Source organism: Lathyrus oleraceus, chromosome 6 (genome assembly GCF_024323335.1).
Source record: "Lathyrus oleraceus cultivar Zhongwan6 chromosome 6, CAAS_Psat_ZW6_1.0, whole genome shotgun sequence".
Lineage (NCBI taxonomy): Eukaryota > Viridiplantae > Streptophyta > Magnoliopsida > Fabales > Fabaceae > Lathyrus > Lathyrus oleraceus.
The window spans coordinates 171,081,011-171,153,099 of record NC_066584.1 but is presented as its reverse complement, the minus strand read 5'-3'; the positions used below and the strand labels follow the sequence as shown (position 1 = coordinate 171,153,099).

The following is a 72,089-nucleotide window of genomic DNA, read 5'->3' as shown; positions in this document are numbered from 1 at the left end:
AGTATGCATGAAACAGTAAAGCGCACATAGGATGCAATGCAAGCAGATAACTATGCAAAGCAATAAACAAATAACATAGAATAGACAATAAACAAACAAATGCTAGGAAAGGCCCACTAGGGAAAAGAAGTCCCCAGCAGAGTCGCCAGCTGTCGCAACCTGAAAAAAGAATGCGAAAAAACAACCAGCGAAAAAAGAAATGACAAAAGAGTCGCCACCGTGCGTTATTTATCCCAAAGGAGGGAAAGGAAACGCTCGAAGTAAACCTGAAAAAAGGAAAGGAAAAGACAAGGTCTCGCAACCAAATCTTGGGTTCGGGAGCCGATTATGCGAAGGGAAGGTATTAGCACCCCTACGCATCCGTAGTACTCTACGGGATCCACTTTTGTTGTTCTTGTCTAAAAGGTGTAGGTTTATCTAATGTACTATTTACTAAAAGGGGGGTCAAAAGAAAATGACTCGCACGGATGTCGCATCCACTGCATACGTATCTCATCTGAATATGAGAATCAGAGTCTTCGTAGCTCGGCTATCTAGGGGTTAAAGAGGAGTGTGCTCGCTAAGACATCGCGTCTTATGCCTACGTATCTCATCTGGAATGAGAATCAGAGCAAGCCGTAGTTCGGCTAACTACGGGTTAAGGGTTGTGTTTTAGGATGAACGACGTTACTACGCAATCTACCGGATGCTCGACCTTTGGAGACTTACTCGCCTGTAGTAGAAGGAGTTAACGTGTTCTTAGGAGAAGAAAAATCAATGAGTTTGTTTGTGTTTTAGGAATGCTCATGCAAAAAAGGAAGTCCTAGACGAAGGAACAGTGCTACCTTAATTGACATGCAACGAGAGACTATACGAAGCCTAGCAATCCTATGGGGAGACGATCACACCATACAAAACAAACATGCATAAAGTAAAATGCCACCAAGGGGGCTCAAACATACATGGGTAGGGCTTTAGTCAAGAGGGGTCATATCAACCTCGACAAACAAGCCATGGAAAGGTAATCAAATGGGCTCTTAACCACTAACATTGAACGTCAGGGTAAGCAGATCAAAATGGTAATGAGGATAAGACCTCATAGCTCTTAACCCTGGACAGGGTGAGCTCATGACAAAAAGTGGGGATTCAGAAAGGTGGAACCCTCTCCACTGACTGACCGGGCAAAAGATCTTGGGCTTTTGTTCTGAAGCATCGACACGTAATGCGAGCATAAAGAACGACACACTGAATAACGGGGGATTGATTACTAATCCCTTTTATCCGTCAATTGCCTCTGCATGGAGGTCTTTGGGCACAAAAGTAAACAAAAAAAAAGAAAACATTGCCTCCTATTGAGGTCTTCCAGCTAAGAAAGCGGTAAAATGCGGGAAAGATGTAAAAGTACCACACGGATAAAGATCCGAAGTAATAGCAACTAACGACACAAGAAACCCAGAGATCTCTCAAGCTGGAACTGTAACACCCCGATTTAAAAATAAGATAATTATTTAATTTAAGTTAATATTATATTTATTAATTTAATTAAATAATTGGAATTATTGGATTATTATTATTATTATAATTGGAATAATAATTATTGGAAAATATATAAGTTGGAAATAAGAAAAAGAGTCCCATTTGGAAAATAAAGGGTTTCACGTGAAAAGCAGAGAAGCGGCTGAAAAGAGGAAAAGGGCAAAGGGGACAGAGCAAGAGGAAGAAGGTTGGAGAAGAGAAAAGCTTGAAGCTTAAAGATTCGCCGGATTAACTCAGGTAAGGGGGTTTATCGTCGTTTAATGGGTATTATGGGTTAGCATGTAATGGGTAGTGATAAACCGTTGAATTGACCCTAATTTGGGATTTGGAATGCTGAGAAATGGTGATGAATAAGTTGTGTGAAAACTATAATTGAATCGATAATGGTGTGTGTCGTAAATTGCTGGACGTGTAGCTTTTTACGGAATTGGAATCGGAGGTCCGGAAGTCCTCCAACGGCGGAAAATGCGGAGAATTCTGCATTCTGCTTTGTGTTAGCGCAGGAACAGCTTTCTGTCTTGCGTTAACCGGTTAACCCAGGGCGTTAACCGGTTAACACTGTTATAAATTGTGAAAAACTGCTGTTTTGTCTGCGTTAACCGGTTAACCCAGGGCGTTAACCGGTTAACACTGTTAAGTTTTGGGCAGGAAGCGTGTTTGTGCTGCGTTAACCGGTTAACCCAGGGCGTTAACCGGTTAACACTGTTGAAAAGTGGAAAAATGGATATTTTAAATGTTATGTGTATATGTGATGATTGGCCTATATCGGTGTGTGATATAGTAGGGATTATTCCCGCTGTTTTGAGCAGTATAGGTATTAGTAGAGTGTGCTAATACTGTGATTAATTAATTGACACGATATGATGTTTGATGAATGTGTGGATGATGTATGATGGTATGCATAATGCTATGAGTGTATATATTACGCATGTGTTTGTGAATGGACTATTTTATGGCTTAGAGTGTGAGCATATGTCCATTGTGGATTATTGTTGATGATGTTGCATTGCTAGGTGAATTAGCATGCATATTGTGGCCTTTATGGTGGTAGCTAATTCCCATGGTGAGGAATTAGTGATGTTAGTCATTTTGGACTGTTGTTGATGTTTATATGCTAGGTGAATTAGCGTGCATAGCATGGCCCTTGGGGTGGTAGCTAATTCCCATGGTGAGGAATTAGTGATGTGAGTCACTAGGTCTCAAATGAGTTGGACTAGTGAGCTTGGTAGCCGTACCTGGATTTGGTCGGTGAAGTTGAACTATATGTTCACGAATAGTCGGTACCGCATGCATGGAGTTTCATTGCATAGTGTATGTATGGCGTATAATATGAATGGATGTATTCCAGTATGATACGTGTGTTTGTGTTGATATTGAGTATGAGTTGCATTGGTATTGAGTATGATATTTGAGTTGATGTGCCGTTACTGAATGTGTGATGTGATTAGGGTGATTAATGTGTTAAATTACTTAACATGACATGATATTTTATAATGCTTATTATATCGATTGAGGAACTCACCCTTACAACTATTTTTCAGGTAACGAGCAGTGATTGAGTAGAAGCTAGTGCTTGGAGTCTAGTGTAGTCTCCTTAGTGGGTCATGCTCTGGTAGATGTAACATCGGGATGGGATGTTTTAAAAGTTTATTGTTGGTTGTGAACCAGTTTACATGTAATATGCTACATGTTTTGAATGATCGATTTGATCTCTATCCGCTGCGTATTGTGCAATGCTTTATGTTTTGAATTAAATAATGAGCATGACCAAATATTATGGTGAATGGTGTGAAGTGTTTGTGTGACACCCTTAATTGCATATTTACTCTGATTGATATATGTTGCTATTTTAATTAAATATTTGGGGTAATTTAGAAGGGTGTTACATTAGTGGTATCAGAGCATAGTCGGTCGAGTCGAGTCGTAATTATTCTGTTTTCCCTGTACGGGATAGGTGTTGTGTAACCCTATCAGTACTTATTGTTTTAGCTTGTTGGGTTTTCAGAATAGAGATGGCTGGAAGAGGTAGAGACGATGCTGCGATTGCTGAGGCTCTGGGTATGCTAGCTGGAGTACTTGGAGGGAATCCGAATGTTGTGGGAATGGGAGCTGCTCGTCAACTGAGTGAGTTCCAGAAGAACAATCCTCCAATGTTCAAGGGAGCATACGATCCAGATGGCGCTCAGAAGTGGTTGAAGGAGATCGAGAGGATCTTCCGAGTGACTGAGTGTGCCGATAACCAGAAGGTCAGGTTCGGTACGCATATGCTGTCAGAAGAAGCAGATGATTGGTGGGTTGCTACCCGCACTGAGTTGGAATCTGCTGGGAATGCTGAGATCACTTGGGCTGTGTTCAGAGAGAGATTTCTGAGGAAGTACTTTCCAGAGGATGTCAGAGGAAAGAAAGAGATAGAGTTCTTAGAATTGAAGCAGGGCAATCGGTCTGTTACTGAGTATGCTGCTAAGTTCACAGAGCTGTCGAAGTATTACACTCCCTATGATGAGGCTACTGGGGAATTCTCGAAATGTGTGAAGTTTGAGAACGGGTTACGTCCCGAGATTAAGCAGGCTATTGGGTATCAACGGATTAGAGTGTTTTCTGATTTGGTTGATTGTTGCAGGATTTTTGAACAGGATACCAAGGCTAGAGCAGAGAGCTATCAGCAAAGGGTTGATAGGAAAGGCAAGAATCAGAATGATCGTGGGAAACCGTATGTAGCTGGCAAAGGTTTCCAGAGACAGAGTGGGATGAAGAGGACTAGTGGGGGAGACTCCAGTGGCCCTGCTAAGTGTTACAGATGTGGCCAGGCTGGACATCGTTTCCACGAGTGTACCAGTGCTGAGAAGAAGTGTTTCAAGTGTGGCAAAGGTGGTCACTTGGCTGCAGAGTGCCGGTTGAAGACTATGACTTGTTTCAACTGTGGAGAGGTGGGTCATATTAGCCCACAGTGTCCTAAGCCGAAGAAAGAGAACCAGTCGGGATGCAAGGTCTTTGCTTTATCGGGTTCTGAGACTTCTGCAGATGATCGTTTGATCCGAGGTACGTGTTATATTAATGGCTTTCCTCTTGTAGCTATTATTGACACAGGTGCGACTCATTCCTTTATATCTTTGGATTGTGCTGTGAAACTTAAGTTAGAGATATCTGAGATGCATGGAAGTATGGTGATTGATACTCCTACGAAGGGTTCAGTGACTACTACTTCAGTTTGTTTAAATTGTCCTTTGAGTATTTTTGGTAGAGACTTTGGGATGGACCTAGTGTGTCTTCCACTAGTGCAGATTGATGTTATTCTGGGTATGAACTGGTTGGTGTTTAACCGAGTTTATATCAATTGTTTTGATAAAACTGTGATCTTTCCTGAGATTGAGGAAGGGAAGAGTTTGTTTCTGTCAGCAAGGCAGGTGAATGAGGCAGTAGCAGATGGGGCAGAGTTGTTTATGCTGTTAGCGACTTTGGAGGCTAAATATAAACTTGTGATTCGCGATCTAGCCGTGGTGTGTGATTTTCCTGATGTGTTTCCAGAAGAAGTGAATGAATTACCGCTAGAGCGTGAAGTTGAGTTCTCGATTGATTTGGTACCTGGTACTAGACCGATATCGATGGCTCCGTACCGTATGTCTGCTGTTGAGTTAACTGAATTGAAGAGTCAGTTGGAAGATCTGTTGGATAAGAAATTTATTCGTCCGAGTGTATCACCGTGGGGTGCACCAGTGTTATTGGTTAAGAAGAAAGAAGGTACTATGAGGTTGTGTGTGGACTACAGGCAACTGAATAAAGTGACGATCAAGAATCGGTATCCTTTGCCGAGGATTGATGATTTGATGGATCAGTTGGTTGGTGCGAGTGTGTTCAGCAAGATAGATTTGAGATCTGGGTATCATCAGATACGTGTGAAAACTGAGGATATTCAGAAGACTGCTTTCAGGACAAGGTATGGACATTATGAGTATTTTGTAATGCCTTTTGGTGTGACTAATGCGCCTGGAGTATTTATGGAGTATATGAATAGGATTTTCCATCCGTACCTAGACAAGTTTGTTGTGGTGTTTATTGATGACATTTTGGTGTATTCGAAATCTGAAGAAGAGCATGCTGAACATTTGAGAGTGGTTTTAAGAGTTCTACGAGAAAAGAAGTTATTTGCGAAACTGTCTAAGTGTGAATTTTGGTTAGAAGAGGTTAGTTTTCTTGGTCATGTGATTTCGAGAGGTGGTGTTGCTGTTGATCCTTCTAAGATAGAAGCGGTGTCTAAGTGGGAAGCTCCTAAGTCTGTTGTTGAGATTCGAAGTTTCCTTGGTTTGGCTGGTTATTATAGGAAATTTATTGAGGGATTTTCTAAGTTGGCGTTACCGTTGACGATGTTGACTAGAAAGGGGCAAGCTTTTGTTTGGGACTCAAAATGTGAAGAAGGTTTCCAAGAGTTAAAGAAGAGGTTAACTACTGCTCCTATTCTGATATTACCGAGTTCGTCGGAATCATTTGAGGTTTACTGTGATGCTTCATTGTTGGGTTTGGGTGGTGTGTTGATGCAGAATAAGCAGGTTATAGCTTATGCTTCGAGACAGCTGAGGGTTCATGAGAGGAACTATCCGACACACGATTTAGAGTTGGCAGCTGTGGTATTTGTTCTGAAGTTATGGAGGCATTACTTGTACGGGTCCAGATTTGAGGTTTTCAGTGACCATAAGAGTTTAAAGTATTTGTTTGATCAGAAAGAGCTGAATATGAGACAGAGGAGATGGTTAGAGTTTCTGAAGGATTATGACTTTGGTTTGAATTACCATCCGGGTAAAGCAAACGTAGTGGCTGATGCATTGAGTCGGAAATCATTGCATATGTCTATGTTAATGGTTAGGGAATTGGATTTAATTGAGCAGTTTAGAGACTTGAGTTTGGTGTGTGAGAGTACTCACAATAGTGTTAAATTGGGAATGTTGAAGTTAACGAGTGGTATTCTGGATGATATTAGAGAGGGTCAGAAATCCGATGTGCTTTTGGTTGATAAGTTGACTCTAGTGAATCAAGGTCAAGGTGGTGAATTCAGAGTTGATGAGAATGGTGTTTTGAGATTTGGTAATCGGGTGTGTATTCCGGATGTTATCGAACTTAAGAAGAGTATTCTTGAGGAAGGACATCGTAGTGGCCTGAGTATTCATCCTGGAGCTACGAAGATGTATCATGATTTGAAAAAGTTATTTTGGTGGCCGGGAATGAAAAGAGAAATTGCGAGTTTTGTTTATTCCTGTTTGACTTGTCAGAAGTCAAAGATTGAGCATCAGAAGCCGTCTGGGCTAATGCAACCGTTGACTATTCCAGAGTGGAAGTGGGATAGTATCAGTATGGATTTTGTGTCTGGTTTGCCGAGGACAAATAAGAATTGTGAAGCTATTTGGGTAATTGTTGACAGATTGACGAAATCGGCTCATTTCATTCCGATCAGAATGGATTATCCGTTAGAGAGATTAGCTGAGTTGTATATTGAGAAGATTGTAAGTTTGCATGGTATTCCGTCGAGTATTGTTTCGGACAGAGATCCTAGATTTACATCGAAGTTCTGGGAAGGTTTGCAAAGGGCTTTGGGAACTAAGCTGAGATTGAGTTCTGCATATCATCCGCAGACTGATGGTCAGACTGAGAGGACGATTCAGTCATTAGAGGATCTTTTGAGAGCTTGTGTTTTGGAAAAGGGAGGTGCTTGGGATTGTTATTTACCTTTGATTGAGTTTACCTACAACAATAGTTTTCATTCGAGCATTGGTATGGCACCGTTTGAAGCTTTGTATGGTAGGAGATGTCGGACACCTCTATGTTGGTATGAGTCCGGTGAGAGTGTTGTGGTTGGACCGGAGATTGTTTAACAGACTACGGAAAAGATTAAGATGATTCAGGAGAAGATGAGAATTGCTCAGAGTCGTCAGAAGAGATATCATGACAAGAGGAGGAAGTCACTTGAGTTCCAAGAGGGAGATCATGTGTTTCTTCGTGTTACTCCGATAACTGGAGTTGGTCGAGCTTTGAAGTCGAAGAAGTTGACACCTCGATTTATTGGTCCTTATCAGATTTTGGAGAGGATAGGGGAGGTAGCCTATCGTATCGCTTTACCGCCGTCACTTGCGAATTTGCATGAGGTGTTTCATGTGTCTCAGTTGAGGAGGTACATTCCTGATCCGTCGCATGTAGTCCAAGTAGATGATGTACAGGTGAGAGATAACTTGACTGTTGAAACATCACCTATGAGGATCGAGGATCGAGAGTTGAAGCAGTTGCGGGGTAGAGAGATTGCCTTGGTGAAGGTAGCTTGGGGAGGACCAGCAGGTGGCAATGTGACTTGGGAACTTGAGAGTCAGATGAAGGAGTCTTATCCGGAGTTATTCGCTTGAGGTATGTTTTCGAGGACGAAAACTCTTTTAGTGTGGGAGAGTTGTAACACCCCGATTTAAAAATAAGATAATTATTTAATTTAAGTTAATATTATATTTATTAATTTAATTAAATAATTGGAATTATTGGATTATTATTATTATTATAATTGGAATAATAATTATTGGAAAATATATAAGTTGGAAATAAGAAAAAGAGTCCCATTTGGAAAATAAAGGGTTTCACGTGAAAAGCAGAGAAGCGGCTGAAAAGAGGAAAAGGGCAAAGGGGACAGAGCAAGAGGAAGAAGGTTGGAGAAGAGAAAAGCTTGAAGCTTAAAGATTCGCCGGATTAACTCAGGTAAGGGGGTTTATCGTCGTTTAATGGGTATTATGGGTTAGCATGTAATGGGTAGTGATAAACCGTTGAATTGACCCTAATTTGGGATTTGGAATGCTGAGAAATGGTGATGAATAAGTTGTGTGAAAACTGTAATTGAATCGACAATGGTGTGTGTCGTAAATTGCTGGACGTGTAGCTTTTTACGGAATTGGAATCGGAGGTCCGGAAGTCCTCCAACGGCGGAAAATGCGGAGAATTCTGCATTCTGCTTTGTGTTAGCGCAGGAACAGCTTTCTGTCTTGCGTTAACCGGTTAACGCGGTTAACCCAGGGCGTTAACCGGTTAACACTGTTATAAATTGTGAAAAACTGCTGTTTTGTCTGCGTTAACCGGTTAACCCAGGGCGTTAACCGGTTAACACTGTTAAGTTTTGGGCAGGAAGCGTATTTGTGCTGCGTTAACCGGTTAACCCAGGGCGTTAACCGGTTAACACTGTTGAAAAGTGGAAAAATGGATATTTTAAATGTTATGTGTATATGTGATGATTGGCCTATATCGGTGTGTGATATAGTAGGGATTATTCCCGCTGTTTTGAGCAGTATAGGAATTAGTAGAGTGTGCTAATACTGTGATTAATTAATTGACACGATATGATGTTTGATGAATGTGTGGATGATGTATGATGGTATGCATAATGCTATGAGTGTATATATTACGCATGTGTTTGTGAATGGACTATTTTATGGCTTAGAGTGTGAGCATATGTCCATTGTGGATTATTGTTGATGATGTTGCATTGCTAGGTGAATTAGCATGCATATTGTGGCCTTTATGGTGGTAGCTAATTCCCATGGTGAGGAATTAGTGATGTTAGTCATTTTGGACTGTTGTTGATGTTTATATGCTAGGTGAATTAGCGTGCATAGCATGGCCCTTGGGGTGGTAGCTAATTCCCATGGTGAGGAATTAGTGATGTGAGTCACTAGGTCTCAAATGAGTTGGACTAGTGAGCTTGGTAGCCGTACCTGGATTTGGTCGGTGAAGTTGAACTATATGTTCACGAATAGTCGGTACCGCATGCATGGAGTTTCATTGCATAGTGTATGTATGGCGTATAATATGAATGGATGTATTCCAGTATGATACGTGTGTTTGTGTTGATATTGAGTATGAGTTGCATTGGTATTGAGTATGATATTTGAGTTGATGTGCCGTTACTGAATGTGTGATGTGATTAGGGTGATTAATGTGTTAAATTACTTAACATGACATGATATTTTATAATGCTTATTATATCGATTGAGGAACTCACCCTTACAACTATTTTTCAGGTAACGAGCAGTGATTGAGTAGAAGCTAGTGCTTGGAGTCTAGTGTAGTCTCCTTAGTGGGTCATGCTCTGGTAAATGTAACATCGGGATGGGATGTTTTAAAAGTTTATTGTTGGTTGTGAACCAGTTTACATGTAATATGCTACATGTTTTGAATGATCGATTTGATCTCTATCCGCTGCGTATTGTGCAATGCTTTATGTTTTGAATTAAATAATGAGCATGACCAAATATTATGGTGAATGGTGTGAAGTGTTTGTGTGACACCCTTAATTGCATATTTACTCTGATTGATATATGTTGTTATTTTAATTAAATATTTGGGGTAATTTAGAAGGGTGTTGCAGGAACCACCAAAGAAAGCATGTCAGCACAGGTAATCGGAATAAACCTCCAGGTGGTATCCCACAAATAAAGTGGAATGCCAAGCAAGCTATCCTTTCAGGAGTCATGTGAGCCCTCATAAAAAACTCAACAAACAGGTTAGAGTGACAAGATGGGGCGCAATCAAGAGTTGCCCCAAATCAAAATGTAACCACATGAATCATGCCATTAAAATTCACAAAAAGAGCTCACAAAAAGCAACCAAGTGTAAGAGGCCTAAACCTCTTGTTAAACACATGAATCAAAAGTGTATCAAAATTCAAAGTCAGGGGCAAGGATCCACACATCAAGACATGACATACATACTAAAACATGTGCCCACATGCAAAACCTAACGATAATACCTCATACATTCAGAGCATTCAAATTGAAAGCATTGAGTAATGGAAATAGGGCAAACCTGATTGGAGAGATCGAATGAAATTGAATTTCCCGGTTGGGTTTGCAAAGCAATCTGAGGGTTTATATGAGATGGAATTGGCTCTTTGCAGGTGAGTTCCTTTCGGTCTCTAGAGGTTGCTCTGAACTCTGTTAGCTCTTCTCTCACTATCTTTTTCCCAAGGTTTTTTGGGAGATGGAAGTCTAGAATTTATAACCTGATTTTTGTGACTTTGTGGGCTCAAAAGAGAGAGGTTCGAGTCCAAGATTTTTCTGTTATATTTTATTTATTTATTTATTTATTTATTTGTTTTTTTTTTCGGAACGCGTGGGCTTCGCCTTGAGAGCATGACAGTTCATGAACAAACTTTTGCTCCTTCAAGATTAACGTTTTGACTGATGAATAGACCCCATTTGAACATGTTGGAAGTATCTCAAGTCATTCCCTTGTGTTGACTGATCATCCAGATAGGACCCACAAAGTGTCTTGGATGATATTCAAGTTTCTTGGATCTAATTCCGATTGACATGATGAAATGCAATATGAAATGTTAAATGACCTAAAAATGAATGCATGCATGAGGGGGCAAATTTTGGGGTATTACACCAACCCCCTTACCCGTGATCCCTGATTTTTATTAGTTTTTATTTGAAAACTTCTTACTAATTGGGTTTTGTTCGTACTTTTCCCCCTTTCCCTTGGAAATAATAAAAGCGCGGTGGCGACTATTGTTAATTGATCTCTAGCTTGTCAATAGCTTGATGATCATAAATTTCCCGCTACACATATGATGAGATTGCATAAGGGATCTTAGGGTCAAAATTGGGGTCTTACAGCTGCCCCTATTTAAGAACATTCTAACTGAGGAGGTGAAGGTTAAAATCTTCATGTCGACTCAGTAGAATGGGCTTAAATAACAACATATAGAAACAAATTTTGGTCCCTAAGAGACCTCATGATGCATATGATATGAATGTTAAAATCAAATTCTCTGTGGGGAACTGTTGCCACAAAGGAAAAGAAATTAGAGAGACCGAAGGTCCGCAGGAGCATAAGGCATTTTGGGGAGACAAAGACTCTGAGGGGATAAAAGAGGTTATGCGTAGGCTAGACTACGACTTAAAAACTGATGGGGGATTAGTGAAATTCCACAAAAAATGGAAGGACCCAGCCGGGGGAAACGAAAACATCTGTAGGGGAAACGAGGAGATCAGGATAAAACTGACATACTTGAATCATGCTGGAAAAGCGATTTCACTACGGAAATACGCACTCAACTCAATTGGGGAAGAAATAGACTTCAACACAGGAGGAACAGAAATTTATTATCCACTACCGGTTACTAGGTAAGGAGATAATGAAGATCTGACAGAGAGGAGATCCATCATCGGTTAGGATGAACATATCAAGGATATACTCGTTAGGAATCGTCTGGAGGGAATATTCATTACCGGTTGCTGGGTAAGAATAGCCTTGCTGGGGAGAAACTGTAGAAATAGGATTTACAACTACCAGTTACTGGGCAGAAGACCAAAGATGAGAATATCCATCACCGGTTAAAGTGAACATATCAAGGATAGACTCAAAGGGAAGAGAATTCGTCATCGGTTAGGATGAACATATCAAGGATAGACTTGCCTGGGGATGTTAAGGAGGATTTCCGTCATCGGTCAAGATGAACATATCAAGGGTAAACCAACTGAATAAAAAGTAGGAATTACATCTATCGGATGCTGGATAGAATACCACAAGAGAAATATCCATCACCGGTTAAGATGAACATATCAAGGATACACTCTGTGAGGAAGAAATAGGAATTACATCTATCAGCTACTGGATAAAATACCACAAGAGAAATATCTATCACCGGTTAAGATGAACATATCAAGGATAAACTCTGCAAAGGGGAAAAGAAAATCAGGATTTACAACTACCAATTACTGGGTAGAAGACCGCAAAGAGAAGGAAACCCGTCATCGGTTAGATGAATATATCAAGGATTAACTCTCCGGGGAATAGGATAGGAATTACAACTACCTTTTTACTGGGTAGAATACCAAATATGAGAATATCCGTCACTGGTTAGGATGAACATATCAAGGATAAACCCAAACAGGGGAAGAAAATATCCATCATTATCGGGCAAGAAGTAGCAAACTACAAACTAAGAAGAATATTACCAGTTACTGGGTATTAAACTCTTAGGGGGCCCAAAGCATCTATCTAGGTAAGATCTAGAAAGAAACGGGCAATCAAGACTCAACCCAATGAGGATATAACTCAAGGGGAGTGATTCCATCCAGATAATCAATTGCGGAGGACACTGAATTAATAATCATCCACGAGGAAAAAACTCAGTGGGGAGAGGAGAAAGGTTAAAGTCTTTCTGCTTAAGGGGATGACTCTCTATAATTGAGGGAGGACAGATATCAAACTTGTATGGGGATAAAGTATCCCCATAACGGAGAACAAGAATCTCATTAGTGAATCAACAAAAATGATGATGAAATATGTGAGTATATATGTACATGTATATGTATATGTATATGTATATGTATATGTATATGTATATGTATATGTATATATGATGATCATGCTGACAAAACGATCACAAAGGATACAAAAGTGTCGCAATTTGAATCATCAATACAATTCTCGGTCAATCCACAAAAGAGGGAGACAACTTGCTGGAGAAAAGAGAGATCATCATCCCAAAGGCTCAAACCTAGTCGGGGAAAGAAGAGATCTGCTGAGAAAAACCGTTATCGAGCTTGCGGGGAATTCTAGGTCAACACCATATCGAATGGGAGACAACCAGAGGATAAACACAAATAGCTGCTCAGAAGCCAGGAGGAAACTTTGACTGGGAGAGAATCTAATGGCGATTGGTGGGGAAACCAAAGTTCTACCGCTACCATGCGAACTGCTGAGGAAAATCGATTTTCAACTAGGGAATAAACATAAATTCTGTTGAGGAATAAACATTCCACAGGGGACTGAATCAACTAACTCTGGTGACTACCCTAGTGGGGAATATCGGACAACAATGGCTGAAATGCTAAAATGCTGTTGAGGATGAAAGAGAAATTGTGCCTACTGCTCGGGGAGGACCAATGCTGCTCCACACTTAGGGCTTACTACTTTTGACCCACTGATGATATTTCTTTTAAATGAAATTGATTGCTTAAAATTCATGCTTTTATATGTTTAAGAAAAATAGTTTTGATTTAAAATTTTAATTTAAAAAATGATCATAATAAAATTTAAAACTATTTGCTGAAATAAACACGAGTAGAAACAATTGGATAAAAGCTCAACTTTATTTAATGGAATGGTAGCCTATAAATGACAAGACTCCATAGATTATTACAAAGTTGAAAATGGTAATTTACATGAAAAAGGGTTACATTGAATACAAATGATCACTAATCTTTCCACCAACTTTTGATGTACACTATGATTTTGGCCGCTACTGGGGATGATGAACCACCGTCGACAATTGTGCTCAACAAAATCTTCAAAAATAATCCCTTATTTTTGCATAAATTGGCCCAAGGTGGGGTAATCAATTTATCGGGGTAATCTATCTGTTTTATGTCTCTAACTTTTGCCTAGATCGCCCTTTCGGGTTTCAATCCACCGAGACGCTCATTTTTGCCTAAGCCGCCCTTTCAGGTTTTCAACTTAGCGAGTTATTCTTTTCTTTTTTAGGTGAAGTATTTCTTCATTGTATCTGCGTTCACAGGATGAGTGAACTCTTTACCATCCATAGTTGTAAGAATCAAAGCACCGCCTGAAAAGGCTCTCTTGATAACATATGTGATGTTTGTATATATGTATGTGTGATATAATCTGCTTGTTGTGCTTAGTGATCTCTGAGTGGTGAGATAAGTTCTAACCCAAACTTGAGTGCAATTAAGATAAGAGGATGGTATAGTCATGTTCGACTTGTGTGGAGTAGTCCTTAACAAGTTGGCTTGAGATCCATCTGCTCAATGGAGACTCCTTTAGATTTAGAAATGTCACACAAGTATTTGTGGTTAGGCATTACTATTTCTAATTGGGTCTGAGAAGATGAGGACCTTAGAACACCTAACCCATCTTGGCCTATTTAGGACGTAGTGCGGAAACTATTCAAGTGTAGACTTCATAACAGTTGTTACGCGATACTACACTCATACGAGTTTCTCTTGAGAATATTATGGGTCGATAAGTCAGTCATCTTAACCTGTAATATCCGATAGATGGAATTAAGACTCTGGGAACACTTTAGAACATGATCTATAGGTTTTTATCCTTAGTTCACTCCTTTGGGATGGTTCTTACCCAGACTCCATGCTCGTGACTTGCAACAAACCCTTGATTCTTGGTTGATCCAATCAAGTCTTGTCAATATCAATGGAACTTGGGTGTTGATAAGGTGTAAACCATAATCCACCAAAATGGATGATTGATTTTGACAATGACTTGATTCATCCCTTGACCTTTGTTTGCCTCGTGTGTGATCCCTTACATGTGATTGTTGCATTCATGCATTTCATGCGCATCATAACATTCATCACACAAAATTTCAAGGAACTAAAGTATTACTTGCATATATTTTCAGACCATGGATTGTGGATGAAGGAACACTAAGAAGTATAGTTTCAGATGTCCAGACTTGAAAGAGTTAACGAAGCTAACATCTTTTGTATTGGATCCCTTGGACTTCAAACAACGTCATGGGAAGCTTCTATCCATTTTGTCTGCTGATGTAGTTGAAGGACTCTTGAGCGTATTGGTGCAGTTCTATGATCCTCTCTACCATTGTTTCACTTTCCCAGATTTTCAGCTTGTGCCTACCTTGGAGGAGTATTCTCATCTTTTGGAGATACATGTTTCTAGTAGAGTGCCTTTTAGTGGATTGGAGGCCATCCATTTTCCTCATCAACGAAGCTACCACTTTTGCTCAAGCTGGTAGTGTGGATGCTTTTGAAGCTATCTTTTTGTTGCTCAATAATGGATTAGCTTTGTTCCCTAACATTGACGGTTTTGTTGATGTTAACGCCATTAGACTTTTCTTGATTGGGAATCATGTGCCTACTTTGTAGGGTGATATGTATTTCTCTTTGCATCTAAGGAATTCTAACGGTGGTGGAACGATTGTCTGTTGCACTCCTCTTCTGTACAAGTGGTTTATTTCGCACTTGCGTCAGACACCTGCTTTTATAGAGAACAAACAATGTCTACGATGATCTCAGAGACTTATGTCTCTCACTAATGATGATATAGTTTGGTATGATCCTTCCTTAAGCAGTTTGGAGCTTATTGATAATTATGGTGAATTCTCTAATGTGCCTCTCATTGGTACACAAGGAGGAATTATCTACAACCCTGCTTTGGCTCGTCGTCAACTTGGGTTCCCCTTGAGAGACAAACCTAATAACACTTTGTTAGAAGGTCTTTTCTATCAAGAGGGTAAAGATCCCCAACATTTGAAGCAGAAGATTGTGCATGCTTGGCGTAATGTGCATAGGAAAGGAAGATACGAGCTTGGTCTGTGCAATTGTGTAGCTTTGGAAGCTTACACTCTTTAGGTGAAGAAGAGAGCTTTGGAGTTGAAGATGCCTTATCCATGTGAGAGACCTATGTCTATGGTTATGGCTGAGCCATTAACTCTCCCTAACCAAGATATAGAGGAGTTGGAAGACGCGCTCATCAAGATGAAGCAAGAGCGTTTCCATGCTTTGAGCAAGAAGCATGAAGAGTTGCAGTTGGAGTCTAAGGACAAAGATGCACTGATTGAGCTATTTGAAGACCGAGTGACGAAGAGACAGAGAGAGCCAGCGGTTTCATCTTCTAGCATGCCTCAACCTTCCGTTGCATGGAAGAAGATTATTGACCAGCTTGTCCTCGAGAAGACTCAGATGAAGGCTTCTTTTGAGACCGAGATTCGTCGCATTCGAAGGAGGTACGCGCCTTCAGCCAGATCTTCTGACGTTGTTGTTAGGGATCTTTAGGATGACTAGTCTCCTTTTCTCTTTGTATCTTTTTATGTTGGTTTCTGAAATTGTACTCAGTGTAATCCTTCCAATTTATATAAATAAAAAGAGATTTTTTGGTCATGTCAAATTGTCGCAATTTTAATATATATATTTGCAAATGATATGGTAAGTTCCTTGGAAAATAAAAATAATCAAGCATTGCATTTCATGCATCATTTGCATAAACAGGTTTTTGCCAGGTGTCTGATTGGTGTTCTTCTGTGCTTTAGCCAAGATGACTCACCGGTACAACACCAAAGCTAATCATCCAAGAATCATGGAGCACCTTGAGCAAGAGAACCGAGATTTAAAAGAGGAGATTGCCCGGTTGACTGCCATGATGGAGTCAGTTCTTGCTGTTCAAAGCCAAGCTTCTCCAACACCTGCAACTACTCCCGCGAGGACTGTCATTTCTGTAATGGTTACCTCTACTGTGCCTGCTGCCACCGCCCACTTCGCTCCCAACCTGCCTGCTGGATTACTGTGGGGGAATGACACCCAATTTTGTGCCAGAAGGTTTTGCTCCCACTTTTGCTCCCATGTCGGCATCTAGCCCGATCATGTCTGTGCCACCTCCAGTTGTGCACACTCTGCCTCGTGTAGAGGACACCATCTATCATTCCGAGCCGTCTGAGGGCCCGAATGTCTATGAGAAGATGGATGAGATGAAGGACCAATTTCTTGAGCTGCGCAAGGAATTAAAAACGCTGAGAGGCAAAGATCTGTTTGGGAAGAGTGCTGTTGAACTGTGCTTAGTGCCCAATGTGAAAATCCCAGTAAAATTCAAAGTGACTGACTTTGAGAAATACAAAGGGAACTCTTGTCCACTCAGTCATCTTGTGATGTATGCCCGCAAGATGTCAACCCAAACAGATAATGACCAGTTGTTGATTCACTACTTCCAGGATAGCCTGACAGGTGCTGCACTCCGTTGGTATATGGGGTTAGATAGTGCAAGCATCCGCACTTTCAATGACCTAGGGGTGGATTTTGTGAAACAGTATAAGTACAATATGGATATGGCGCCGGATGGGGACCAACTGAGGTCCAGGTCTCAGAAAGATAAGGAGACATTCAAGGAGTATGCCCAACGATGGAGGGAGTTTGCTGCTTAGATCACTCCTCCTTTGGAGGAGAAAGAGATGAAAAAATCTTTCTGAAAACCCTGAGTTCATTTTATTATGAACGCATGATCGCTAGTGCCCCTAGTGATTTTACCGAAATGGTAAATATGGGGATGAGACTTGAAGAGGGGGTCCGTGAAGGACGATTGTCAAAAGATGAGGCGTCGACAAGCAAGAAGTATGGTAGTAGTTTCAGCAAGAGGAATGATAGTGAAACAAATGCAATTTCCAGTGGGAGGCAGAGGAGGCCTCAAGTCAGAAGAAATCCACCACCCCGTCAACATCATCATCATCAAGTATCTTCCGTCATTCCAGTATTTTCCAATCAGCAAACAACACCAATTCAACAACAACAACAACATCAATATCAAAATCAACGTCAACAACAACAACCGCAACAAAGAACAAACACCTACAACAACAACAATTCCAACAACAATCATCACCAGCAATAGAACTTTGAGAGGAAGAAGGTCTCTTTTGACCCGATTCCTATGTCATATGCATAACTGTACCCATCATTAGTCCTCAAAAATTTGATTCAACCAAGGAATCCACCACAGATCCCAGAACCACTTCCTTGGTGGTATAAACCCGAACTTCACTGTGCTTTTCACCAAGGTGCACCTGGGCACGATATTGAGAAATGTTATCCGCTGAAGTATGAGGTGCAAAAGCTTATGACGAGTGGCATGGTGTCTTTTGAAGATAGTGCGCCTAATGTGAAAGCTAATCCTTTGCCCGCTCATGGGAATTCTTCAGTGAATATGGTGGACGGCTGTCCAGGAAAATTCAAAGTTTTTGATGTCCGGTTTATCCGAAGATCTTTGGTGCAAATGTATAAAGATATCTGTTTGGTGAGTGACTGTTAACATGATCACGATAGTTGTGATATTTGTAGCGTGAACCCAAGGGGGTGTGTTGTAGTGAAAAGTGACATCCAACGTCTGATGGATGAAGGCATGATATTGTTCAATCCTGTCATGTAGATGACGGTGTTAATGTCATAGTGCCTGTTTTCAAACAACCATGGCGGTTGGTGATTCAGTACGATAGCAGCAGTAACCAGAACGTCAACAATAAACCAGTTTCGCCGTTGGTAATACGGTTAGCGGGCACAGTCCCGTATGCATCTGATAAGGCTGTACCATATCAATATAATGCTACAATGATAAAGAATGGTCAAGAGGTCCCGTTGCCTACGACCAGTTCAGTGGTGAGCATTGCAGATGTTACGAAGGTGACCCGCAGTGGTCGAGTTTTTGGACCGGTGTTCCCGGAGAACAAAGACGATTTGATTGTTGGTAAGAAGGCGGAGGTGCCTATTGTAGATCCAGTGGTATGTCCAAAGGATAAGTCTGGTGAATCCAGCAATTTGAAAGCCAGCAGTGATGATGATGAGGTACTTCGACTGATCAAGAGGAGCGAATTTAATGTGGTTGAGCAGTTGCTCCAGACCCCCTCCACGATTTTCATGCTGTCTCTGCTTTTAAATTCTAAAGCGCACAGAGAAGCACTCCAGAGAGTTCTTGAACAGGCATATGTGGAGCAGGATGTTACTGTGGATCAGTTTGATCATATTGTGGCTAACATCACTTCATGCAATAATTTGAGCTTTTGCGATGAAGAACTCCCTGAGGAGGGAAGAAATCACAATCTGGCTTTGCATATTTCGATGAATTGCAAAGAAGATGATTTGTCAAACGTGCTAGTTGACACTGGGTCATCACTTAATGTGCTTCCGAAGTCAACATTGTCAAAGTTATCTTATCAAGGAGATTCCATGAGGTACAGTGGAGTAATTGTCAAAGCCTTTGATGGCTCGCGCAAGACGGTTATTGGAGAAGTGGACCTTCCAGTCAAGATAGGTCCGAGTGATTTTCAGATTAATTTCCAACTAATGGATATCCACACGGCCTACAGTTGTTTATTAGGAAGCCCATGGATTCATGAGGCAGGGGCTGTTACTTCCACTCTGCATCAGAAATTGAAATTTGTCAAGAATGGCAAGTTGGTAATTGTGGGAAGTGAGAAGGCACTGTTGATTAGCCATTTGTCCTCTTTCTCGTATGTGGAAGCTGAGGATGAGGTTGGAACTCCGTTCCAGGCCTTATCTATTACTGCTGAGAAGAGAGTTGGGGCACCTATGTCCTCTCTGAAAGATGCATAGAAGATTGTTGAAGAAGGTCTTGTTGATCAGTGGGAACGCATGGTAGAGGTCGCCGACAACAAGGGAAGAACTGGTTTGGGGTTCCAGAAGGGCTCGTCAACTGCTAGATCTGAAGAGATGCAACTCAGCTTCCGTAGCGGAGGGTTAGTTCATGGGAATGAACAACACTTAGCTGATGTGCTAGAGGATAGTGAAGAGGAAGATTGCACCAACTTTGTGACGCATGGAAAGACATGTAACAATTGGACTGCTGTTGATATTCCTATTATTTTGCATTGATCTAAGTAATTGCTTTTATATTTCAAAATCCTTCTTCTATGCCTAAGGGAGAAATGAACATTGTTTGGGCATTTTAAATTGATCATCAATAAAATTAATTCTATTCATCCACATCTTTAATGTTTGTTTTTACTTTTTGCTTTATTCTGAAAATGGTAATCACAAAAAAGATAAATAAACAATATAATTGTCCATCTGCATAATATTTGGTCACAAATTCACTTCTCTAAAATCAAAATATCAAATCATTATGCAGGTTGGTTCCTAACCCCATTGAATACAATGATCCTTCTTTGTCTCCAAATTTTGAATTCCCTGTGTTTGAAGCCGAGGAAGAAAGTGATGTAGAAGCGAGTGATGAATTGTCTCGTCTTCTTGAGCAAGATGAGAAGATTATTCAGCCATTTGAAGAGCAGATTGAGTTAGTCAACTTGGGTTCCAAGGATGATGTGAAGGAAGTCAAGATTGGGTCTCGACTGTGTCCAAATGCTAAGAAGGGGTTGATTGATCTTCTTCAAGAGTATTCAGACGTGTTTACTTGGTCCTATCAAGACATGCCTGGGTTGGATTCTGATATTGTGGAGCATAGATTGTCGTTGAAGCCAGAATTCCCGCTAGTCAAGCAGAAGTTGAGAAGAATGCATCCTGATATGGCTGTGAAGATCAAAGAGGAAGTTCAGAAGCAGATTGATGCCGGTTTCCTTGCGACTGCTGAGTATCCGCAATGGGTGGCCAATATTGTGCTTGTGCCGAAAAAAAGATGGAAAAGTCCGCATGTGTGTTGATTATAGAGATTTGAATAAATCCAGTCCGAAAGATGATTTCCCTCTGCCACACATTGATATGTTGGTAGACAATACTGCTAAATTCAAAGTCTTTTCGTTTATGGATGGATTTTCCGGATATAATCAAATCAAGACGGCACCCGAAGATATGGAGAAGACCACATTCATTACACCCTAGGGAACATTCTGTTATAGAGTGATGCCTTTTGGTCAAAAGAATGCTGGTGCAACTTACCAGAGAGCAATGACCACTCTTTTTCATGATATGATGCATAAAGAGATCGAAGTTTATGTCGATGACATGATTGCTAAATCAAGTGATGAAGAGGAACATGTTGAGCATTTGTTGAAGCTATTCCAGCGTTTGAGGAAGTATAAACTCCGCTTGAATCCCAATAAGTGTACTTTTGGTGTTCGTTCTGGTAAGCTGTTGAGCTTTATTGTCAGTGAGAAGGGTATTGAAGTTGATCCTGCCAAGGTCAAAGCAATACAAGAGATGCCTGCGCCCAAAACTGAGAAGCAAGTCAGAGGTTTTCTCGGCCGCTTGAATTATATTTCAAGATTCATTTCCCACATGAATGCCATATGTGCGCCTATATTCAAGCTTCTTTGGAAAGATCAGTCTTATGATTGGACCGAAGATTTCCATAAAGCATTTGAAAGTATCAAAGAATTATTGCTTGAACCTCCGATTTTGTCTCCCCCTGTTGAAGGAAGACCGTTGATCATGTATTTGATTGTGCTTGAAGATAGTATGGGTTGTGTCCTTGGTCAGCAAGATGAGACTGGGAAGAAAGAATTTGCAATCTACTACCTCAGTAAGAAGTTCACCGACTGTGAGACTCGGTATTCAATGCTTGAGAAAACTTGTTGTGCATTGGCATGGGCTGCTAAGCATCTGCCCCAGTATATGGTGAATCATACCACTTGGTTGATATCCAAAATGGATCCAATCAAGTATATATTTGAGAAACCTGCTTTAATTAGGAGGATTGCCCGTTGGCAGATGTTGCTATTAGAGTATGATATCGAATACCGATCTCAGAAAGCGATCAAAGGTAGTATCTTGGCTTATCATTTGGCTCACTAACCAATTGAAGATTACCAGTCAGTGCAGTATGATTTTCCTGATGAAGAGATTTTGTACTTGAAAATGAAAGATTGTGATGAACCATTGCTATAAGAAGGGCCAAAACCTGGTTCCTGTTGGGGCATGGTATTTGATAGAGTTGTTAATCAATATGGAAATGAAATTGGGGCAGTGATTATTACTCCTCAAGGCACGCATCTACCATTTATAGCTAGATTTACTTTCAAGTGTAAAAACAACATGGCAGAATATGAAGCTTACATTATGGGGCTTGAAGAGGCCATGAATCTCAGAATCAAGTATTTAGATATCTTCGGTGATTCCGCTTTGGTTGTGAATCAGATCAAAGGAGAATGGGAGACGAATCGACCTGGTTTGATACCATATAGAGATTATGCGAGGAGGATTTCAACTTTCTTTACAAAGGTTGAATTTCATCATATTCCTCGAGATGAGAACCGGATGGAAGATGCTCTTGCAACGTTGGCACCAATGATTATGGTGAAATATTGGATTGAAGTTCCCAACTTGTCTGTGATGCGTCTTGATAGGCCATCTCATGTGTTTGCTGTTGAAGAGATCAAAGATGAGAAGTCGTGGTATTGCGACATCAAATGTTTCCTCCAAAGTCAGATTTACCCTCCTGGGGCGTCTTTGAAAGATAAGAAGACTTTGAGAAGATTAGCCGGTAATTTCTACTTGAATGGTGATATATTGTACAAGAGAAACTTCGACATGGTTTTGCTCAGATGCGTGGATAGACACGAAGTAGACTTGTTGATGACCGAAGTGCATGAAGGTTCCTTTGGTACTCATTCCAATGGACATGCAATGGCGAAGAAGATGTTGCGAGCAGGTTACTATTGGCTGACAATGGAATCTGACTATTGCAAATTTGTGAAGAAATGCCACAAGTGTCAAATCTATGCTGATAAGATTCATGTTCCTCCGACACTATTTAATGTTATCTCTTTCCCATGGCTCTTCTCCATGTGGGGAATTGATATGATTGGGATGATTGAACCCAAAGCTTCGAATAAACATCGTTTCATTTTGATGGCAATTGATTATTTCACAAAATGGGTTGAAGCGGCATCGTATGCAAATGTAACCAAGCAAGTTGTTGTAAGGTTTGTCAAGAATCAGATTATATGTCGTTATGGTGTGCCAAGTAAGATCATTACCGATAATGGATCGAACTTGAATAACAATATGGTGGAAGCTCTTTGCAAAGACTTCAAGATTGCACATCATAATTCTTCTCCCTATAGACCCAAGATGAATGGGGCTGTTGAAGCTGCGAATAAGAACATCAAGAAGATTATCCAGAAGATGGTTGTCACATATATGGATTGGCATGAGATGCTCCCATTTGCTTTGCATGGGTATCGTACATCTGTCCGCACTTCAACAGGGGCAACCCCTTTCTCTCTTGTGTATGGTATGGAAGCAGTGCTCCCCGTAGAGGTTGAGATTCCATCGTTGCGTGTGCTCATGGAAGCCAAGTTGACTGAAGCTGAACGGTGTCAGACCAGGTTTGATCAGTTGAATTTAATTGAAGAGAAGAGATTGACTGCCATGTGTCATGGTCAGTTATATCAGCAGAGAATGAAGAAAGCTTTTGATAAGAAGGTCAAACCTCGAGTGTTCAGAGAAGGTGACCTTGTGCTCAAGAAGATTTTATCATTCAAGCCAGATTCCAGAGGAAAATGGACTCCTAATTATGAAGGCCCATATGTTGTCAAGAGAGCCTTTTCAGGCGGTGCATTGATTCTTACAACTATGGATGGTGAAGAGTTCACTTGTCCTGTGAACGCAGATGCAGTCAAGAAATACTTCGCCTAAAAAAAGAAAAGAACAATTCGCTAAGTTGAAAACCCGAAAGGGCGGCTTAGGGAAAAGTGAGCATCTCGATGGATTGAAAACCCGAAAGGGAGATCCAGGAAAAAATTGGAGACATAAAAACATAAAGAATTTCCCGATAAGTTGAGTACCCCACCTTGGGGAAACTTATGCAAAAAAATAGGGATTATGGCAAGTAACTGCATTCTGCTGATCTTCAGTGATTTTGAAGACTTGCTTGAGCACAAGGGTTGACATCGATTCATCTCCAGCAATGGTCAAAATCATAGTGGATATCAAGATTTTGTAGAAGGATTAAGGATCATTTGTATTCAATGTAACCCTTTTCCATGTAAATGACCATTTTCAACTTTGTAAAATCTATGGAGTCTTGTCATTTACAGACTACCATCCTATTAAATAAAGTTGAGCCTTTATCCAATTGTTTCTATTCTTATTTACTTCAACCAATAGTTTTAAATTTTATTATGATCATTTTGAAATTAAATTTTTAAATCAAAATCAAGTTTTCTTTAAAATATAAAAGCAAAAACTTTTCCAAAGCAAGTAAAAAGAATATCGACAACATTTCAGTAAGAAGCAAGTTCTTAAGTGCGAAGCATCTGAGGTTCCCCAAGCAGTTGACCTTTCGGGTATCCCTAGACGTTTGTGTTGATTCAGTTCCTCGGCGGATTGTTGGAGCTTATTTTTTCCCCGGCTGAGTTGGTTGCGGCGTGTCCTTGTCCCCAACAGAATTTCGGCCTTCCCAGCGGAGTTCGTTTTTCCTCAGCAGGTGGATCGTCATCAGAGATGTTTTGATCTTTCCCCAGTAGATCACTTTGGTGTTTTCACCAGTCGCCATCTATCTTTGCTCCCAGTCAGAGTTTTCTCTGGGTTTCTGAGCAGCTTCTTGTTGATTCCTCTCTAGTAGGGTTGTCTCCCATATTTGTGGTGTTGACCTAAAATTCCCTACAGATTGGATGTTTTATCCTCAGCAGATCTCCTTCGTCTTTCCCCAACCTGGGTTGAGCCTTTGGGATGTTGATCTCTCTATTCTCCAGCAGTTTGTCTCCATGATTTGTGGATTGACCGAGGATTATACCGGTGGTTCAATTTCTTTACGACACCTTTGTATCATTCGTGATCGTTTTGTCAGCATAATCACCATATATACATACACATATACATTCATATAAATTCATGATTTGCATATCCTGCACCTTCATATTTGATTTGTTTGAGATTTTCATTCTCTGTTATGGCGGTACTTTATCCCCATACCAAATCTGGTGTGTGTCCTCTTTCAATTATAGAGTGTCAGCCCCTAAGCAGAAAAGACTTTAACCTTTCTCCGTTTCCCCACTGAGTTTGTTTCCTCGTGGATGGTTGTTATTTCAGTTTCCTCTCCGGTGGATTTTCTGGATGGAATTACTCCCCTTGAGTTATGTCCTCATTGGTTTGAGTCTTGATTGACCGTTTTCTTTCTAGCTCTTACCTAGATATATATTTTGGTCCCCTAAGAGTCTATTACCCAGTAACTGGTAATATTCTTCTTAGTTGGTAATTTGTTACTTCTTGCCCAATACCTGGCAAAAGTACCCTTTTTCTCCTCAGCAGAATCCCCAGTGGATCCATTCCTCGAAAAGTATATCCTTGATATGTTCATCCTAACCGGTGACGAATATCTTTTCTTCCCCTGTGGAGTCTATCCTTGATATGTTCACTTTAACCAGTGACGGATATTCTCTTCTTTGGTATTCTACCCAGTAAAATGGTAGTTGTAATTCCTATTTTGGTTCATAAGAGAGTTAGTCCTTGATATGTTCACTTTAACCGGTGACAGATTTTCTCTTCTTTGGTATTCTACCCAGTAACCGATAGTTGTAAATCCTACTTTTCTTCTGTCCAGAGTCAATCCTTGATATGTTCACTTTAACCGGTGACGAATTTTCTCTTCTTTGATATTCTATCCAATAACTGATAGATGTAATCCCTACTTTTTATCCCCATTTCAGAGTCTATCCTTGATATGTTCACTTTAACCGGTGACGGATTTTCTCTTTGATCGGTTTTCTACCCAGTAACCGGTAGTTGTAAATCCTACTTTGTCCCATCGCAGAGTTAATCCTTGATATGTTCATCCTAACCGGTGACGGATTTTTCTTTTCGACGGTTTTCTATCCACTTTTCAATAGATGTAATTCCCCATTTATTGTTCAATTGGTATATCCTTGATATGTTCATCCTAACCGATGACGGGTATTCTCCTTGACATCCCCGTCAAGGTTATTCTTACACAGTAATCGGTAATGAATATTCCCCCTGGCTTTCTCTCAGCGAGTCATCCTTGATATGTTCATCCTAATCGATGATGGATGTTCTCTCTGTCAGATTTTTATTATCTCCTTACCCAGTAACAGGTAGTAGATAATAGATTTCTGCTCCTCCTGTGTTGAAATTTTATTTTCTTCCCCAGTTGAGTTAAGTGCGCATTTCCGTAGTGAAATCGTTGTTCCCTTGCGTGAGTCGGGTATTCCAGTTTTAACCTGACTTATTCGTATCCCCTGCAGGCGTTGTGTTTGTTTCCCTGGCTGAGTCTTTCCATTTTATATGGATTCCCTCGAGTCCCCCAGTAGTTTTAAGTTGCAGCCTGTCCTACACATAACTCCTCTTTTTATCCCCCAGAGTCTCTATCTCCCCAGTGAGTTTTCCTTATAGAATGCATTGTGCTCCTGCGAACTTTCGGTCCCTCTGATTTCTTTTCCTTTGTGGCAATATCTCCCCACAGAGCATTTGCTGTTGCATTCATATCATATGCATCATGAGGTCTCTAAGGGACCAAAATTTGTTTCTCTATGTTGTTATTTAAGCCCATTCTACTGAGTCGAGCCGAAGATTTTAACCTTCACCTCCTCAGTTAGAATGTCCTTAAATAGGGGCAGCTGTAAGACCATAATTTTGACCCTAAGATCCCTCATGCAATTTCAACATAAGCATTAGCATTGTGATCATACCTTGGCATCCTCCTTACCCATCTTACATTGGATTTGTTTTGGGAGAGATCACCAAGCACTTTGTGATTATATCATACTTGTATTTTATCATATCACTAACCAAAATACCAAAAATATGTCTTTGTATTTTCCTAACTCTTTTGTAGGTAGGGCATGATCTCATTGATTCATCAAGATCACATCTGGGGTTTGAGACCCTCATGAACAAAGAGCACAACCAAGAATTGATTCAATAATGGTTATTAACATCATATATGAGTCCCAATGTTATCTACATGTTATATTGATCAAGTTTTCTTCAAGAGTTTGAGGGTGATTTGCCATGGAAACCCTAGTTTGACTGGGTATCTTGAGTAACTTCTCCAACAAGCTATCTCACCAATTGATCAAATTTCTCAAGGGACACTTCAAATTTCATCATCTTATGCATATATGATCTACCATGAGCCAAGAAAGTCAAGAGAATTGGAAATTAGCAAGTTGGTTGATGGTGGTTGGCCAGATGAATTCATCTGATCAAAACTGGGTCTCCCTAGACCCTATCTCCTACAATTTTCACCATATGAAAATGAGTCTAAGATAAAACTTACTATAAATGACATTATAAACAACTTTCATGTTGAGACCTAGAGCTATTTTTTCTTGGAAAATCATTTTCTATGTTGAAACATTATAGGTCATTTTGTCTAAACCCTAATTTGAAAGTCAACTTCCCAAAGCCATAACTTGATCGATTTTTATGAGATGAAAGATTTCCAAGTTTCACAATCAAATTCATATTGTCTACTTCAACTTTTATGTTTGGATTGGGAGCTAATTCAACTTCTTTGAACATGTGATATGAGGCTACATTATAGGTCACTTTTGACCTATACCATTGATCAAGTGATTTTTCCAAACTTCAAAAATGCCTAACTCTATCATTTCAAATCCAAATGAAATTAAATTGGTAACCATGTTTAAGGTCTTTGAGAGAGTTACAACTTTGATGAAGACACTTTTCTCATTTTAAGCTCCCATGAAATGTTAAGCAAGGTGGAATATTGAGACATATGGCTTGACACTTAGAAAATTTTTGATATGTCAAATTTTTCCAAAATTCCACCTCAAATTTCTCCAAGTTCCAAGCTCCAAATGAAAATGTGTTCAACATCAAACTTGTTCCTCTTGATCTCACCTTTCCAAAGAGCTCAAACTCATTCATTTTGGACTTGAAATGCATAGGCTGCGCATGGCTTAAACATGCTGATATCATTTGGCATGGATCCAACTTCAAACAACAATGTTCAATTGCCTTGCATTCTAAGCTTGCTTTAACACATTTGATCATTCATTTTGGACTTCAAGCTATCATTCCATGGACCTATGCGCGCCCATGCACCATGCTATCATCATTTGCCAAATTTGGAAGGTTGAAAAGAGTGTGCAAATATCACATGGATTTGGCTATATATACAACTGCATTTGCTCAGAAATCATATAGACATTGCGCCAGCTTTGAATCTCCATTGAAAACCCTTCTCTCTCATAGGATAACCCTGATAAATTCATTTGAATTTGAGCTTGAATCTTCACTATTTTGGAATTCAATTCTCCAGGAATCCATTGCTTCTAAGCCTTTCCATTCCTCTCCTGCAAGCAATTGAAGTGAAGCCAAGCACAATTCAGATCAAGATCTATCAAGTTCAGACCTCCATTGAAGGTAATTTGCATAAATTTTAAACTCTTCGATTCTCTCAATTTATTTCTCAATTCCATTGATTCTTGAGTTGTCTGAAGTCCTACCAATGCAGGCAAGAAGATTGAGTCGCTTTGAGGCCAAATCGAAGCAACCCAAATCATGAACCTCATTTTTCAATTCCATATATCTCTTAATATATTTGGAATTGGAGGAATTGGAGGTCATATTCGTGCTCAGTGATGTTTTTTCTTTAAGATCATGTCCCTGTTTTGTATTTTGGTGATGGTTCATCTCAACCAGTCCAGTGGAGCTCACCGGGGAAGATGACTGGAGATCTGGTTCCGACGATGATGTGTCATGCATCTGAACCATAGGATCCTCAAGCCACGTTTTAATCAGAAGCGTTTGTTTTAATTACCAACGGTGCCACACAGTTGACTCAGGTTTATATGGAACGCGTGTTTTGGATCATCAGACCTGCCACCTCAATTAATGAGGGAGATCTGATGGTCCACGTATTTTTGGATTTTCTGAATTTCATTTTATTCAATAATTCATAATAAATTTAATATTGATCCAAAAAATATGGGACTTTCACCAAAAAATTTAAAATATTTTTCTCTTTCATATTCTGAATTAAAATTATTTTTTGGATCATTATTAATATTTTTCATGAATTAATTGATTTTGCATTTGTTTTTAATTGTTTAAAAATACTTTTAAGTGTCCAAAAATTATGAATTTTTTTCTCCAAGGTCCTTTGACCTTGTTTGACCTATGATAAATCTCATGGCCATTTATTTGGTGTTTTGATGAGATTTTAGGATTTGGACAAAATATATTTGAATTTAATGCATTATTTTATTATTTTTAATTGAATAAATGTCATTTTAATTGTGTTGACCATTTGTATTGACTTAATTGAGTTTCTTATTTTTTTTGTTGGGCCTTGGTCAAGGTTGATTTGACTTTGTTAAGTTAATATCATTGGATTTAGGGGATTGATGGAATGGGCATTCCATCTCCCAAAATAAATGAATGATATTAATTTGGTGAAAGTCCTCCTTTGACAAATTTGTGATCTCATTCATCCCCTTCCCTCTTCATCTAATTCCCCTTATTCATCCATTCATTTCCATTTGGCCAATGACATCTCAAAGTCCTAATGCTAGTTGATTGAAAGATTAACATGAGTATGGATGAGATTAGGCCACACCTTTTGCATATTTTTGTGTGTGTGGTATGTTTAATGAGCATAGTTCATAATACTATGTCTCCAACATGCATTAACACCAAAAGTCTATTGCCCGACCTCAAATAGTTGTGACTTCTGTATAAGTTCAATTACGATTGCTTAACATAGCGCTAAATTTGTGACATAAAAGGCATAAGCATTCTAGTTAGTGAGATTTTAAGTCTCCCCTCTTCCATGGTATTGTGTGGAAACTTGGCCTTCTTTCCTTCCTTTGGAAGATGTTTTGGTTCAAGGATCCATGCTTGTGACAAGTGGGTTGAGTGTTCTCCAAAGAATGTCTTGAAATCAAAAGCAAATCAAAACTAACTACTAACTTACTAACTATTAACTTTTACTTTTAAGCTTTTACTTTAATGCAATTTACTTTTAACCCTTTATATCATTTGCCATTATACATATCATTCTAATTGTTTATGTTAATGTAATTTTCACTTTGTCCATTTGGACCATATTGTGTGATATTATTTTGTTTTTGTGTTACTTTGTTTGCTTGTTTGGTCTTTGACCATTAATGTACATAATAACAACAAAAAACCTAAAAGATTTTTGAGTGGAATGTTGGTTTGATCTTGCCCAATTGGACTTAGAACTTAGGCAACATTCCTTTGCTAATGGACTTGGCCAATGTCAATTTGTGAAGAACCAAGTGCTTGCAATTTGAATTTCATCTGATACATCATTAAAGATCTCTCCTGTTCATCTGCAACATTGATCACTGTTAGATTGTTATGTTGAACCTGTGACTTGTGGAATTCATCTGCTACATAGGCTATTTTGAAGAAGATCATGAAGTGGATAAGCTTGGATGAGGCCATCTTTATTTTATGCCTTTTCTCTTCAAGATTGATATAATTGTGCATTTGTGTGTTGCTTGATTCTAAAAGTCCAAGGGAATTTTGGGTTTCTATTGACATACTTGTCTATTGGATTGCTCCCATTTGGTCAGATCTTTTCAACTTTAAACTTTTAAGTTTTTCTTCATAGGATAGTCTCTTCATCTTCTCCCCATTTCTTTAATTTAAAAATCTCTCCATCCATTTTCAAAATCTTCTTTGTGTGAACTACTTTTGTTCTAAACTTTGACCACTTTTACAAAAAAGATAGAAACCTTGGCCTTATGCCATTGCATTTTCAAATTTATTTCTTAAATCAAACTTGTAAATAGACTTAACTATACTTGACTTAAACTTTCAAAAAGTCAAAAAAAGAACTAACTCATTCAAATCACTTATAGGCCCTTGTGCCTTTCAAACTTAAAATTTTGTTAAAACTAATACACTCATTTTGAAATTTATAGCACGAACTATGAGGTTTTGATCCCTCATTTATATGTTGGTACGTAGGCATAAGACTAAAGGTCTTGTCAAACACAAAAATATAATTAATGAATTCTTTTCTCATCCCCCATTCTATTTGTTTGTAAACATCACTTTGTACTAAATACATATGCACACAAAAAGGGCTCCCTAGGAGTACCTAGAACACTTTGGGTGCTAACACCTTCCCTCTGTATAACCAACCCCCTTACCTGTAATCTCTGATTTTTATTAGTTTTTATTTAAAAACTTCTTACTAATTGGGTTTTGTTTGTACTTTTTCCCTTTCCCCTTGGAAATAATAAAAGCGCGGTGGCGACTATTGTAAATTGATCTCTAGCTTGTCAATAGCTTGATGATCATGAATTTCCCGCTACACATATGCTGAGATTGCATAAGGGATCTTAGGGTCAAAATTGGGGTCTTACAGCTGCCCCTATTTAAGAACATTCTAACTTAGGAGGTGAAGGTTAAAATCTTCATGTCGACTCAGTAGAATGGGCTTAAATAACAACATATAGAAACAAATTTTGGTCCCTAAGAGACCTCATGATGCATATGATATGAATGTTAAAAGAAAATTCTCTGTGGGGAAAAGTTGCCACAAAGGAAAAGAAATTAGAGAGACCGAAGGTCCGCAGGAGCATAAGGCATTCTAGGGAGACAAAGACTCTGAGGGGATAAAAGAGGTTATGCGTAGGCCAAACTTCGACTTAAAAACTGATGGGGGACTAGAGAAATTCCACAAAAAATGGAAGGACTCAGCCGGGGAAACGAAAACATCTGCAGGGGAAACGAGGAGATCAGGATAAAACTGACATACTTGAATCATGCAGGAAAAGCGATTTCACTATGGAAATACGCACTCAACTCAATTGGGGAAGAAATAGACTTCAACACAGGAGGAACGAACATTTATTATCCACTACCGGTTACTAGGTAAGGAGATAATAAAGATATGACAAAGAGGAGATCTGTCATCGGTTAGGATGAACATATCAAGGATATACTCGTTGGGAATCGTCTGGAGGGAATATTCATTACCGGTTACTGGGTAAGAATAACCTTGACTTGGGAGAAACTATAGAAATAGGATTTACAACTACCAGTTACTGGGCCGAATGCCAAAGATGAGAATATCCATCACCGGTTAAAGTGACCATATCAAGGATAGACTCAAAGGAATGAGAATCCGTCATCGGTTAGGATGAACATATCAAGGATAAACTTGCCTGGGGATGTTAAGGAGGATATCCGTCATCGGTCAAGATGAACATATCAAGGATAAACCAACTGAACAAAAAGTACGAATTACATCTATCAGATGCTGGAGAGAATACCACAAGAGAAATATTCGTCACCGGTTAAGATGAACATATCAAGGATAAACTCTGTGAGGAAGAAATAGGAATTACATCTATCAGCAACTGGATAGAATACCACAAGAGAAATATCCGTCACTGGTTAAGATGAACACATCAAGGATAAACTCTACAAAGGGGAAAAGAAAAGCAGGATTTACAACTACAGGTTGCTGGGTAGAAGACCGCAAAGAGAAGGAAACCCGTCATCGGTTAGATGAACATATCAAGGATTAACTCTCTACGGGAATAGGATAGGGATTACAACTACCTTTTTACTGGGTAGAACACCAAATATGAGAATATCCGTCACCAGTTAGGATGAACATATCAATGATAAACCCAAACAGGGGAAGAAAATATCCATCAGTGGTTAGGACGAACATATCAAGGATATACTTCCTGGGGAATTAAAAAATGAATCCGCTGGGGACTCCATTGAGGAGAAAACAAGGGTATTTTTGCCAGGTATCGGGCAAGAAGTAGCAAACTGCAAACTAAGAAGAATATTACCAGTTACTGGGTAATAAACTCTTAGGGGACCTAAAGCATCTATCTAGGTAAGATCTAGAAAGAAACGGTCAAGCAAGACTCAACCTGATGAGGATATAACTCAAGGGGGGGTGATTCCATCCAGATAATCAACTGGGGAGGATACTGAAAAAATAATCATCCACGAGGAAATAACTCAGTGGGGAGAGGAGAAAGGTTAAAGTCTTTCTGCTTAAGGGGCTGACTCTCTATAATTAAGGGAGGACAGACATCAAACTTGTATGGGGATAAAGTATCGCCATAACGGAGAACAAGAATCTCATTAGTGAATCAACAAGAATGATGATGAAATATGTGAGTATATATGTACATGTATATGTATATGTATATATGATGATCATGCTGCTAAAACATCGCAAAGGATACAAAAGTGTCGCAATTTGAAACATCGATACAATTCTCGGTCAATCCACAAAAGAGGGAGACAACTTACTGGAGAAAAGAGAGATCATCATCCCAAAGGCTCAAACCTAGCCGGGGAAAGAAGAGATCTGCTGAGAAAAACCGTTATCGAGCCTATGGGGAATTTTAGGTCAACACCATATCGAATGGGAGACAACCATGCAGAGGATAAACACAAATAGCTGCTCAGAAACAAGGAGGAAACTTTGACTGGGAGAGAATCTAATGGCGATTAGTGGTGAAACCAAAGTTCTACGGCTACCACGCGAACTGCTGAGGAAAATCGATTTTCAGTTAGGGAATAAACATAAATTCTGTTGAGGAATAAACATTCCGCAGGGGACTGAATCAACCAACTCTGGTGACTACCCTACCGGGGAATATCGGACAACAATGGCTGAAATTCTAAAATGTTGTTGAGGGTGAAAGAGAAATTGCGCCTACTGCTCGGGGAGGACCAATGTTGCTCCACACTTAGGGCTTACTGCTTTTGACCCACTGATGATATTTCTTTTAAATGAAATCGATTGCTTAAAATTCATGCTTTTATATGTTTAAGAAAAATAATTTTGATTTAAAATTTTAATTTAAAAAATGATCAAAATAAAATTTAAAACTATTTACTGAAATAAACACGAGTAGAAACAATTGGATAAAAGCTCAACTTTATTTAATGGAATGGTAGCTTGTAAATGACAAGACTCCATAGATTTTTACAAAGTTGAAAATGGTAATTTACATGGAAATGGGTTACATTGAATACAAATGATCACTAATCCTTCCACCAACTGTTGATGTCTACTATGCTTTTGGCCGCTACTGGGGATGATGAACCACCGTCGACCGTTGTGCTCAACAAAATCTTCAAAATCTGAAGATCAGTAGGATGCAGTTACTTGCCATAATCCCTTATATTTGCATAAATTGGCCCAAGGTGGGGTAATCAATTTATCAGGGTAATCTATCTATTTTATGTCTCTAACTTTTGCCTGGATCTCCTTTTCGGGTTTCAATCCACCGAGACGCTCATTTTTGCCTAAGCCGCCCTTTCAGGTTTTCAACTTAGCGGGCTGTTCTTTTCTTTTTTAGACGAAGTATTTCTTCATTGTATCTACGTTCACAGGACGAGTGAACTCTTCACCATCCATAGTTGTAAGAATCAAAGCAACGCCTGAAAAGGCTCTCTTGACAACATATGTGCCTTCTTAATTAGGAGTCCATTTGCCCCTAGAGTCTTGCTTGAATGATAAAATCTTCTTAAGCACAATTTCACCTTCTCTCAATACACGAGGTCTGACCATCTTATCAAAATCATTCTTCATCCTCTGTTGATATAACTGACCATGACACATGGCAGTCAATCTCTTCTCTTCGATTAAATTCAACTTATCATACCTGGTTTGACACCATTCAGCCTCAATCAACTTGGTTTCCATGAGCACACGTAATGAAGGAATCTCAACCTCTACGGGAGCACTGCTTCCATACCATATACAAGAGAGAAAGGGGTTGCCCCTGTTGAAGTGCGGATGGATGTACGATAACCGTGCAAAGCAAATGGGAGCATCTAATGCCAATCCTTATATGTTACAACCATCTTCTGAATAATCTTCTAGATGTTCTTGTTCGAAGCTTCAACAACCCCATTCATCTTGGGTCTGTAAGGAGAAGAATTATGATGTGCAATCTTGAAGTCTTTGCAAAGAGCTTCAATCATATTATTATTCAAGTTCAATCCATTATTAGTAATGGTCTTGCTTGGCACACCATAACGACATATAATCTGATTCTTGATAAACTTTACAACAATTTGCTTGGTTACATTCGCATATGATGATGCTTCAACCCATTTTGTGAAGTAATCAATTACCACTAAAATAAAATGATGTCCATTCGACTCTTTGGGCTTAATCATGCCAATCATATCGATTTCCCACATTGAGAAGGGCCACGGGAAGGAAATAACATTCAATAGTGTCGGAGGAACATGAATCTTATATGCATATATTTGACACTTGTGGCACTTCTTCACAAACCTGAAACAGTCAGATTCCATTGTCAGCCAATAGTAACCTGCTCGCAACATCTTTTTTGCCATCGCATGTCCATTGGAATGAGTCCCAAAGGAACCTTCATGGATTTCAGTCATCAACATGTCTGCTTTGTGTCTATCCACGCATCTGAGCAAAACCATATCGAAGTTTCTCTTGTATAATACATCTCCATTAACATAGAAATTGCCGGCTAATCTTCTCAAAGTCTTCTTATCTTTCAAAGATGCCCTAGACGGGTAAATCTGACTTTGGAGGAAACACTTGATGTCATAATACCACGACTTCTCGTCTTCGATCTCTTCAACAGCAAACACATGAGCTGGCCTATTAAGACGCATCACAGTCAAATTGGGAACCTCATTCCAGTACTTCACTACAATCATTGATGCCAACGTTGCAAGAGCGTCTGCCATCCGGTTTTCATCTCGAGGGATATGATGAAACTCAACTTTTGTAAAGAAAGTTGAAATCCTCCTCGCGTAATCTCTATATGGTATCAAACCGGGTTGATTCGTCTCCCATTCACCTTCGATCTGATTCACCACCAAGGCTAAATCTCCAAAGACATCTAAATGCTTGTTTCTGAGATCAATGGCCTCTTCGAGCCCCATAATGCAAGCTTCATATTCTGCCATATTGTTTGTAAACTTGAAAGTTAATGTAGCTGTAAACGGAAAATGCGTGCCTTGAGGCGTAATGATTACTTCCCCAATGCCATTACCATACTGATTAATAGCCCCATCAAATACCATGCCCTAACGGGAACCAGGTTCTGGCCCTTCTTCAAGCAATGGTTCATCAAAATCCTTCATCTTCAACTACAAGATCTCTTCATCAGGAAAATCATATTACACATACTGGTAATCTTCAATTGGTTGGTGAGCCAAATGGTCAGCCAAGATACTACATTTGATTGCCTTCTGAGATCGGTATTCAATATCATACTCTGATAACAACATCCGCCAATGGGCAATCCTCCCAGCTAAAGCAGGCTTCTCAAATATATACTTGATTGGATCCATTTTGGATATCAACCAAGTGGTATGATTCAACATATACTGAGGCAGACGCTTGGCAGCCCAAGCCAATGTGCAACAAGTTTTCTCAAGCATAGAATACCGAGTCTCACAGTCGGTGAACTTTTTACTGAGGTAGTAAACTGAAAATTCTCTCTTTCCAGTCTCATCTTGCTGGCCAAGAACACAACCCATACTATCTTCAAGCACAATCAAATACATGATCAATGATCTTCCTTCAACAGGTGGAGACGAAATCGGAGGTTCAAGCAAATATTCTTTGATACTGTCAAAAGCTTTCTAGCAGTCTTTGGTCCAATCACAAGACTGATCTTTCCGAAGAAACTTGAGTATAGGCGCACATGTGGCAGTTATGTGTGAAATGAATCTTGAGATATAATTCAAGCGGCCGAGAAAACCTCTGACTTGCTTCTCAGTTTTGGGCGCAGGCATCTCTTGCATTGCTTTGACCTTGGCAGGATCAACTTCAATACCCTTCTCACTGATAATAAAGCCCAACAACTTACCAAAACGAACACCAAAAGTACACTTATTGGGATTCAAGTGGAGTTTATACTTCCTCAAACGCTGGAATAGCTTCAACAAATGCTCAACATCTTCCTCTTTATCAATTGATTTAGCAATCATGTCATCGACATAAACTTCAATATCTTTATGCATCATATCATGAAAAAGAGTAGTCATTGCTCTTTGGTAAGTTGCACCAACATTCTTTAAACCGAAAGGCATCACTCTATAACAGAATGTTCCCCAAGGTGTAATGAATGTGGTATTCCTGATTGTTGATTCTAAGTGTTGGCAGCAATTTTGGTAAAACAAAGAGTGCTCACAAGATGTCATGTGTGATGTCTTAACATAAGATATCCTATGTACCTGCTGGAGTTAAAGAACATGTGCAAGCAGGATTGTTTCAGAATGCCATATACAATGACAAGGCTTCTGATATTGGTTGTACCTGCTGGAGCTTAACTGGAAGACATGTTCATGCAGGATTGTTTCAGATGACATACACAATGTCATGATATCTGATATGGATGTACCTGCTATAAAAAGAAATATCAATTATGCAGGATTTTTCCAGATGTCAGACCCGATGTCATGACATCCTGTACACAGAACATTCAGTATGAATGTCTGGTGTTTTGTGATTGCACAATTAATGGCAATCATTGGTTGATTGAAGATATGGCTAGCTGGCGCATTCTATCAGGGATTTCAACCAGATTTACTTATTTTCCAGGGAGATCTATACAACTGTTATAAAAAGATTTGATTGGAAAATAGATTTAGGGTTTTCAAGATGTCCAATGTTTCTATAAAAGGGGACTCAGAAAACCTGTTTGAACATACAACCAAGACTGAGCGAAATTTAGAGAGAGAGCTAGGGTTTGTGTCTGTAGGTCATTCAAGTCATCCATTGATGATTGAATTGGACTGATTTGTCTTCTTGATCAAAGCTTTGAAGCAAGATCAAGAGTGTGTCTTCTTGATTGAAACTATGAAGTAAAATCAAGAGTTTGTAATTGAAAAGTATTTTCTTTTCACAAGGGATTGTTGTTTAAAATCACGGGTGTGTGATTGTAAGGGAAGTGAGTGGGTTCTCATATCTAAGAGTGCTTAGGTAGAAATTGCACGGGTAGAGATTATGTGAGAAAGACTGTAACTTGGTGAAATGTACGGATAGTCTTTGAACTAATTCTATTATAGTGAATTTCCTTCCTGGCTTGGTAGCCCCCAGACGTAGGTGAGTTGCACCGAACTGGGTTAACAATTGCTTGTGTGATTTTCTTTACAATTCTGTTTAATTATCCATTGTGTATTAACAGATATTAGTGTCGTGACATTACCTTCGACATCTTATATCTGATACCAGAATTTCATCGATATCTTCGGGCGCCATCTTGATCTGATTATATCCGGAAAATCCATCCATAAACGAAAAGACTTTGAATTTAGCAGTATTGTCTACCAACATATCAATGTGTGGCAGAGGGAAATCATCTTTTAGACTAACTTTATTCAAATCTCTATAATTGACACACATGCGAACTTTTCCATCCCTCTTCAGAACAGGCACAATATTGGCCATCCATTGCGGATACTCAGCGGTCACAAGGAAACCGACATCAATCTGCTTCTGCACTTCTTCTTTGATTTTCACTGCCATATCAGGATGCGTTCTTCTCAACTTCTGCTCGACTGGCGGGCACTCTGGCTTCAATGTCAACCTATGCTCTACAACCTCAGAATCCAAACCAGGCATGTCTTGATAGGACCAAGCAAACACATCTGAATATTCTCGGAGAAGATCAATCAACCCCTTCATAATGTTTGGACAAAGTCGAGATCCAATCTTGACTTCCTTCACATCATCCTCGGAATCCAAGTTGACTAACTCAATCTGTTCTTCGAATGGCTGAATGGCTTTTCCTTCATGCTCAAAAAGACGAGACAATTCATCACTCACTTCTTCATCACTTTCCTCCTCAGCCTCAAACACAGGGAATTCAAAATTTGGAGAAGGGGAAGGATCAGTGTATTCAATGGGGTTAGAAGCCAACCTGCATAATGATTTGATATTTTGATTTTAGAGAAGTGAATTTGTGACCAAATATTATGCAGATGGACAATTATATTATTTATTTATGTTTTTTTTTGTGATTTCCATTTTCAGAATAAAGCAAAAAGTAAAAACAAACATCATAGATGTGGATGAATAGAATTAATTTTATTGATGATCAAAATTGAAATGCCCCAACAATGTTCACTTCCCCCTTAGGCATAGGAGAAGGATTTTTAAAACAAATAAAAGCAATTACTTAGATCGATGCATAATAACAGGAATATCAACAGCAGTCCAATTGTCGCAAGCCTTTCCATGCGTCACAAAATTGGTGCAGTCTTCCTCTTCGTCATCCTCTAGCACAACAGCTAAGTGTTGTTCCTTGCCATGAATGAACCATCTGCTACGGAAGCTGAGTTGCATATCCTCTGATCTAGTAGTTGATGAACCTTTCTGAAAACCCAGGCCGATTCTATTCTTGTTATCGGAGACCTCTACCACTCGTCCCCACTGATCAATAATGCCCTCTTCAACAATCTTCCTTGCATCTTTGAATGAGGACATAGGTGCCCCAATTCTCTTTTCAACAACAATATACAAGGCTTGGAACGGAGTTCCAACCTCATCCTCAGCTTCAACATAAGAGAAAGATGATATGTGGCTAACCAACATCGCCTTCTCCCCGCCAACAATGACTAATTTTCCGCTCTTAACAAATTTGAGTTTCTGATGCAATATGGAGGTAACAACTCCCGCCTCGTGAATCCATGGCCTTCCCAACAGACAACTGTAGGCTGTGTGGATATCCATTACTTGAAAAGTAATCCGGAAGTCACTCAGACCTATCTTCATTGGAAGGTCCACTTCACCTATCACTGTCTTGCGCGAACCGTCAAAAGCTTTGACAATTACGACACTATACCTCATAGGCGCTCCTTGATATGACAACTTTGATAATGTTGACTTAGGAAGCACATTCAACGATGATCCTGTGTCAACAAGAACATTGGATAAAGCGTCATCTTTGCAATTCATTGAGATATGCAAAGCCAAATTATGATTCCTACCCTCCTCAGGGAGTTCTTCATCACATAAGTTGAGATTGTTATAGGAAGTGATGTTAGCCACAAAATGATCAAACTGATCCACCGTAGCATCATGTTCCATGAACGCTTGCTCTAGAACTCTTTGCAGTGCTTCTCTGTGCGCTTTTGAAGTCATAAGCAGAGACAGTATTGAAATTTTTGAGGGGGTTTGGAGCAGCTGCTCCACCACATTAAACTTACTTTTCTTTATCAACCGAAGTACCTCATCATCATCGTTAGTCTTCAAATTGCTGGACTCACCAGACTGACGCTTTGGAGCACTAACTAGATCTGCTGTAGGCACTTCCACTTTCTTAATGACTATTGAATCTTCCACATCTTTTGGGAACACCGACCCAAACACTCGACCACTGCGGGTCATTTTAGTAACATCAGCAATGCTCATGACAGAATTGGTCATAGGTAATGGAACCTCTTGACCATCCTTCACCATAGTTGCATTGTACTGATAAGGAACAACTTTATCAGATGCGTACGGGACTGGACCCGCCAACCGTATGACTAACGGTAATACCGATCTTTGGCTGATGCTGTTACTATTGCTACTATCATATTGGGTTACCACCCTCTCTGGGTTCTTAAACATAGGAACAATCACATTCACATCGTCATCTACATGACGGGATTAAACAATCTGGATCATACCTTCATCCATCAACCGCTGGATGTCTCTTTTCATAATCTCACAACCTCTTGGATTAACACTGCAGATAGCACAACCATCATGGTCATGCTCACATTCACTAACCAAGAAAATATCCTTATGCATCGTCACCAAGGACCTTCAAATAAAACAGACATCTAACACTTTGAACTCCCCAGGGAAGCCGTCTACTATGTTAACAGATGAATTTCCATGATGGGGCAGTGGGTTAGCTTTCATGTTGGGTGCACGGTCCTCAAAGGACACCATTCCACTCTTCACTAGCTTCTGGACTTCATATTTGAGAGGGTAGCAGTTCTCAATGTCATGTCCAGGTGCTCCTTGATGAAAAGCACATCGGAGATCAGGCTTGTACCACCATGGAAGTGGTTCAGGAATTTGTGGCAGATTTCTTGGTTGTAACAGGTTCTTGAGAACCAGTTATGGATAGAGCTTTGCATATGTCATAGGAATCAGGTCAAAAGAGACCTTCTTCCTCTCGAAAGTTTGTTGTTGATGATTGTTGGTATTGTTGTTGTTGTAGGTGTTTGTTCGTTGTTGTGGTAGTTGTTGTTGACATTGTTGTTGCTGAACTGGTACTGATTGACTAGCTGAAAAAACGGGGATTACGGAAGATACTTGATGATGATGTTGACGGGATGGTTGACTTCTTCTGATTGGAGGCCTCCTCTGCCTTCCACTAGAAATTGCGTCGGCTTCATTGTCCTTCTTACTGAAACTGCTGCCATATCTTTTGCTGGACGATACCTCCTCCTTTGACAACCGTCCTTCTCGAACACCTTCTTCTAGCCTCATCCCCATGTTTACCATTTCGGTAAAATCACTGGGGGCACTGGAGATCATCTTCTCGTAGTAAAATGAGCTAAGGGTCTTCAGAAAAATCTTGGTCATCTCCTTTTCCTCTAAAGGAGGGTTGACCTTAGCAGCGGGTTCTCTCCACCTTTGCGCATACTCCTTAAATGTTTCCTTGTCCTTATGAGATAATAATCTCAACTGATCTCGGTGGGAGCCATACTAACGTTGTACTTGTATTGCCATACAAATGCTTCACCCAAATCGTTGAAAGTGTGGATGCTCGCACTATCCAATCCCATATACCATCTTAGCGCAGCGCCGGTCAGACTGTCTTAGAAGTAGTGGATTAACAGTTGATCATTGTCTGTTTGGGTAGACATCTTGCAGGCATACATCACCAAATGACTGAGCGGACATGTGTTCCCTTTGTATTTTTCAAAGTCAGGCACTTTGAACTTCACCGGAATCTTCACATTCGGCACCAGACATAATTCTGCAGCACTTTTCCCCAAAAGGTCCTTTCCTCTCAACATTTTCAACTCCTTGCGCAGCTCAAGAAATTGATCTTTCATTTCATCCATTTTCTCATATACGTCCGGGCCTTCAGATGGCTCGGAATGATAAATGGTGTCTTCCACACGAGGTAAGGTATGCACTACAGGCGGTGGCACAGACATGACCAAGCTAAATGTCGGCATGGAAGAAAATATGGGCGCAAAGCCCTCAGGCATGAAGTTTGGTGGCATTCCCCATGGGAATCCGGCAAGCATGGAAGACGTAAAATGAGCAGTAGCAGCAGGCATGGTAGAGGTAGTCACCTCTGAAATAACAGTCCTCTGAGGAGGAGGAGTTGTAGGTATTGGAGAAGACTGGCTCTACACGGCTAGAACTGACTCCATCATGGTAGTCATGCGGGCGATCTCCTCTTTCGGGTCTCTATTCTCTTGCTCAAGATGTTCCATGATTTTGGAGTGATTGGTGTGAGTATTGTATCGATGAGTCAGCTTGGCTGAAGCACAGAAGAAACACCAATGAGACATCTGGCGAAAGAGAAACCTGCTTATGCAAATGATGCATGAAATGCAATGCTTGATTGTTTTTATTTTCAAAAAACTTACTATATTATATATAACAATAATTGCAACAATTTCATATGACCAAAAATCTCTTTTATTTATATAATTGGAAGGATTACACTGAGTACAATTTCAGAAACCGAATGAAAAATACAAGAGAAAAGGAGACTAGTCATCCTAAGGATCCCTAACAACAGCGTCAGAAGATCTGGCCGCAGGTGCGTACTTCCTTCGAATACGTCGAATCTCGGTCTCAAAAGAAGCCTTCATCTGAGTCTTCTTGAGGACAAGCTGATCAACAATCTTCTTCCAAGCAATGGAAGGTTGAGGCATACTAGAAGATGAAACCTCTAGCTCTCTTTGTCTCTTTGTCACTCGATCTTCAAGTAGCTCAATAAGTGCATCTTTGTCCTTAGACTCCAACTACATATCCTTCTCTTGGTTAGGGAGAGTTAATGGCTCAACCACAACCATAGACATAAGTCTCTCTCAAGGATAAGGCATCTTCAAATTCCAAAGCTCTCTTCTTCACCCAAAGAGTGTAAGCTTCCAAAGCTACACAATTGCACGGACCAAGCTCGGATCTTCCTTTCCTATGCACATTATGCAAAGCATGCATAATCTTCTGCTTCAAATGTTGGGGATCTTTACCCTCTTGATAGAAAAGACCTTCTAACAACATGTTATTAGGTTTGTCTCTCAAGGGGAACCCAAGTTGATGACGAGTCAAAGCAGGGTTGTAGTTGATTCCTCCTTGTGCAAGGATGTTTGAAACACTGCCTAGGCGAGAGGGTTGTCAAGACTTTGACATTAGAAATCCGTAGCTAGGGCCGGTCCTTTGAATTTAGGTGCCTTGGGCGAATCAAAAGAGTGGTGCCCCTATAATTTTTGTAACAATAAATACATAAGGATAAAATAAATAATTGAATAAAAAACCCATTTTCATTTGACATTGTGCAAAAAGAGTACAAGTATGGATCTTTGAATCAATGTTTTACTACATCAAAACATAAACCACTATAAAGATACTTCTTCTTCTTCTTATTCTTCTTCTTCTTCTTCTTCTTGATCCAATCTTTTTCCTATAAAAAAATTGACCAAACCTTTAAATCATTTAAATATCATCCACTTAGAATTTTTTGTTGCAAAATCATTAATAATTCGTTCATAATCAAGGTTCTTTAAAACATTATTTTCAATTGAAATAAACGCAACACTATTTAATATATCTTGTGACATAGTAGATCTCAAATAAGATTTTAATAATTTTAATTTAGAAAAAAATCTTTCAACAAATGCAACACTGATAGGAATAGTCAATCTTATTCTATAAGCTATGCATGCTGAAACACCCACATATAATATATGTCTAGAATACATATTATACATAATATAATACTGGTATTGAAATACATAAGCGCCTAATGGCAACAGTGTACATATTACATGCCCAAAAGAAAATACTACTTGACACTAAATATACACAAAGGTGCCCAAAATAAAACTAGGAACTAGATCATTGTAGAATGATCTCAAAAATATGTACACAGCGGAGAAGCCATCCAAAACATCAGGTAAGCAAGGACATCACTCTATCTTGTCCTTACCCTTCTCCTGATCGGAACTACCTGAAAAATAATCAACAACATGGGGTGAGATAATAATCCCAGTGGGTTCCCTATCTTATGGGTCCACTCGGCTTTACAAGGTTTTCTAATCAATATCCAACTTAAGTCAACAAGGGAATGAAGACTTAAGCGATGGGGAAAAGTCTCGCAATGTATGACAACATGCTCCTGAGTTCTCACAACTCAAATAAGTCACTATAAATATTCACGAAACATCAATCCCTGAGTGGACCTACGTCTAGGGCAAGCCCAGTTCATGCATGCTCGTATGATTCGACTTTCGCGGTGGATATCGGGTCCTCTACGAGTCTCAAGCTCAATCCAAGCGACCGTGACCTGTATGGGCCTCTAACGCACTTAGGGTATCTTTCACCGTATGGGCCTCTAACCCACTTTGGTGTCCACCTATCCCTCATGTCCGCCACTGTTGGGGCTCAAACCCAATCGAGGCATGAATCATTGGTGTCACATTCTATTTCTTACTCATCTAAGCATATCAAATAGGAATCTCCACCATCAAGGGTAAAACATTATGAATACATGATTAATTCCATAAAACATAACTAGATTCATCGATCACTGGAGACTTCATTCACCAATATACAAGCAATAACAATGCATGTTCCATACAAAGCGTCTCACTCTCAACTATAGCATCCATTCATCTACGACCTTCACATAGGTATCGTACGAATAAATGTTGCTTTCTACTGTTATCTAAGTTATATGTCTAACTTATAGCCTAAAAATGATCCCTAGGTTAACTCACATGATTCAACATGTAATTTTCACATTTAACATTGACTCAATACAAGTATAAGATGACAAGGGATTAATAGTTGATGCAATACATTTAGGAACACCAAAGAAATGAAATTTGAAGGTTTAGGCTGTAGCGGTAAATTCATGATCATCAAGCTATGGATAAGCTAGACGTCAATTAAACCAGAGTCGCCACCGCGCTTTTATTGTTTCCAAGGGAAAAGGGAAAAGTACGAACAAAACCCAAAAATAAGAAGTTTTCAAATCAAAACAAATAAAATGCCATAGATTACAGTTAAGGGGTTGGTTACACACAGGGAAGGTGTTAGCACCCAAAGTGTCCTAGGTACTCCTAGGGAGCCCTTTTTTGTGTGCATATGTGTTTTTGTATAAAATGATGTTTGCAATAAATAGAGTGGAGGGATGAGAAAAGAATTTATTGATTATATTTTTGTGTTTGACAAGATCTTCGGACTTATGCCTATATACCAACATAAAATGAGGGATCAAAACCTCGTAGTTCGTGGTAACAATTTCAAAGTGGATGCATTGCTTTTAACAAAAATTTAGGTTTAACAAAGGCACAAGAGACCTAAATTTTTTTGAATGAGTGTTAGTTCTTTTTGTCTTTTGAAATTTTAAGTCAAATATAGTTAAGTTCATTTACAAATTTGATTAAGAAAAGAGTTTTAAAATTCAATGGCATAAGGCCAAAGTTTCTAATTTGCAATATGGTCTAAGTTTAAAAATCACAAACAAAGAAGATTTTGAAAGAGGGGAGAGATTTGAAATTAAATAAGTGGGGAAGAGATTTGAAATTAAAGAAGTGGGGAAGAGATGAAGAGACTAATCCTAAGCAAAAATTTAAAAGTTAAGAGTTGAAAAGATCTGACCAACGGGCTGCAATCCAATGGACAAGAATGTCATATAGAAACCCAAATTTCCCTTGGACTTTAGAATCAAGCAATATCAATACACAAATAGCAAGATGAAGAGCAAGGAATCAAATAAAGATAGCCATATCCAAGCTTAACAGCTCCATGATCTTCCTTATAATCTCTCATGCATCAGATGAATCCAAAGATAGGCACTAGACACAAGTTCAAAGTAACAACTTCAATAAGACCATGTAGCAGATGAACTCAAATGGGATCACAATACTTGCTTCATATGAAGTTTCAAATCACAAACAATTGGTTTAATGAAAGTTGGCATTGGCCAAGTCCTTTTGCATAGGGAGGGTTGCCTAATTCTAAGTCCAATGTCTCAGATCAATCCAACAGTCCACACAAATGTCTTTTAGGGTTTTTGTTGTTATTATGTACATTAAGGTCAAAAGAACACAAAAACAAACAAGTATATACAATCATAATATAATCACAAAATGAGGCTCAAATGAGGAAAATGAAAATGGCATTAAAGTAAACAAGTTAAATGGTATGAATAATGGTAAATGAATAAAGACTTAAAATTAAAGTGCATAAAAGTAAATGACTTGAAATTAAATGTTAGTTGTTAGTTGATTAGAATTTAGTATTGCTTTTGCTTTTGTTTAAGTCATTCTTTGGAGAACACTCAACCCATTATTCACAAGCATGGATCCTTGAACCAAGACATCTTCCAAAGGAAGGAAGAAAGGCCATGTTTCCACACAATACCATGAAAGAGGGGAGACTTACAATCTCACTTACTAGAATGCTATGCCTTTTGTGTCAACAATTTAGCGCTAGGTTAAGCAATCGTAATTGGACTTATGTAGAAGTCACAACTATTTGAGATTGGGTAATAGAAACTTTAGTGTTAATGCATGTTAGAGATATGGTATTATGAACCATACTCCTAAAAACATACCACACTTAAAAGAATATGCAAAAGAGGTGGACCTAATCTCATCCACACTTATGTTGATTTTGCAATCAACTAGCCTTAGGATATAGAGACATCATAGGTCTATGAAATGAATTAGAAGAGAATAGGATTGAGATGAAGAGGGAGGGGAAATGGGATCAACACAAATTGGTCAAAGGAGGACTTTTATCAAATTAAAATCATTCATTCATTTTGGGAGATGAAATGTACATTTCATCAATCCCCTAAATCCAATGATTTTAACTCAACAAAGTCAAATCAACCTTGACCAAGGCCCAACAACATAAGTCAAACTCAACAAGTCAATATCAAAAGCTCAACACAACTTATTTTGCATTTAAACAATTAAAATCAATTAAAAAATGCATTAAATTAAATTATGGTTGGTCAAAATCCTAAAACCTCATAAAAACACCAAATAAATGGCCATGAGATTTATCATAGGTCAAACAAGGTCAAAGGACCTTTGAGAAAAAAATTCATTAATTTTGGAAACTTAAAACTATTTTTAAACAATTAAAAATAATCACAAAAACAATTAAATCATGAAAAATATTAATAATGATCCAAAAAATAATTTTAATTCAAAAAATAAAAGAGGAATTTATTTAAAATTTTTTGGTGAAACTCTCATATTTTTTGGATCAATATTAAAATTAATATGAATTAATGAAAATAAACCAAATAAAATGAAAATTAGAAAATAGGAAAAAACCGTGGACCACTTGATCTACATCATTAATTGAGATGGCAGATCAAGTGGCTGCTAGCGCGCGTTCCATGATGGGGTCAAGTCAAAACACTGCAGGATGGTATGCAAAACCAAGGCACGGGATTAAATCATTTGAAATGGATCATGTGGTTCAAATGAGTGTCAGCACACCGTTGGAGCCAAAGCTCTGGTCTCCTTCTCTGGTGAGCTCATCGGACTGGTTCACTCACAACCATCACCAAAATTAAAAAGAATAACATGAATTTAAAGTAAAAATGCTCAGGAGCTCGAATTTGGCCTCAATTTCTCCTAACTCCAAGTATATTGAAAGATACAAGGAGTTGAATTTTGAGGTGCGTGATCTGAGTTGTTTCGATTTGACCTCAAAGCAACTCAATCTTGTCGCCTACATTGGTAGGACTTCAGACAACCAAAGATCAAGAAGAATTATGGAGAATTTAGTGAGAATCGAAGAGATGAAAGTTTCTGGGAAATACCTCCAATGCAGGTCTGTATTCAATCGATTTTGCTCTTGCTTACTATTGATCTTGCTCAGGACACTTGATGGAATGGAATTGATATATCAGAAGGCACAAGACTCTTGGAGTTTTGAATCTTAAAACAGTGAGATTCAAACTCAATTTCTAATGGAAATTATCAAGGTTATCCTTTGAAATGAGAGGGTTTGAAGGTTGGGAATCAAAGTTGGCACGCAGGGTCCCTAATTCTGATGGTAATAGGTTCTATTTATAGCCATATGGATTGATATTTGCACACTTGAAATGAAGATCCAAAAATAGCAATGTACATTGCATGGGTGCATGGGCGTGTGATAGGCCCATGTAATCATCTCTTCAGGTCCAAAAATGAGTACTAACAATGCTGAAGTGATGTTGGAAAGCTATGCATTTGTGTATGAAAGTTTCAAGCTCACTTATGCCAAATGATGATCCAATGTTCAAGCCATGTGCATGTCACTCATATCTTGTCCAAATGGGATGAAATTGGACTTTTTGGAAAGTTTAGATCAATAGGAACAACTTTCATGTTGAACACTTTTTCATTTGAAGCTTGGATCATGATGAATTTTGAGGTGGAAGTTGGGAAAATCAAACATGTCAAAAAAATTCTAAGTGTCAAACCATATGTTCACTTATTCTACCTTGGCTAACTTCTTATGTGAGCTTCAAATGAGGACAGTTCCTTAATCAAAGTTGTATCTCTCTCAAAGTCCTTCAAAATGGTCACAAATTTGACCTCATTTAGATTTAATATGAAGGAGTTATGCATTTTTGAAGTTGAGGAAAATCACTTGTTCAATGGAATTGGTCCAAAATGACCTATAATGTATCCTCATATCACATGCACATAAAAGTTGAATTTTCTCTTCCTCCAAACATAAAAGTTGTAGTAGAAATCTTGAATTTGATTTTGCAACTTCGAAATCTTTCATCTCATACAAATTGAGCAAGTTATGGCTTTGGGAAGTTGATATCCAAATTAGGGTTTAGACAAAATGACCTATAATCTTTCACCATAAAAAATGACTTTCCAAGCAAAACTAGCTCTAGACCTCAACATGAAAGTTGTTTGGAATGTAATTTAGAGTAACTTTTCTCTTGGAATAATTTTCATATTACAAAATTTGTAGGAGATAGGGTCTAGGGAACCCAGTTTTGATCAGATGAATTCCTCTAGTCAACCACCATGAACTAACTTGCTAGCTTGCCATTATCTTGACTTTTGGGACTTATGGAGGATCATATATGCATAATATGATGTAATTTTAAGTATCCCTTGAAATATTTGATCAATTGGTGAAGAAGCTTGTTGAAGAAGTTACACAAGATACCTAAATGAAATAGGGTTTCCAAGGCAAACCAACTCCAAAATCTTGATGATTTCTTGATCAAAATAACATGTAAAGAACATGGGGATTCATATATGATGCTTAGAGCCATAGTAAACCACTTTTGATTGATCTCCTTGCATTTAGGGTCTTAAATCCTAGATGTGAGCTTGATAGATCAAAGGTGAGCACATGCCCTACCTACAAAAGAGTTAATTTATACAAAGACATATTTTTGGTATTTTGGTTAGTAAAGATGATAAAATACAAAGTATGATACAATCAAATGGTGCTTGGTGATCTCTCCCAATGCAAACCCAATGAATGAGGGGTAAGGAGGATGCCAAGATGTGATCCCAATGCTAATGCATATGATGAGATAGCATGAGGGATCTTAGGGTCAAAATTGGGGTCTTACATAGGCATGAGCCAATCGATTGGTTAGGGAGGCCCAGTCGATTGGTCTATCTCACATTTCTGTCTTTCAAAAAGTGCAAAGGATCAATCGATTGATGTCGAGTGTCAATTGATTGACAACTAAATGAATTTCCAATTTTCAAAGTCAGGTTCATGCAATTGATTGGAGTCCAATGTCAATCAATTGGCCTTGCAAAAATTTCATTTTCTTCAAAATAAAAAGACAATACAATCCATTGTTACTAAGGACCAATCGATTGGTCCCAAACATTTTTCACTTCTCTATAACTCAGAAACTCCATTCAATCGATTGGTCTGGAAAAACTCGTGAACCAATCGACTGGTCCCTGCATAAATTAAAAATTTCTTCGGCATAATATTGGCTCCATTTCTAGTAACCAATCTCTTATCATAATCATGGAAACACATCAAAACACCTTACCACATGTATATTCTTATTCTCCCCAACAATCATGAACACAATCAAAGCAACAACCTCATCATGATATCCCAAGAATCCAACAAATACAAGAACACATATAGAAGCATCATCAATGGAGATTCACATGATTCATGGAGAAACTCATCATAATATCATCATCTTACTATCAATTCCATGGTTTATCAAACCCTAACTTCTAAATCTAAAGTTCTATCTAGAACCTAGCTTAGGAATGGAAGAGGAGGTTGAAGAAGATGATGGACATGAGATGGTGGTGAAGTGATGATGATGGATTCCAAGGTTTTTCTCCTCCTTCTTCTCTCCACTATATTTTATGATACATAGAGAAAATGTAGTGGTATAAGGTTGGTGGGTATAGGATATAAACATGTGACCACCATTTGCCACTAGGAATATGTGGTTAGAAAAGATTATTAGTAGTAACAAATATCCCAAGTGATACTACACTTTTAATATTTATTCTACTAGAGAAATTGACCAATTATTAGTGTTACCAAAATGTCCCAATTAATAAAAGGTCAGCCCCAAATAATATTAATTAAGTCAATCTGATTTCACTATTTACTCTATTTATCCCAACGGATAACTTTTAGAGCATATAGGAACTCAGTTGATCTCAATTAATAGGAATTTGAGTATTTAAGGAAATACTGGGTATTACATCCTCCCCCCCCCCCCCCTTAAATAAAATTCGTCCCCGAATTTAAATATTACCTGGAAGAGATAAGGGTAAACTTCTCGCATTTCAGACTCCAATTCCCAAGTAGCATCACCCGGATGTGATTCATCCCACTGAATCTTAACAAGAGGGATCTCCTTATTCCTCAATACCTTAATTTCCCATCCTACAATACCACTTGGTAGAGGTTCGGAAGTTAGGTGTGATTCTACTTCTATTGAATCTGGAAGAATATGCTGAAGAGAGTTTGGAATGAACTTTCGAAGTTGAGATACGTGAAAAACATCGTGCATTTCTGATAGAGAAGGTGGTAAGGCTAATTTGTAAGCTACTTCACCAATCTTATCTATAATTTGGTATGGTCCTACGTATCTTGGACTTAACTTCCGTGACTTAAACGATCCCTTCAGTCTCAATCTCGGAGTCACCTTTAGAAATACATGATCACCTTCATTAAATTCTAATGGTCTTATTTTGTGATGTGCATAGCTCTTTTGGAGATCTTGTGCTTTCTTTATCTTATCACGAACCATCCTTATCTTTTCCGTAGTCTCTTGAATAATCTCCGGTCCTAAGATTCTTTCTTCACCAACTTCCGTCTAACACAAAGGTGTTCTACACTTCTGTCCATACAAGGCTTCATAAGGAGCCATCCCGATACTTGCATGGTACTTATTGTTGTATGCGAATTCAATCAATGGTAAGAGCTCCTTCCAATTTCCTTCACTTTCAAGTACACAAGCTCTTAAGATATCCTCCAGTGTTTGTATCGTCCTCTCAGTTTGACCATCTGTTTGAAGATGATTAGACGTACTCAAACACAACTTCGATCTCATATCTTGTTGATCAGTGTATTTTGATGCACATTCTTCTATATTTATACTTATGCATTTCCATGTTTTAGTTTGGTTATTTTTCCCTTTTAATGTGTTTTTATAATTTATCTTATTTTTACACTTATTTGTTTTTCGCAGTTTATTTTCAGCATTAGCAGTCTGCACGAATAAATTCATAACTGGAGCTAGGAGTAATGGATCGAGGCGTGCTACCAGTTGTTGAAAAGTTAAGAGAAAGAACTACAAGTTTCATGTTGAAGTCAAAAGCATATTCAGAATGAAGAATGGTCGAATAATTCGTTAAAGTCCCAGACTTAATTAAAATAGTTAGTTTGGGCCGATTTTTGTAATTTTCGGGTCGGATCCCATAAGGACCCGAATTTCCCTTTTATTATATTAGGTCTTCCACTGCTACATGAAGGGAGTTCTGAATTTTGATGAGACAATATTGCTTAAAAGATTTCATGGAGAGCTAATTCCCAAAGAGCTTATCTGTTGTATTCAAATTCCACTTTGAGGTTTTTAATAATTTCAGTTTAATTTTGATTTCTTTTTAATTCTTCCTATAAACTCGTTTGCTTAATTCGATTACTTTCGTTTGCTTAATTCGATTGTTTCTTATAGGATAGAGTTGATTAAATTTGATTGTTTGTATGATCCTTAACTATAATCACGTTAGCGTAGCTTTTTCGTTATCGTGTTTGATTAAGTCGCGTTTGCTTAATTCGCGTCTGCTTAAATTTGTTTGCTTAATTCGGAAATTAGGAACATACATCATATAATACCAATTTGCGCTTGTCAGTGGGTATTGTAATCGAATGGGATTGAATCCGCTAGGGAATTGAAATTATAAGAATCGATGATAAGTCGGAAATCGATATAATAAATTAGCTTATTTATCAATTTTGCTTTTACCTTTAATTATCTTCGATTTAAGTTTTGAACCTTTAAAACCCCTTTTTTTCCATTCGTTTGGTTATAACATTCAAGAGTCCTTGTGATACGATACTCGAGGTGTCGCTTCCCGTTTACTATATTTTATTACTCGTTTTTTACTCGTGTGCGACAGCGGATCAAATTGGCGTCGTTGCCGAGGATTCTTGTAGATTTTAACCATTATTATAGTCTAACTATTATTATAGTTATAGGTGTTTTAGTATTTTTTTTTGCCCTAACTTTCTTGCGTATTGGTCTTTTTGCGGTTTAGGATAAAAAAAATATGTTTTTAAACAAATTGCCTCAGATTATTCCGATTCTTTGTCGATTAACTAGGAAAAAATCAAGGATCAAAACCCTCTATTTAGGGACTAAATAGTGGATGTCGTCCTAAAAAACCGAAATTTTTTAGTTTTCTATTTTTTATGATTTATTTTCTGTTTTGGTAGTTTCAAAATATTCTGAAAAAATTCTCAAAATTCTTAATTGACGTTATTAGATTAACTTTTGTGTTTTTGTATTTATTTATTTTATTTTAATCATGTTTTTCGTATTTCAATTGTCGGTATTTTTCTATTTGGTTGTTGCATTGCTGAATTAGTTGTGTTTTCTCATTGTTTGTTGATTTTTTTTCTTTTCTATTGATTTTAACATGGCTGACCAAAGAACCTTCAGAGAACTTGTCGCCCCTGATGTTAATTATAATGCTTTATGTATTGAATTTCTGGTTGCTGTTGTACCTTTCAAATTGAAATATGGTTTAATACACTTGTTGCCAAGGTTTAATGGTTTTGCAGGTGAGGATCCGCATAGGCATATAAAAGAATTTCAGATTGTGTGTTCTACATCATTGAGGCCTCAACGAATTACTGAAGATCATGTTAATCTTATAGCATTTCCATTGTCACTACAAGGTGCTGCAAAAGATTGGTTATATTATCTTGAGCCAAATTCTATTACAAGTTGGAATAATATGAAGAAAATATTCTTAGAAAGATTTTTCCCTACTTCAAGATCTTCTTCAATCAGAAAAGAAATATGTGGTATTAGACAGGTTGACATGGAATCATTGGCTGAATATTGGGAGAGATTCAAGTAGTTAGTGTCGAGTTGTCCTCACCACCAGATTTCTGAACAATTACTAATACAATACTTTTATGAGGGATTGCTACCAATGGAAAGAAACATTTTAGATGCTGCTAGTGATGGAGCACTTATTGATAAGACTCCAACTGCTGCCAAATCCTTGATTGAGAAGATGTCACTTAACTCCCAACAGTTCACAACAAGGGATACTTTTATGGTCCAATCAAAAGGTGTGAATGAGATTCAGGTTTCTTCTTCCAACAAAGCTCTAGAAACCAGAATTGATGAACTTACCTCTTTAGTGAAACAATTGATGTTACCCCTCCCACCACCACCACCATATAACCCTCCACAAGTAACCACATTTTCACCTTCTGAACCTTCACTAGAGGAACTTGTCAAGCAAATGGTTGTAAACAGTCTCCAATTTCAGCAGCGAATAGATTATAGTATTCATACTTTGCAAACACAACTTGGACAACTTGCCACTTCAATGAGTGTCATGCAACAAGCTCAAGGATTAAACCAACTACATGCCCAAACAATAGTTAATCCAAAAGGCTCTAATGTGAGTGCAATTTCCTTGAGATCCGAAAAAGTTACAGAACCAGCCCCAGAAAAAAATAAAAACATTGTTAGTGTAACACCTGAAAATAAACCTGAACCTTCTATTGTTATTGAGGTTGAAAAAAAGTATATATCACCAATCCCTTTCCCACAAGGAGTACTGAAAAATAAGAAGGTTGACGAGGAAAAGCATTTTATTTTTCAAATAGAGTTGGTTTCTGAAGTTGTTGATGAATCTTATTCTAATTTGTTTTCAGCTGTTTTTCCAACTTTATCTGGTTTTGATGATATTTACTCATGTGATGATTGTACTAACACTAACAAAGATTCTTCTTTGATTCTTGATATTGTGAAAAAGGAGATCACTTTCACGCGCCCATTCAACACTTTTACTTATCAAAGATTCTTCTTTGATCCTGTAATACAAGGCGAATGCACTAATCAAAATTTCAAGGTCAATGGACACTACCCAAAGCTACTACATGAGAACCCGACTTTGGAAGAAGAGACTGTAGAAGAACTATCTTCGGAAAAGGCTGCTTATGCAATCACTTATCCGCCTTGACTCCTCGGGTGTATTCTTTCCTTTCTCTCGCTCTTATTTTATATTTATGCTCTTTCATTTAGGACAATGTATGTTTTAAGTGTGGGGGAGGGAAATCATTTGTCTCGCTCTTATTTTATATTTTGTTAGTGTTTTGTTTGTTTTCAGTCATAAAAAAATAAAAAAAAATGCATCTTCTTGAAAGTTTTAGGCTATAGACTAACTAATTTGATATTAGTTTACGGGGACTGGGGAAAAATTCACAAGATCGGTATCGTCTTAACACCGTAAGTCTCCTGCATATGGAAATTGATTCGAATTATTATTATGTTTTAGCCTTAAATTCTCATTCTCTGACAGCTCTTGAGTAGTTTATTTCAGCAGTCAGCACCATCTCACACACACTCTACGCAGGGAAGCCGATGAATATAAGTGAGTGTTCTGGAAGAAAAAAAAGATAAAGAAAAGGGAATCCACCTTCTAAGTTTGGTGACCCTCACCCGGTCACTTAACCCAACGGATGTAGAACCTTAAAAAAAATGAAAATAAGACTCGCTGTCAGTTGGTTCAGCGGTTTCTGGTGATGAACTTGGTAGGGCGGATTACGGTCTGATCCCCCGTAACTACAACTGAGTAAGCAAAGGGTTATGCGACGTAAGTACTAGAATCACGTGCAAAAAGGATCAGAGTCACTAACCGGTCGCCTTACTATGGAGGTGTGGAGATAACGGGCTTAATGTGATTGCGCCTGAATGAAAAAGAGCAAAAAGAAGGATGAGTAAGTTAGGCTTTAACATAATAACATGATTCGAGTTTATTTGTGTATTTAGGAGGTTTATGACTGCACAATTATGGATTAGTGTTCCTACGATATCCTTATAGTGCAAGATTAGTACCTATCGATCCAAACTTAACCGAAGAAGACTTGTAGCCTAGGATGAGTAACTAATGATGTGTTTGTGTTTTCTTTGTTTTATTTTAAAAAAAGTATATATCACAAATCCCTTTCCCACAAGGAGTACTCAAAAATAAGAAGGTTGACGAGGAAAAGCATTTTGTTTTTCAAATAGAGTTGGTTTCTGAAGTTGTTGATGAAGCTTATTCTGATTTGTTTTCAGCTGATTTTCCAACTTTATCTGTAGAAGAACTCTCTTTTGGAAAGGCTGCTTATGCTCTTTCATTGAGGACAATGTATGTTTTAAGTGTGGGGGAGGGAAATCATTTGTTTCGTTTGTTTTTCTTGTTTTTGTTAGTGTTTTATTTGTTTTCAGTCATAAAAAAAAATGCATCTTCTTGAAAGTTTTAGGCTATAGACTGACTAATTTGATATTAGTTTGCGGAGACTGGGGAAATATTCACAAGATCGGTATCGTCTTAACACCCTAAGTCTCCTGCATATGGAAACTTATTCAAATTCTTATTATGTTTTAGGCTTAAATTCTCATTCTCTGACAGCTCTTGAGTAGTTTATTTCAACAGTCAGCAGCATCTCACACACACTCTATGCAGGGAAGCCGATGAATATAAGTGAGTGTTCCGAAAGAAAAAAAAAGAGAAAGAAAAGGGAATGCACCTTCTAAGTTTGGTGACCCTCACCCGGTCACTTAACCCAACGGATGTAGAACCTTAAAAAAAATGAAAGTAAGACTCGCTATCAGTTGGTTCAGCGGTTTCTGGTGATGAACTTGGTAGGGCGGATTACGGGCTGATCCCCCGTAACTACAACTGAGTAAACAAAGGGTTATGCCACGTAAGTACTAGAATCACGTGCAAAAAGGATCATAGTCACTAACCGGTCGCCTTGCTATGGAGGTGTGGAAATAACGGGCTTAATGTGATTGCGCCTGAATGAAAAAGAGCAAAAAGAAGGATGAGTAAGTTAGGCTTTAACATAATAACATGATTCGAGTTTATTTGTGTATTTAGGAGGTTTATGACTGCACAATTATGGATTATTGTTCCTACGATATCCTTATAGTGCAAGATTAGTACCTATCGATCCAAACTTAACCGAAGAAGACTTGTAGCCTAGGATGAGTAACTAATGATGTGTTTGTGTTTTCTTTGTTTTATTTAAAAAAAAGTATATATCACCAATCCCTTTCCCACAAGGAGTACTCAAAAATAAGAAGGTTGACGAGGAAAAGCATTTTGTTTTTCAAATAGAGTTGGTTTCTGAAGTTGTTGATGAAGCTTATTCTGATTTGTTTTCAGCTGATTTTCCAACTTTATCTGTAGAAGAACTCTCTTTTGGAAAGGCTGCTTATGCTCTTTCATTGAGGACAATGTATGTTTTAAGTGTGGGGGAGGGAAATCATTTGTTTCGTTTGTTTTTCTTGTTTTTGTTAGTGTTTTATTTGTTTTCAGTCATAAAAAAAATGCATCTTCTTGAAAGTTTTAGGCTATAGACTGACTAATTTGATATTAGTTTGCGGAGACTGGGGAAATATTCACAAGATCGGTATCGTCTTAACACCCTAAGTCTCCTGCATATGGAAACTTATTCAAATTCTTATTATGTTTTAGCCTTAAATTCTCATTCTCTGACAGCTCTTGAGTAGTTTATTTCAACAGTCAGCACCATCTCACACACACTCTATGCAGGGAAGCCGATGAATATAAGTGAGTGTTCCGAAAGAAAAAAAAGAGAAAGAAAAGGGAATGCACCTTCTAAGTTTGGTGACCCTCACCCGGTCACTTAACACAACGGATGTAGAACCTTAAAAAAAATGAAAGTAAGACTCGCTGTCAGTTGGTTCAGCGGTTTCTGGTGATGAACTTGGTAGGGCGGATTACGGTCTGATCCCCCATAACTACAACTGAGTAAACAAAGGGTTATGCCACGTAAGTACTAGAATCATGTGCAAAAAGGATCATAGTCACTAACCGGTCGCCTTGCTATGGAGGTGTGAAAATAACGGGCTTAATGTGATTGCGCCTGAATGAAAAAGAGCAAAAAGAAGGATGAGTAAGTTAGGCTTTAACATAATAACATGATTCGAGTTTATTTGTGTATTTAGGAGGTTTATGACTGCACAATTATGGATTAGTGTTCCTACGATATCCTTATAGTGCAAGATTAGTACCTATCGATCCAAACTTAACCGAAGAAGACTTGTAGCCTAGGATGAGTAACTAATGATGTGTTTGTGTTTTCTTTGTTTTATTTTAAAAAAAGTATATATCACCAATCCCTTTCCCACAAGGAGTACTCAAAAATAAGAAGGTTGACGAGGAAAAGCATTTTGTTTTTCAAATAGAGTTGGTTTCTGAAGTTGTTGATGAAGCTTATTCTGATTTGTTTTCAGCTGATTTTCCAACTTTATCTGTAGAAGAACTCTCTTTGGGAAAGGCTGCTTATGCTCTTTCATTGAGGACAATGTATATTTTAAGTGTGGGGGAGGGAAATTATTTGTTTCATTTGTTTTTCTTGTTTTTGTTAGTGTTTTATTTGTTTTCAGTCATAAAAAAATAAAATAAAATGCATCTTCTTGAAAGTTTTAGGCTATAGACTGACTAATTTAATATTAGTTTGCGGAGATTGGGGAAATATTCACAAGATCGGTATCGTCTTAACACCGTAAGTCTCCTGCATATGGAAACTTATTCAAATTCTTATTATGTTTTAGCCTTAAATTCTCATTCTCTGACAGCTCTTGAATAGTTTATTTCAACAGTCAGGACCATCTCACACACACTCTATGCAGGGAAGCCGATGAATATAAGTGAGTGTTTCGAAAGAAAAAAAAAGAGAAAGAAAAGGGAATGCACCTTCTAAGTTTGGTGACCCTCACCCGGTCACTTAACCCAACGGATGTAGAACCTTAAAAAAAATGAAAATAAGACTCGCTGTCAGTTGGTTCAGCGGTTTCTGGTGATGAACTTGGTAGGGCGGATTACGGTCTGATCCCCCGTAACTACAACTGAGTAAGCAAAGGATTATGCCACGTAAGTACTAGAATCACGTGCAAAAAGGATCAGAGTCACTAACCGGTTGCCTTGCTATGGAGGTGTGGAGATAACGGGCTTAATGTGATTGCGCCTGAATGAAAAAGAGCAAAAAGAAGGATGAGTAAGTTAGGCTTTAACATAATAACATGATTCGAGTTTATATGTGTATTTAGGAGGTTTATGACTGCACAATTATGGATTAGTGTTCCTACGATATCCTTATAGTGCAAGATTAGTACCTATCGATCCAAACTTAACCGAAGAAGACTTGTAGCCTAGGATGAGTAACTAATGATGTGTTTGTGTTTTCTTTGTTTTATTTTAAAAAAAAGTATATATCACTAATCCCTTTCCCACAAGGAGTACTGAAAAATAAGAAGGTTGACGAGGAAAAGCATTTTGTTTTTCAAATAGAGTTGGTTTCTGAAGTTGTTGATGAAGCTTATTCTGATTTGTTTTCAGCTGATTTTCCAACTTAGTCTGGTTTTGATGATATTTACTCATATGATGATTGTACTAACACTAACTTTTGGGTTGTTTGTGTTGAGATTGATGCTGCCTTGAAGGGTGATAGTGTAAATGAAGTTGTTTATGTAGCTGAAGCTCTTGACATTCCGGCTGCCCCAGACATACCATCCATTGAACAAACACATTCTATAGAGCCTAAACCACTTCCCAAGAATTCATATTATTCATCAAAGCTTCAACTTAAGCAGAAACATAAGAAGGGAATTGGATGGACATTGGCTGACACTCGTGATATTAGCCATTCCATATGTATGCATAGGATCTCACTTAAATATGAAATAAAAGTAGTGAGGCATCCCCATAATCCTTTGATTCTTGATATTGTGAAAAAAGAGATCACTTTCACGCGCCCATTCAACATTTTCACTTATCAAAGTTTCTTCTTTGATCCTGGAATACAAGGCGAATGCACTAATCAAAATTTCAAGGTCAATGGACACTACCCAAAGCTACTACATGAGAACCCGACTTTGGAAGAAGAGACTGTAGAAGAACTCTCTTTGGGAAAGTCTGCTTATGCAATCACTTATCCGCCTTGACTCCTCGGGTGTGTTCTTTCCTTTCTCTCGCTCTTATTTTATATTTATGCTCTTTCATTGAGGACAATGTATGTTTTAAGTGTGGGGGAGGGAAATCATTTGTTTCGTTTGTTTTTCTTATTTTTGTTAGTGTTTTGTTTGTTTTCAGTTATAAAAAAATAAAAAAATGCATCTTCTTGAAAGTTTTAGGCTATAGACTGACTAATTTGAGATTAGTTTGCGGAGACTGGGGAAAAATTCACAAGATCGGTATCGTCTTAACACCGTAAGTCTCCTGCATATGGAAATTGATTTGAATTCTTATTATGTTTTAGCCTTTGTATTCTCATTCTCTGACAGCTCTTGAGTAGTTTATTTCAGCAGTCAGCACCATCTCACACACACTCTACGCAGGGAAGCCGATGAATATAAGTGAGTGTTCCGAAAGAAAAAAAAGATAATGAAAAGGGAATGCACCTTCTAAGTTTGGTGACCCTCACCCGGTCACTTAACCCAACGGATGTAGAACCTTAAAAAAAATGAAAATAAGACTCGTTGTCAGTTGGTTCAGCGGTTTCTGGTGATGAACTTGGTAGGGCGGATTACGGTCTGATCCCCCGCAACTACAACTGAGTAAGCAAAGGGTTATGCCACGTAAGTACTAGAATCCCGTGCAAAAAGGATCAGAGTCACTAACCGGTCGCCTTGCTATGGAGGTGTGGAGATAACGGGCTTAATGTGATTGCGCCTGAATGAAAAAGAGCAAAAAGGAGGATGAGTAAGTTAGGCTTTAACATAATAACATGATTCGAGTTTATTTGTGTATTCAGGAGGTTTATGACTGCACAATTGTGGATTAGTGTTCCTACGATATCCTTACAGTGCAAGATTTGTACCTATCGATGCAAACTTAACCGAAGAAGACTTGTATTCTAGGATGAGTAACTAATGATGTGTTTGTGTTTTCTTTGTTTTATTTTAAATTTTGCTCGGAATACAAAAGTTCAAGTGTGGGGGAATTTGATCAGTGCATTTTGATGCACATTCTTCTATATTTATACTTATGCATTTCCATGTTTTAGTTTGGTTATTTTTCCCTTTTAATGTGTTTTTATAATTTATCTTATTTTTACACTTATTTGTTTTTCGCAGTTTATTTTCAGCATTAGCCGTCTGCACGAATAAATTCATAACTGGAGCTAGCAGTAATGGATCGAGGCGTGCTACCAGTTATTGAAAAGCTAAGAGAAAGAACTACAAGTTTCATGTTGAAGTCAAAAGCATAATCAGAATGAAGAATGGTCGAATAATTCGTTAAAGTCCCAGACTTAATTAAAATAGTTAGTTTGGGCCGATCTTTGTAATTTTCGGGTCGGATCCCATAAGGGCCCGAATTTCCCTTTTATTATATTAGGTCTTCCATTGCTACATGAAGGGAGTTCTGAATTTTGATGAGACAATATTGCTTAGAAGATTTCATGGAGAGTTAATTCCCAAAGAGCTGATCTGTTGTATTCAAATTCCACTTTGAGGTTTTTAATAATTTCAGTTTAATTTTAATTTTTAACCATTATTATAGTCTAACTATTATTATAGTCATAGGTGTTTTAGTATTATTTTTTTGCCCTAATTTTCTTGCGTATTGGTCTTTTTGCGGTTTAGGATAAAAAAAATATGTTTTTAAACAAATTGCCTCAGATTATTCCGATTCTTTGTCGATTACCTAGGAAAAAATCAGGGATCAAAACCCTCTATTTAGAAACTAAATAGTGGATGTCATCCTAAAAAATCGAAATTCCTTAGTTTTCTATTTTTTATGATTTATTTTCTGTTTTGGTAGTTTCAAAAAATTCTGAAAAAATTCTCAAAATTCTTAATTGACGTTATTAGATTAACTTTTGTGTTTTTGTATTTTTTTTATTTTATTTTAATCATTCATTTCGTATTTTAATTGTTTTTACTTAATAGGGACATTGTCGGTATTTTTCTATTTGTTGTTGCATTGCTGAATTAGTTGTGTTTTCTCACTGTTTGTTGATTTTTTTCTTTTCTATTGAGTTTAACATGGTTGACCAAAGAACCTTCAGAGAACTTGTCGCCCCTGATGTTAATTATAATGCTTTATGTATTAAATTTCCGGTTGCTGTTGTACCTTTCGAATTGAAATATGATTTAATACACTTGTTGTCAAGGTTTAATGATTTTGCAGGTGAGGATCCGCATAGGCATATAAAGTAATTTCAGATTGTGTGTTCTACATCTTTGAGGCCTCAAGGAATTACTGAAGATCATGTTAATCTTATAGCATTTCCATTGTCACTACAAGGTGCTGCAAAAGATTGGTTATATTATCTTGAGCCAAATTCTATTACAAGTTGGAATAATATGAAGAAAATATTCTTAGAAAGATTTTTCCCTACTTCAAGATCTTCTTCAATCAGAAAAGAAATATGTGGTATTAGACAGGTTGACATGGAATCATTGGCTGAATATTGGGAGAGATTCAAGCAGTTAGTGTCGAGTTGTCCTCACCACCAGATTTCTGAACAATTACTAATACAATACTTTTATGAGGGATTGCTACCAATGGAAAGAAACATTTTAGATGCTGCTAGTGATGGAGCACTTATTGATAAGACTCCAACTGCTGCCAAATCCTTGATTGAGAAGATGTCACTTAACTCCCAACAGTTCACAACAAGGGATACTTTTATGGTCCAATCAAAAGGTGTGAATGAGATTCAGGTTTCTTCTTCCAACAAAGCTCAAGAAACCAGAATTGATGAACTTACCTCTTTAGTGAAACAATTGATGTTACCCCTTCCACCACCACCATATAACCCTCCACAAGTAACCACATTTTCACCTTCTGAACCTTCACTAGAGGAACTTGTCAAGCAAATGGTTGTAAACAGTCTCCAATTTCAGCAGCGAATAAATTATAGTATTCATACTTTGCAAACACAACTTGGACAACTTGCCACTTCAATGAGTGTCATGCAACAAGCTCAAGGATTAAACCAACTACATGCCCAAACAATAGTTAATCCAAAAGGCTCTAATGTGAGTGCAATTTCCTTGAGATCCGAAAAAGTTACAGAACCAGCCCCAGAAAAAAATAAAAACATTGTTAGTGTAACACCTGAAAATAAACCTGAACCTTCTATTGTTATTGAGGTTGAAAAAAAGTATATATCACCAATCCCTTTCCCACAAGGAGTACTGAAAAATAAGAAGGTTGACGAGGAAAAGCATTTTATTTTTCAAATAGAGTTGGTTTCTGAAGTTGTTGATGAAGCTTATTATGATTTGTTTTCAGCTGATTTTCCAACTTTATCTGGTTTTGATGATATTTACTCATGTGATGATTGTACTAACACTAAGTTTTGTGCTATTTGTGCTGAGATTGATGCTGCCTTGCAGGGTGATAGTGTAAATGAAGTTGTTTATGTAGCTGAAGCTCTTGACATTCCGGCTGCCCCAGGCATACCATCCATTGAACAAATACATTCTATAGAGCCTAAACCACTTCCCAAGAATTAATATTATTCATCAAAGCTTCAACTTAAGTAGAAACATAAGAAGGGAATTGGATGGACATTGGCTGACACTCGTGATATTAGCCATTCCATATGTATGCATAGGACCTCACTTAAAGATGAAATAAAAGTAGTGCGGCAGCCCTATAATCCTTTGATTCTTGATATTGTGAAAAAGGAGATCACTTTCACGCGCCCATTCAACACTTTTACTTATCAAAGATTCTTCTTTGATCCTGGAATACAAGGCGAATGCACTAATCAAAATTTCAAGGTCAATGGACACTACCCAAAGTTACTACATGAGAACCCGACTTTGGAAGAAGAGATTGTAGAAGAACTCTCTTTGGGAAAGGCTGCTTATGAAATCACTTATCCGCCTTGACTCCTCGGGTGTGTTCTTTCCTTTCTCTCGCTCTTATTTTATATTTATGCTCTTTCATTGAGGACAATGTATGTTTTAAGTGTGGGGGAGGGAAATCATTTGTTTCGTTTGTTTTTCTTGTTTTTGTTAGTGTTTTGTTTGTTTTCAGTCATAAAAAAATAAAAAAATGCATCTTCTTGAAAGTTTTAGGCTATAGACTGACAAATTTGAGATTAGTTTGCGGAGACTGGGGAAAAATTCCCAAGATCGGTATCGTCTTAACACCATAAGTCTCCTGCATATGGAAAATGATTCGAATTCTTAAAAATACTTTAGCCTTAAATTCTCATTCTCTGACAGCTCTTGAGTAGTTTATTTCAACAGTCAGCACCATCTCACACACGCTCTACGCAGGGAAGCCGATGAATATAAGTGAGTGTTCCGAAAAAAAAAGGGAAAGAAAAGGGAATGCACCTTCTATGTTTGGTGACCCTCACCCGGTCACTTAACCCAACGGATGTAGAACCTTCAAAAAAAATATGAAAATAAGACTCGCTGTCAGTTGGTTCAGCGGTTTCTGGTGATGAACTTTGTAGGGCGGATTACGGTTTGATCCCCCGCAACTACAACTGAGTAAGCAAGGGGTTATGCCACGTAAGTACTAAAATCTCGTGCAAAAAGGATCAGAGTCACTAACCGGTCGCCTTGCTATAGAGATTAACCATGCCAACTGTACCTTCCAAGATAGTAGTTAATACATCCTTTGGAGTAGATTCACTAGATGGAATCATGATTAACTTCTCTTCACAAATATATATATATATATATATATATTTGTAAAAAAAAACTGGTGCCTCTAAAATTATGGTGCCTTAAACTCCCGCCCCGCGAGCCCGTGCTCAGGACCACCCGTGTCCATAGATTATATTATTCTACATGGAAAGTGTAATTAGGATATCATTTAGACACTTATGTATGGATTTTAGCACCACGTTATCACTTAGTATAATAATATTCTATATGTATATTATATTAGTGTGTTATAGTTGGTATCAAAGCAGTTTGATTCTCGATCTAGCCATGAAACATCATAAAAAAATTCTTTTTTTGCCTCGTATGTGTGCTTGCCGACATAAACGATAAATTTCATATTATATAATATTAGGCATGATCAACTTGATTTCTATATGTTTGTGATCGGTATATTAGCAAGTGTGTTAATCTGCCAATATAGTAATATCGAGAAATCTCGGAATATCGATCTCAAGGACTATGTGATATTATTGGGTGCAAGTTTAATTCGGTTAAACAAAAGTAATTGGGGGTTTTGAGGTTGTTTTGAGGATGCTTAAATAAGATAAAATTTAATATCGTATAAAATAATTTGAATAAACATGCTAAGAATGAGAGTTTGAACCTGAGTTTGTTGACTGTCCGAAATTAACCTTGTGACAACTTATTTTATCTTTACCAATTACCGGTTCTTATTGGTGTTTATCCATAAGTCCTTAGTGAATAGATCATTAAATATTCAAATTAATTCATATATTCATAGTAAATTATAGATGAATTTAAGCATTTGATTATCAAGAACAAAGCAGTTTTTATATAGTATCTCTAGTTATAGGTGATATCTAATATTAAATATTTCGATCAAGTGTTACAGTTGAAAGTCATTCCTCACAGATAATCGTAAATCATTCTCAAATTGTCATAGATAAAGCATTAAACTCGGAAATAAATAAATCATATAGAATAAAATAGAAGTCACTGCAATGATCAATTCAAAAAAGTCAACTCATTCAAGAACTGAGACCTATGCCTAACATTGGAAGATTTAACTGCTCATAATAATAATAATAATAATAATAATAATAATAATAATAATAATAATAACAATAATAATAATAATAATAATAATAATAGTAAAACACATAATAAAAGTGATAAACATTATACAAGAATCACAAATAAGTAAGTTTCAATGGACAAATCTATTGAATTTGGTGTTTCTCACTGTTCATATGTGTTTGTCTTGCTCCAAGATGATATTTTCTGTCCTAATGCAAGATAGATCAAGAAACATAGGTTTCCCCTTTTAAACACATATTTTTGGATTTTAGAGTTATTGAGGATGTCCATACGCGTCTGGGGATGTGTCTCATGCTGCCATACACATTTGGGCAGAAAATAAGCTTTTTGCAACTTCTACACGCGCCAGGGGACGCGTCTAGATTGAGGGGGAAAACACTGAATTAGTATTTGGTGTATTTATAAGAGTTGTATCCCTTGATGTTAGCTTTCATTTTCCACTAGTCCCACGTCCATCCAAGTTATGACGCTCTACATATGATCAAGATACTACACGTCCATCATGATGTAAAACTTGCTGAAACATATACTTTGTGAATCCTTATGACAGTTTTTCGTCTTCCTTTTCCATACATTTATTTGATTTCCTCCAACCTACAAAACACGTTAATACTTTTTCAAAAGATCATATGAGACATGGAACATTATTAAACATTGAAATCATCATACCACATATAAAGTCTATAAAATCATCTAAATTCGATATGCAAGCACTGATATAACATCAAATCTACTGCTAAAACATAGTAAAATGGTGACTAATTACAACTCCAAAATTAGCTTGTTGCTTGTACTCAAGCAACTTTTTAAAACAAAAAAATGTTTTAGCATACCGACTCATATAAAGTCAAGAATTAAAAGTATTATGCCTTCTGATTTCTTTGTAATATTCTCTTTACCTTGAGTTTTACCTATTTACCGAGGTCGACCGATCTTCCACATTTTTACTTGATGATATTGCTTCACCTATCACCTCATCGCACATTCTTACCAAGTCTCTTAGGTGTTTATGTGTTTATTTGCTCAAGATTCTCAATATGCAAAATTATACCATAAGCTTGAATATATTCTATATGGATAATAATATGCACAATACACACACTTTTTCAGGTCTTTATGTTTGTAATGGGGCCTAGGGCTAGGGTATGATATATTTGGAAGGTGGGATAATATTCCGAGTCAATAAGATCATTCTCATCACTATGTCTATACTAAGGATTTTATGTTGAGGTTTTTTTATTTAATGAGTTCTTTTAAGTGTCATTGAGCATTTAACTTTTGAATTTTCATTTTGATTTATAGTTGATTTTTTACTCCTTCATGTGAGTACTCTGATGACTTCTTTTTTTTCTTTTTTTCTTTTTGAATCAAATGAAATTTCAAATTTCTTTTTCTTTTTTTCTTTCTTTTCTTCAGACACACTCACCTTTTTTAGTCTTCCTCGATTTCTACAAAGTTGCACCAAAATTAATGGTTGATATTCCAACAACAACCCCAAACTTAGAATAAACAAATATCTGAGAAATCAACTTACTATCAACTTACAAAGTCAATCAAATAGCTCAACACAATTTTAAAACAATTAAACAAATTAAATTAAATTTTTAAATGAATAAAAATACATTTTTAAAGGGGTAAAACGTCAAATCCCTTCAAATCACCAAGTAAATGGCCAAAGAATTTATCATAGGTCAAACAAGGTCAAATGACTTTAGACTAATTTTTTTGACATTTTTGAAAAGTCATAAGTATTTAAAATCAATTAAATACACGTCAAAAATCACAAAATTCACTAAAAATATCAAACTCAATCCAAAAAATAATTTTAATTCAGATAATGGAAGACGAAATTATTTCTAAAATTTTGTTGAAAGTCCCATATTTTTTGGATTAATATTAAAATTATAGTGAATTAAATGAGAAAATTGCATTTTAAAAATCAAAACAGAAAATCAGTTAATCAGGAAAAACGAGGGCCATCAGATCTCCCTCACTAATTGAGGTGGCAGATCTGATGGCCAAGCGCATCATGACTACCATTTTCCAAAGTCAATGTGCACGCATGGATGGTAATCAGATTGGATGGATGGGATTATAACTTGGACCAAGGATCAGATGGCCTGGATTGAACCAATGCACCACCGGAGCCCTAGCTCTGGTCATCTTCTCTGGCCAGGTCACCGAGCTGGTCAGGACCAAAGCATCACCAAAATTGATGGATCATATACTGTTTTGAAGAGAAAATCATGAGGATCTCGAATCTGACCTCCAATTTCTCCAACTCTCACTCTATAAAAAGATATGTGGAGTTGAGAAATGAGGTTCCATAACTGGGTTACTTCGATTCAACCTCAAATAAACTCAATCTTATTGCCTACATTGGTAGGACTTCAGCCAAGCAAAAATCAAGCAAAGAGGTTGAGAAATGAGGGAGAATCAAAGAAGGAGAGTTTGAGAAATTTCACCTTCGGATGATGAATTCTGAGCTAGATCTCAATTCAAATCCACTTGGCCTTGCTTCCTCTTGCTTGCAGGAGATGATTGAGATGAAAAAGGATATGAACCCTTGGAATTCTAGTTCACAAACAGAATTTGAACTAGGAACTTGATTTCAAAGAAATCTTCTAGGTGTTCTTTCAATGGAGGTTGTGTGGTTACTGGGCAGAGCTTGAGCAATGTTCTCCCTAATCTTGAGGCAATAACAATGTATTTATAGGCTCTTCAATTCATTTCGACACCATTTCAAATTTGAATCCAAAAATAGCAAGTTGTGTGCATGGGTGCATGAGCATGAGCTTAGGCCTAAATAATGATGTAATCCACTCCAAATTCGTGCATAATGGATGCTGAGATCATAACATGGAAGCATGCAAAAGAGATTAACATTTGAGTTCAAAAGTTGCCAAATTGGGCCATGCAAAGGAACCATGCGCAAGTCCCTCAATTTTGATTCAAACGCAATAATCTTGGACTCTTTAGAAAGATACCATTAAGGGGAACAACTTTGATGTTGGTATGTTTTCCATTTGAAGCTTGGAACATGATGAATTATGGCCTTGAAGTTGGAGGAATCAAACATACTTGAAAATTTTCTAAGTTAAAAGTCAAATGACCCCTTTTTCCACTTTGAATAACTTTGGCTATGAGCTTCAAATGACTTTGGTTCCTTCTTCAGAGTTGTATCTCTTTCAATCATCTTCAATTTGGTCACACATTTTACACCATTTGGAGCTTGCGTGATAGAGTTATGGATTTTAGAAGTTGAGGAAAATTGCTTGTTCAATGATGATGACCCAAATGGACCTATAATGTTTCCTCATGGAGCATGACTTTGCAAGTGGAATTTGACCTTTATTAAATAAGAAAAGTTGAATAAGACATCTTAAAGTTTATCATGAAACTTGTATCATATTCATATCATAAAAATTGAAGAAGTTATGGTTCTTAGATCTTGATGCCAACATGAAAGTTGTTTGGAATGTCACAAAGAGTAAAGTTTCTCTTAGAATCATTTTCATATGACAAAAAGTGTAGGAGATAAGGTCTAGGGAACCCTAGATTTGACTAGTTGACTTTTTTGGTCAACCTCCTTAACCAACTTGCAAACTTGAAGTTCCTTTTCTCTTTGGGGCTCATGAAGAATCATATATGCATAAGATTATGTATAGTGGAGTATCCCTTGATATCTTTAACCAAATGTTGAAGAAACTTGCTGAGGAAGGCACACAAGATACCCAGATGAATTAGGGCTTCCTTGACAAACAAGCTTCAAACTCTTGATGAATTCTTGATCAAAATGACAAATAAAGAACACATGGATCCATATATTATGCTTTGAACCATTATGAACCTTTTCTAACTTGATCCTTTGTATTGAGGGTCTCAAACCCTAGTTGTGAGCTTGATGAGGCACATGTGGATACACACACTACCTACAAAAGAAACAAAGTTATACTAGACATATTTTTGGTATTTTGGTTAGTAAACAAAGAAAAATAAAGTATGATACAATCAAATGCTTCGTGATCTCTCCCAATGCATACCCAATGAATGATAGGTGATGAGGATACCAAGGTGTGATCCGAATGCAAATGCCAAGTTATGAGATGGCATGAGGGATTTTAGGGATCAAAATTAGGGTCTTACAGCTGCCCCTATTTAAGGTCATTATATCCGGGGATGTGGAGGTTAAAATCTTCGTATCAACGCGGTAGAATGGACTTAAATAAAAACAACAAGAAACCAATTTTGGTCCCTAAGAGACCTCATGATGCATATGATATGAATATAAAAATAATCTTTGTGGGGGATATATTGTCACAAAAGAAAAGAATCCGGGAGAGACTGAAAGTCCATAGGAGTACAATGCATTCCAAAAGGAAAAATCACTGAGGAGACAGAGACTCTGGGGGATAAAGAGCTATGCGTAGGCCAGGCTACGACTTAAAAATTATTGGACACGCGAGGAGATTTCCATGAAAATAAATCAATGGAAAGACTCGGACTAGGGAAAAAATATGCACGTGTCGAGATAACACCAACACAGCAGGAAACAAAAACTAGGGAAAGGCGTCAATTAGAACAAAGCTGAAATACCCAAACACCAAATGGAAATTTGATTTCACAAAGAAGTAGAATACTAAAGATAGAGAGTATCCGTCACCAGTTAAGATGAACATATCAAGGATAAACTCAGAAGGAAGAATATTCGTCACTGCTTAAGATGAACGTATCAAGGATAGACTGCTGGGAAGAAATGGGATTTACAACTACCGGTTACTTGGCAGAAGACCGAAGAAAGAATATCCATCACTGGTTAAGATGAATATATCAAGGATAAACTCGGAAGGAAGAATATTCGTCACCAGTTAAGATGAACATATCAAGGATAAACTCGGAAGAAAGAATATTCGTCACCGGTTAAGATGAACATATCAAGGATAAAATACCAAAAAGAATAGGATTTACAAAAACCAGTTACTGGGCAGAAGACCAACAAATGGAGAATATCCTCCACCGGTTAAGATGAACATATCAAGGATAAACTCGCCGTAAAGAGAAACTGTTACCGGTTAGGGTAAACATATCAAGGATAGACTTGCTGGGAAAGAAAGATTTACAACTACCGGTTACTAGTTAGAAGACCAAAAAATGAAGAATATTTGTCCCCAGTTAAGATGAACATATCAAGGATAGACTCGCCGCAAAGAGTATCTGTTATCGGTTAAGGTAAACATATCAAGGATAGACTTGTTGGGGGAAACGAAAACGAATCCGTAGGGGAAATCAAAGAAGTAAATTACCTTTTACCGATTACTGGGTAAATTAACATAGGTAAAACACTCAACATCAAGAGGGATATTACTAGTTACTGGGTAATAAACTCTTGGGGACCAAAAAGATCTATCTAGGTAAGAACTAGAAAGAAACGATCAAATAAGACTCAACCCAATGAGGATATAACTCAAGGGGAGTGGTTCCATCCAGATAATAAACTTGGGAGGAAACAAAAGTAACAATCATCCACGAGGAAATAACTTAGTGAGGAAGAAGAAAGGATAAACTCTTTCTACTTAAGGGGATGACACTCTGCATTGAAGAAGGACAGACACACCGAATCTGCATGGGGAAATGATATCACCAAAGCAGGGGATCAATTTTTTTATAGATAAATGTGTAAAATGCACAATGAAATATCTGATGCTATGTTTATGCATGTATATGCATGAGTATGTATATGCTTATGTTGACAAATGAGCACAAAGGATACAAACACTGAAGATCCAATCATCACAACTAGATACTCGACTAATCTCAACAAGATGGGAACACCAACTGGAGAACCTGCTAGGGATGAAAATAAATCATCGAGGATATAAATCATATCTCAAATATTCAATTGCCTAGGAACAGCTCGCAACTACGTACTTAAGGAAGACTATGGATGTATCAATCCAAAACAAATGCTCAACTCCGATTGGGGAAGACATGGAGAACATGCATCCGACCAAAAACTGTTGAAGACTCTGCGCTCAAAGGCAACGAAGAACATATATACATACATACATATATATATATATATATATATATATATATATATATATATATATATATATATATATATATATATATATATATATATATATATATATATATATATATATATATATATATATATATATATGTGTGTGTGTGTGTGTGTGTGTATGTGTGTGTGTGTGTGTGTGTGTATATATATGCATCCGACCAAAAACTGTTGAAGACTCAGCGCTCAAAGGCAACGAAGAATATATATATATATATATATATATATATATATATATATATATATATATATATATATATATATATATATATATATATATATATATATATATATATATATATATATATATATATATATATATATATATATATATATATATATATATATATATATATATATATATATATATATATATATATA

At 37.7% G+C, this 72,089-nt stretch overlaps 1 protein-coding gene across 1 annotated transcript; it reads right to left on the bottom strand.

Annotated features, from left to right (window-relative positions):
* Positions 1–43,489: 43,489 nt before the first annotated feature.
* On the bottom strand, positions 43,490–51,415 carry LOC127094594 (uncharacterized). Its single transcript, XM_051033411.1, has 2 exons — positions 50,918–51,415; positions 43,490–43,585 (listed from the first exon to the last, which is right to left on the bottom strand). The coding sequence occupies exons 1-2, from the start codon at positions 51,413–51,415 to the stop codon at positions 43,490–43,492; spliced, it is 594 nt and encodes a 197-aa protein (XP_050889368.1).
* Positions 51,416–72,089: the final 20,674 nt, after the last annotated feature.

What these genes read in the sequence shown, in the direction of transcription:
- LOC127094594 (XM_051033411.1), bottom strand. Translation starts at nt 51,415, where the DNA reads ATGGTTCGTGATAAGATAAAGAAAGCACAAGATCTCCAAAAGAGCTAT. An exon ending in TTTACCCTTATCTCTTCCAG is followed by an intron (nt 43,586 to 50,917) that starts GTAATATTTAAA and finishes ATTTTTTTATAG; the next exon opens with GAAAAAGATTGGATCAAGAA.